Source organism: Labrus mixtus, chromosome 12, assembly GCF_963584025.1.
Source record: "Labrus mixtus chromosome 12, fLabMix1.1, whole genome shotgun sequence".
In the NCBI taxonomy this organism is placed as follows: Eukaryota; Metazoa; Chordata; class Actinopteri; order Labriformes; family Labridae; genus Labrus; species Labrus mixtus.
Genome location: NC_083623.1, coordinates 3926420 through 3998064, shown reverse-complemented (window position 1 = coordinate 3998064; position 71645 = coordinate 3926420). Strand labels below are relative to the sequence as shown.

Sequence of the window (71645 nt, the reverse complement as noted above, 5' to 3'; positions counted from 1 at the left end):
GAAACACTTTCAGCCTCTCAGCAGCGGTCGTTGAGCAGCCTGTCTCACCTGGAGGGTAGCTAGGAGGCTCCTTCTTTGTGGAGATGACGGGCGGTTTCTGATCCTCGCTGGGTTGGGCTGTGGAAGCTTCTCCAACACTGGTTACATCTGAACCTGAAATATTCACATTACATGACAGGGTTTCATTCTGACCCACGACAAACATGATTTCTGCAGACCACATGCATGTGCAAACATCATGCTGCTTTGTCTGTCTGAGGTTGATTTGTTGTTCTTTTGGAGCCTGTTTTGATGTTATTTTGATGACTGTATATTGTGTTTTATTTTGAAATTGACTGGAGTGTGTCTCACGCTCAGCCTGTTGATTTTTCAGATTTTGACGGTGAAACGTACATGAGTTTCTGCTGCCCTCTGGTGGCTGAGTGAGGTTACTGGCAGGTTGGTTACGCTCCATCTCCCCTCTGTTGACTTTCTTCATGTTCAAGTCTTTAAAGAAAACATGAGAAACATGTGCAGAAGAAAGTCAGTCTCATAAAAACAAGAGAGAGAGAGACAACAATTTTTACACCTCAAACATGGACACAAAAATATTTCGGTACAACAACAAATATATTTATACCTTCAAGACAAACGCAAAACAGCAACACATGAAAACTTCTGAATTTTAAATACTATCATATAAACTACACATATACTATGTTAATAAGAGGCACAAGATGTGGTGGCTGTGGCTCAGTGGTAGAGTCTGTCGTCTCTCAACCGGAAGGTCGGGGTTCAATTCCCAGCTCATGCAGACACATGTCCGATGTGTCCTCGGGCGAGGTTTTACAAGACCATAATCAACAACACTGACTGCTTCTATGCAGCGGTTTTTGACGCCTGAAACAGCCGCCGCAGGGTAGGCTTTCTCTGGTCCAAACAAATCCAGACCATTCAGGACCAGAATCTAAAGTTAGGAGGACATACTGGCTGCTGTTGAGTCACAAAAATGACCCGGGTGAAGACCCTCAACAGGAAGAGGGGACCTGAAGCTAAAGTGTTGTGACGGGGTACCCACCTGGTCTCCAGACGTGCCCTCTGTCTCTGCTCCAGTCTTGGTCTTGGTTTTGTTCTGTCCCCCACGCCTGCTCCGGCCCCGAGGAGGCCCGCTCCCTCCCTTGATCCCTGTCTGCATTCCAGGCCTGATCCTGACCCCGGTCTCTGCCGGCCGCCCAGCCCTGCTCGGGTCCCCGATCCCTGCCCGTCATCCAGGCCTGGTCGGCTCCAGAGTGGGCCCTGTCCCTGCCTGGGATCCAAGTCTGGTCCTGACTGGAGTGTCCCGCTCGCTCCCTGCCAGAGTTCCACACCTGGTCCTGACCTCGGTCTCTCCCGGGGGCCCAGGCGTCGGGGCCTCGGTCCCTGCTGGAGGTCCAGCTCTGGTCCTGAGACTGCGACGGATCCCTGCCCGCCTCGGGGCCTTCGGGCCACACATCCTTCCCCGCGGTTCTAGGAGAGAGCCTAGCAGTGGGCGGAGCCACAGACCCTGGATCCGCCCCATTTGACGGACCACCCGATGACATCATCGAGCAGCTGGTGGTGGGGTAATCTACCGTTCCCATGGAAACACTCTGGAGTTCCTCGTACCTTTAAAAAGAAGGTTCTACATTTACTACAGTTTAACAATGAGCTGAGACCAGTGAAATCATTTATTTATAAAGAAGCTTCAAACAAGATGGACAGGTGGATGAGTGTCTCACCTTTTCCTCCCGTAGGTTCTTTTCATCTTCCCGGCGTCTTGCTCTTCACACTCGTCATTCTGAAAGGTTGACGAACAGAAAAGTAGAGAACAGATCCCGCTGTGTTTATAGACGTCGCACTTTTAAGGGAAAGGTCCGGTGAGTGAAAGTACCAGGATGTTTAAACACATCAACTCTTATGTGTGTGTTTCTGTGCGAGTCCACGCTCACCTTGGGATATCCAGCTGAATTTAACTCACACGTCCTTTCTGGCAATCGCTGAACAACTGTCGATTAAAAATCAGGAAAATGACAGAAGAAGAAGTTGTCTGATTTTTTTTGTTTTTACAGCAAAAAGCATCAAAGAGTGAAACCGTTCACAACAACCTTTTATTACTCAGAACATGATTTCTGTGAGCTGCTGAGGTTGTTGTTGTGTGTTTGTTGTTGTTTGTTGTGTGTGTTTGTCTTAAGTCTGGATGTTTTGTGAATTGAAAAAGTTTTCTAGCTAAATGGAGAGAGGAGGAAAATGAAAATATTCCCCTGTGCAGTCAACGTCCTCTCCATTGAGAGAAATGAAAAAGTGACAGCTGCTCATGATGATGTGTACTCACAGTTTTTTACTCACCTGGACATGGCACTCCACCTTTAGCTTGTGACTGGACAGATCTTCTCTTTCGTGGCACATACAAAGGTGACATATCCCCTCCAATGTGGGCAGGGTCCATAATATGAGAGGAGACACTCTGTAGAAATCACCACTGAAACACACCAGAGAGAACATTAAAAGTCACATATTATACAAAATCCACTTCCCCATGTTCCTCTAACTCTAACATGTGTCTCTAGTCTGTCTTCAAACCCCCCAATGATGAGAAAAGTCCATCCTCTCCGTCTTTTGTCTGCTCCACTTTTCAGAAAATGTGTGCTCAAACAGGCCGTTTGGAGATTTTCCCTTCATGACATCACAAAGGGCAGTAGCCCCTCCCCCAGGTGGGTGACACTCCCACAGCTAGGTGTTGATGTTTAATATTCCATTATTTGCATTTCAAAACAGTTTTTGTTACACTTTCATTTTGGATATTTGCATTTTCATCTTAACTTAACCTGAGGCTGCTTTACTTCCTGTTTGGATAAAAACCTGCCTTTATTTTGAAAGGAAATGATGAACTTCTGGTAGATCGAAGGTGACGGCTTTTACTTAACCACAGAAAAAGGAACTTGTCACGGATCAAAAAGTAAATGAATACAGTTAAAGAGGACGCTGGTGGCGCAGTGGTTAGTGCGCGCGCCCCCATGTATGGAGGCTGTCGTCTCAAGCGGGCGGCCCAGGTTCACATCCGGCCTGCAGCTCCCTTCCTGCATGTCATTCCCCTCTCTCTCTCTCTCCCTGATTTCTGATTCTATCCACTGTCCTGTCTATCCATTAAAGGCACAAAAATAAATCTTAAAAAAAAGAGGACGCTAACAAAGGTCAATGTGTGATGTCATCAGGTCAATTTGTGATGTCATAAGGTCAATGTGTGATGTCATCAGGTCAATTTGTGATGTCATAAGGTCAATGTGGGATGTCATAAGGTCAATGTGTGATGTCATAAGGTGGATATTACTTTGGACTAGTGAGCTGAGCTGTCTGAGAGTTTGTTAAAGTGACATTAAAGACATTCAAAGATGCAGCAGTGAGACTACAGGGAGACACTGAAGACGACTATCTACGGTGAGCCTAAAGGGACAAAATAGCATGTGATTAAAAATAAATTAATGCATTATTAACTATTACACTATTAACAGGTTTATGCTGATAGCGCTGAAATGTGAAATTCACTTAATCACTGACGGTTTTACTTTTTTTCTCTACATTTTGACTAAACAAATAAAGATTCTTACATTACAGTAGTTTGTCTCACAAATTCAGATTTATCTATGTTCTTACACCTCAAAATTAATCAGAGATTCTTTACTATAGCAAACATTTCTCTAACCTTTAGTGACTTCTTCATGCATGGTTCTTGTTTACACTAGTGTTGTTTTTCTCTCTGCTCAGTGTAATGTGGATGTGAGCCTCTCGTGTCATGTTTAAGGACACTGGTTTAGTGCTCTACAAATCTAAACAGAGCTAAATGAATGTCCAGCAGTTCAGATACAGTCAGAGGGCTTTTTGCTTTTCTCAGAAGCCATTCCAGGACTGAAGCGATAGGACTTCAAACCACCATCATCATTATTGTCCGTGTGGATCACAAAAATAAGATTTTTCTCTTTGGACGACGACGGTGAAGAGGAAAGAAAAAGACTCAAACTGCAGCTAAAGCAAAACTAGTGCTAGCTGTGATAGCATTACCTGACCTGCCCACCTTTTTATTGTTTCTTAACGGAGGAAGAAATGCAAGAGAAGGAGAGAGAGAGAGAGAGAGAGGGAGAGAGAGAGAGAGAGAGCCTACCGTCCTACAGCTCACTCCCTCTGCAAGGACGGATAGCCTCCATGTCTTCAAGTCCGGCCTCCTCTGTCGCCTTTCCCCCGGCAGTGAAACCAGCAGGAAGGCTAACATCAAAGAAGGCCCGACGCTGGATGTTCACTCTGAGACAAACCTCGAAGCTTTGACAGCATCCAAACGTCAACCAACCGGCATAATGCAGCGCACTGTATTTGTGTCTTCTTCAGCGGAACGCCCTCCTGCTGGAGAGAACAAATAAGACCCGCATCTGCTGCTGCCTTCAGGGACTGTCGGACAGATACCCACTCTATACTCTACTCTATAAATACCCCCCCCCAAAAAAGAAAAGTCAAATGGAAACGTTTTGAGAGCCTGGGTTCCACCTTCTCCAGTCCACTTGTGCCGACAGGGAGGAGGTGAAACTTGTGTTCTGAGGTTGTTTGTTTCGTCAGCAGTTTGGGTTTTTAAACAGTAAAAAATGCTGGGTCAAAATTGACCCAATATGGGTTATATAGTAACCCAGCGCTGGGTCAATCTAGCACCTACACAGCACTGGGTCGTTTTGACCCAGCATGTTGGGTTAATTTTCTTACTCTTAAATTGGGTCAAAATGACCCAACGTTGGTTCCTTTTGACCTTTTCAATGGGTTATTATTATATATGCGTATTTTCACCCAGCATAGGGTTATTTATGTAATCATATTTTTCTGTTGTACATTGTTTAGCCGTACAAAAAAAAAAAAAAAGTAATTTCAGAATTGCAAAACCATAATTTACATAATAATTTACAACACAAACTGCTTCTAAACAAATGGAATCAACACAAATTATAAAATTAATCCATATATTTATTTACATTTGAAAGAGCCAACAACATTTAGAATGCATGTATGAAAAAAAACTAGACAAAATGCCAACACAAAAATGCATTTTACAGTAAAAGTAGTATCCCAAATGAAGCCCAACTGAACCCAGAGCTATGGAAGGATAGAAATCAACAAACAATATCTTGGTCTACTAAAACAAAATCAACCGATTCATCGATTAAAAGGGAGACCTACCCCACAAAAATATTTGCTGGAGTGGCATTACTTAGAGAGGCCCTTAGGAACTGAATGACGGCAACCTTTGGCCAGGCAGCTGATGAACAGCTGTTTGTAAAAAGTCGTAAAATGTTGCATGTACACTTTTACTGTGGACTTATCGCACTCACGTACTCCATGATTATATCCATGGTGGTTGTGTTTTTATGTAAGTATCCCTCCCTCTGGATCAGGGGTGGGCAACTGGCGGCCCGGGGGCCACATGCGGCCCCCATCAACCCTCAACGTGGCCCTCAGGTTAATTTTCTTACACATCAATTAATTGGAAAGATGAAGAAAACGTGATGAAATCTGCCATGAAATCATGAAAACCAGAAATATGTCTATAATAATATTAGATCACTGGTATATGTTGAGTTCATTTGAGACATAATTGACTGTAATCGTTTAATTTGGCCCTCTGGCAGTGAGAATTAAATGAATGTGGCCCTTGCTGTCACCAAAGTTGCCCATCCCTGCTCTGGATCTTACTCCCCACACAACACGGGTAAGTGTTTTGTGCTTTTATTTTGTCGACTGTGTGCAATTTAGTACATTAAATATATGTTGTAAGGATTCTTTTTTTTTATTCACACTTCAAGCTGTTAATAAATCCCCTGAGATATCAATTAAACATCTTATTTGCATTAATTTTTCCTTTTAAAACTTTATTTTTTTCTATTTGTTTTTGTTTATGTATCAACCAGGTGTCTTTCAGTCTTCATCACTCAGACGTAGAGGATTACGAGCAGACCCTGAAGGCAGCATCAGTCAGCAGCTCTGAAGACTTAAAGGGGGCGGGTCCTCCAGCCAGCAGCCTGTCTGTGTGAAGTGTTTTCTCTGCATTAGTTAGAGTAAAAGATGGTGTTTTGATATATTTCTTTTAGATAAATGTTGGGAACACATTCAGTCATGTATGGAGGTGAGATGTGATTTGAGTTCAGTGTAATACTGCAAACATTCAAGTTCATTTTAAGTTTTTTTTTTAGCAAATTGGGAGAAGAAGAGCTTCATGACAAACTGAGAAATAATTAAAAACAGCATGGCCTCTTTTATTTTGACCTTATTTACACTGCCAGCAAACATTAAGCCCCCTGACATGTACATTCAGCCTATACTCCTCGTTCAGGTCTTAGCCTCGACTTACTCCTGAGGGAATCGTGTAAGTCTTAACCTTCTAAACTCTTTACTTTGTTTACCAGCTAGACGCTAACTGTGTCTGTCTGCAGCATTCAGTAAACCATGTAGCTCACTCATCCTTTGACCTCTATTTTGTGTTTATTTTTCTGTGATGTGATGTCGTCTTCTTCTCTTCCTCTTATAATCTTTGAAACTTTTTATGATGATTATTCCAAGTGTCATTTTACTCTCTTTTATTCTTCTATTCACTCCTTTAATTGTATCACTTTGACCTTTTCAGACTAAACTGCAACCTCTGCTGTTGAAGAATGAAGCCGATACGGAAGTGCACAAAACTGCAGTTCTTTGAGTGTCCACTTGAGGCTGGCTCCAGGAGCTCCAGAAGTCACACACACACACACACACACACACACACACACACACACATTCCCTTTTATTAGTCTGATAAGGTATTGTCCTTATCCCATCAGTTTTGATTTTATGAAGGATAAGCGTTATTTACTATCAGGCAAGTAGCTGACCCGCCTCAGCTCCAGCTCTCAGCCTGTCGTTAGGTTGACTCAAAGTTAGACTGAGACTGGATTTCCAACATGGCGGCTGCTGCCGATGAGCCTCCAGAGCCTCCTGCAGGAACAGATGGGTGACGTCACTCTGCACAGAGCTGCATGGTAGCACATCACTTAGGGTAGCACTATTTGATAGCATGCCAACATAACTTTAAATATGTTTGTTATTCTTTTTTATATATTTCTCTCTTTAATTAAAAAATAATGAATGAATCAGAAGAGGACTATTCAACAGATATACACTGGTATCAAAGGAGTCTATAAAGTAATCTAGTGGGAATAACTCCAGCTGTATTTGATGTCAGCATTGTGCTGTTGCTCGGGCCTTGCATGCCTGACATAGAAAATCCATTTCAATATATAGCTGAAATGAAACGTAAGGGATTACAGCTGCTGCTTCTTGTCTGGTTTGCAGCGACGCAATGATTCTGTATTTTATAATTAACTCGTTATCTAGATTTTTAGACTTTTTTTTGTCATTATTAAAAATGACATTTTCAGCATATACTGTATTATAAAAGTCTGATTGAAGCTGTTCTTTGTTGTTGTTTAATCCATCACATGTAATGCATGTAATATACATTTTACAGCTATATACATATTTTATGGCTTGATAGAAGTATATCAGACATGCGCATTGAACCCTCATTTGCATAAACTAAAGCTGCATAATCTGTGGCTTTGTCCTAAAGTCGCGACATATTTATAAAAACACCAAAGTTCCAGTTAGTCAACACATGAAAACAAGTTAAATCCAGAGTTTTCTCTGTTTAGAGCACATGTTCCCCCTTCTCCTTACACTCCCTCCTTCCACCGCTAGAGGGCGGTGTAACACAAAATGATTTTTTTTTTTACGTCATTTTAGAAAACCAACACTTATTTGCCAAAGCTCGTGAAATAATGTAATGTTAGATAAATCGGCTGTGTTGATATCTTATCTCTTGTTTGACACTGATAGGTGTACACCTGTCACGTGGTTCCCTTATCAGTCAGAAAGCATCAAGTACACGTTGCATCCAAAACAAAAGTGAAAGTGTTGTTGTTTCTGCGCAGACGGGGAGCAGTTCATCCTGAGAGAGAGGAATGCCAGAGACATTAGAAACAAATTATCAATCTATTCCGTAAGTAGGCACTGTTAAAAAATATCATCTTTGAGGCTGTTTACAGCTGAATCTCTACAATGCAGCGGAGTTATTATAATCCACTAAGGTATTTGAACTGTGTCTGCTTGGCTTGCACACAGCAGCTATGACAAAGCAGCTTTTGATTCATATACTGTCGGCCTGTACTCACTATTCTTCTTTAACTTGATTATGTCTTTTTTTGAATATGACGCTGAATCTCGTTTCTTATCTCTCCTTCAGGAACATGGACCAGGAAGTGGCCACCCGTGAGTTAATACATTTACACTTTTCATACATTAATTAAATATAGGTTTGTCAAGATTCAGATTAGATCAACATTAAGACAGCTAATATTTCTTTTTCTTTTTTTTTTAAATAGGCTACTTTATTAGTCCATGAGAGGAAATTCTAGTTTTACACTTTATTATTGAAAGACTGAAATAAATAATAAAACAGGCTGAAGACTCACAGCTGTGTTAAAGGCTTTTTTAGTACAACATCAATGTCATGTTTATTTTACTCAACAGTCACTAAGCGGCCTGTAGAAGTGAAAGTAAAACTTCAATAATTGGACCGGGCTTTTTTTTTTTTCTTTTTTTTTACTTTTTTGAAACAGCAACCTTCTTGCTGTGAGGCAACAGCTGTAACAAAAGCATTTGTATAAACATGTTTTTTATGTTTTAAATTTGTCAATAAAGACGGATTAAAAAAAAAAAAGCTGTAACAAAAGCAGCAACTTCCGGTGTTGAGAAATGAAGCCAGCGCTCCAGGAAGTCACATACAAACCACAGCCAAAAAAAAGCAGTTTTTACAGCATAAAAAAACATGTTTATAGCCTGACACGAAAAACGAAATAGGTCTGATTAGTTATTGTCATCACTGGCACACACTGTGTGATTTAAAAAAAAAAAAAAAAAAAGGCTCCGTTTTTATTTTGAAAACGTTATGATTGACAGGTGGGCGGGATATAACGGTTTGTTAAACTCGTCTCAGCTCCAGCTCTCAGCCTGTCCCATAGACTGTAAATATTGATTATAATTATATCTCAGCCTGTCCCATAGACTGTAAATATTGATTATAATTATATCTCAGCCTGTCCCATAGACTGTAAATATTGATTATTATTATATCTCAGCCTGTCGGTAGGTTGACTTAAAGTTAGGGTGGGACAGGATTTCCGGCACGTAACAGATGGCTGACGTCACTCAGACTTCCTCCATTCATTTTTAGTCTTTAAATTGGGTTGGGCTTTTATTTGAAGTTTTACGGTAACCACTTGTTGACTACACAAAATAACGTCTTCCTGTTCAGCTCTGTTGTATCATGTTGAACTATTTTTTTTGCTTGATGGAATATGTAAAAACAATTATTTTTTAAAATAAAGTAAAAACAAAACAAAAAAAACCCAGTTCTAGAATCATCTTTGAACTGGACTGTTGCCGAGCAACATCTTCAAATTGTCCTGCACTCTTCCTACTTTGTGACTGTGAACATGTTATCAGCAGATCAGCTTCTTTCTGATGTTAATGTTTATCTGTGTGATTGATCCGACCAGTGGTGAAATGAGAGTCTGATGACGGTTGCTTTGGTGCTCTGTGTTATTCAGAGATACCGGTTTAATCAAGCTGTAATTTAGATTAACAGAGCACATGAGGCGGAGTGATACAAACAGTAAAAAGTCCCACAGTCAGTACGTTTACATGCACACATAAATGTTTAAAATATGAATAGGCCTCTAGCAATAATCAAATACACCTTTTGTAAATATATTGTGCAGTAAGGACTTCCTAAAAAAGAGAGTGAAGTCAAACTTTATTTATAAAGCACCTTAAACACAACACATTTAATCCAAAGTGCAAGATGGCGGTTCCAAGATGGCGGCCATGTGAAATCGCTAAGTGCCAATATGTCTTCCAAGCCACTTAGAAAGTCAATCTTGGTGTCAATATAAACATTTTCTGGGTCAAGGAATTCATTAAAATATCATTATATGATTATTTGTGCCAAGATCAAATACGTATGTTAATTTCGGCAATGTATTACATCATTTTCCTTGGTTCTGAGGCAGTTGGACATGATTCATGTTTTTTTTCTTCGAGTGATCCCTCCCTCCTCAACTGTTCACTCTGCCACCACATGGCAAAGCCGTTAGCTCTTCTTTATCTTGGTCTGGTTGCTATGACTTCTTCAAAGTCTGTTTGACAGTTGTATGATGACTCATCAACCTTTTTTTTCCCGTCTTTAGTGTCCGGGAAAAAGTTCTGTGTCTCGGTGTCGGGAACAACACATGAGGCTCATGTTCCTTGGGTCACAAAATTCAGAGGCATGGACCACACCGAGGTCCAATCTGAAGGTGAAAGTAACTATATTCTGCTGTTCTGTCCCATCGTGTCCCGAGTTGGAACAGACATCAGTGAGGCTCTGGAGAACATTCAACATAGTAAGTAATAACCTTGTCAGTGTGTGGAAGATTTTAAATCGATTAGCTAAAGATCAATAAGGAGCAATCAGTTCAAAATATCAATTTTCTATATTATTCTTTATTTTGTTTGTTTACAGGTCGTTATGGAACTTAAAATTCCTCTTTTTTTTTTTTTTACAAAATGACCCTGGACATACCCACAATAAGACCATGAAAATATCCACATAATGATCCTGAAAATACCTAAACATGACCCTGATAATACTCAAAAAATGACCCTGAAAATACCTAAATATGATCCTGAAAATACCTACAAAGTGACCCTGAGAAAACACAAAAATTCACCCTGAAAATACCTAAATATGACCCTGAAAATACCCACAAAATGACCTCTTTCACTTCAAGCTCGTTCTGCTGCCCCCAAGTGGCTAAAACAACGAGTACTCAAAACTACTATCTTATTAATAATTCTGGTTAAAGGAAGAATGTGCAACTTTTTGATCCGTAGTCCTTGACTAGAACAGCTTTTATACGCAGAGGGAGGAGTCGGCCGTCCCCGTCTTTGTAAACCTGATGTCAACTTCTTCTTCTCACTCAGAGAGACATTCACACATTCTTCCTTTAACCAATGTAAAAAATAAATAAATAATGGAAATGTATTATGTTGTACAAATTGTATTTCTTGTTATTATTTATGGTTGTATTGGCTACAAACTGAGAAGAAAACAATATGATCTCCCCTTATCATATATTGACTCCTTTAACTTGTGTTCACAGGTAACAAACCAGTTATTCTGGTGGTCATGCATCACACCTTCAACACTAACTACGTGTTGGCTGAAAGCAGAAGGCTGGTCAACAACCCAAACGTCTGCCTGGTTGTGGACTGTCTGTTCCACGAGGGACGGCTCCTCAACTGTAACCGTAATGACATTGCATGGTTTGAGATCGAGAGGTTTCTTGGAGTCTCTTCTCCACCTGCTCCGGTAAAACTAGATTTACTGCTACTGTAATATCAGTGGATAAGGATTTATTATAACCCGCTGTAATAATGTTGTTTCAATCATTCTTTCGTTTTCTAAATTATTTTCTTTATTTTCTCCTCTTTAGGGTTCTGGCTGTGTTCGAAAATGTAAGTATAACGTAATATTTTTGAGTATTTTCCAAGCCTTTTTTTTAAAGGTGACATATTCTCCTCCTTTTCAACCAGTTTAAATAAGTCTCAGAGCTCCCCAAAACATGTCTGTGAAGTTTCTTGTTCTAAATCCACTCTGATCCTGTATTTGATCATGTCTATAAACCCCTCTATTTCAGCCCTGCTCAGAACAGGCTGTTTCTGTGTCTGTACCTTTAAATATGTTAATGAGTTTGTGTTTGGCCATGCCCCCTCTCTGCACAGGGATATGGCTGTGGCTTTCTTGCATCATGTCCTATTGTTTACGGTGAGAAGGCAGACTTAGAGGGTAGAACAAACACCTAGCTGTGGGAGTGTCACCCACCTTGGGGAGGGGTTACTGCCCTTTGTGATGTCATGAAGGGAAAATCTCCAAACGGCCTGTTTGAGCACACATTTTCTGAAAAGTGGAGCAGGCAGAAGATGGAGAGGATGGACTTTTCTTATAACTGGGGGGTTTGTAGACGGACTAGAGACACATATTAGTGTTGGACAAACATGGTAAAGTGTGTTTTGTGTAATATGTGACCTTTAAATTTAATTCAGATAGTGCAGATGTGGATTGAGATTAAAGGGATACTACACCCGTTGAAACATGAATCTGTATTGACATTGGGTCATATATGTAGTAGAAATGTGAAATACATTTTGAAGTTGGTGCCTTCTTGGCTGAGAAAATGCAGAAAGTGTCTTTTTGGCTCATGTGGATGAAAGACACCAAATCCCAGAATGCACAGCATCGCAGGCCACTCCCACTAAGGTCCTCTATTTACAGACATATTTACTTCAACACATACGGCCGTTTCCTCAACTGATTCTGAAATTTCTTCCAGAATTGATCTTGGAAATTCCTGTCAGAAAACAGACTCTATGTCTGTGTCCATAGACAAACAGTGAGAGCACCGACACTACCAGTCCACCCCGGCTCGAGCCGGCCCGGGCTCCTCTTCCTTACCACCGCCGACAGGCAGGCCTTATGCCTCAGCTGCTGAGCTGGCAGTGGCGACAATATAGCAATGTAGCCGCGAGACGGTTGCTGCCGACAGGCCGGTTTTGTGTCTTGGCTGCCGTGGCCGCTAGCGCTGGCTCTGACGGCCAGCGCTAGCGGCCACGGCAGCCAAGACACAAGACCGGCCTGTCGGCAGCAGCCATCTCGCCGCTATATTTATATTTTTTCGCCATTATCAGCTTTCTCCATTGAGCCTGTCAGCATAGCTTCCAAGCAATATGGCGGACGTTAAGTTTCGATTCTGGGAGTGAGTTCCCACCCACTGATCTGTGATTGGTCTGTAGTTTCAGTGGTCGAAAATATGAGGAACTAGCGTTGTAGTTTCACCCCGCTAACCACAACAGCTTCCCGATGAATGGCGATTTTTGCGTCACTGGAAGCTCCTTTTCAGACCAAGAAATACAAAGATTTCCCATCTCAGGGGAAAAAGAGGGCGGGATGCACGACCATTCAAAAATACTACCAGGTTTCTAATGATACAAAGCTTAATGCAAATGGGTGAAGTATCCCTTTTCAAGAAGGCCTCCACGGTTATCTATATTATTTTAGTCCTACAGTCCTGGTTCTGTACATAAATCTCATTCACTATGCAAATCTCAGTAATCACAAGAAACAAGTGTTTTTTCTCTCATCACATTAACACTTATTCTTCATGTAATTTGTAAGCAAAAAATATTTAATGTTCAATTATTGTTTTTTTTTTTCAGTCATCTCTGGGCGGAGCGAAAAGAAGATCTATCTTGTCGCCGGGATTATTTTCGTGGCGACAGTGACAGTGATCATTCTGATAGTCGTGCGTTACACCCAGGAATAAGTAAAGTCGAGTAAAGGCCGTCACTAACCGAGAGTTAACCATCTGTTTACTCTCACAATCCAATAACCTTGAAGTATTAGGGTGACTCATTAATGAGTAATGTAATGCATGTGAATCATCTTATGAATATATAATTACAGCTGGATATTAATGTATTGCTGTAGTGAAGTTTATTGGGTAATACAGATGTTAAAGTTTGTAATCTTTCGATCACTAATCTTTTATGGGAAGAGAAATAAAGAATGATGTAACGGCAGATACACGCCTTAGTAAGACGGAAAGAAGGCAAGCAAGATGAAAAGTCAGGTTCTTTGTTGAGTCTGTCAATAAAACAATCATGAAATGCTTACATGTACATTAAAAGGGTTTTTGTTGGCCCCAAAGAATTAGAAGAGAATGTTAAGTGTACAACCATTGTTGTGTTATAATACTAAGTATTGACTTCATGAAGAATAAATAATTATACACCAAGAAGAGGTTGATTCTGTTGATTTGTTAAGTTGCCCCTCAATGCCTGGCTTTAGTAGTTATGAAACACGATTTGACTGAAGTGTCTCGAGCCTGTACCGCTTCTAATGTGAGGATCAGTGGTAAATGGGTTTTGAGGACATCGGGAGTCAAGTCAAAAAACGGGATGACAAATGGAGTCAAATGTAGAAAATATGAAGTCAAAACAAACTGCACCTGCTTCACTTGGATGAAGATTTCGTTTTGGAGACTTCAGCCAACGAAACCGGGCCAACTTCCTGAGATGATTCAGCTAGTCTCTGTGGATGGAGCAGGAAACGTACTCGGTCAACACTAGGATGGTTGATTGAGACAGTCCAATAAGCAGATAGTGAAACTGTCCATTTAACGTGTGGAAAGTTTTCAATCAAGTCTACCAAGTTCTCTTTTATCGTTGTTTCAACCGTAAGCAAAGTTCACAGTGAGAATACATTTTGTCCATCCAAGACTGCGATGCTGCTTTAGACAACTGAGAATACACAATTAAGAATAAAGAGGTAGGAGTTAGTGCTGTAGTCAAGACCACACTTACTGAGACCAAGACGTACCTGAGACCAGAGTGCTCCGAGACCGAGGCATTTAGGGTTCAAGACCGAGTGAAGACCAAGACCAAGGCAGGACGAGACCGAGACAAGACCAGGACATTTAGGGTTCGAGATCGAGTCAAGACCAAGACATTTAGGGTTCGAGACCGAGTCAAGGCCAAGACATTTAGGGTTCGAGACCGAGTCAACACCAAGGCCAAGGCAGGGCGAGACCGAGACAAGACCAAGACATTAAGGGTTTGAGACCGAGTCAAGGCCAAGGCAGGGCGAGACCGAGACCGTAAATATCACTGAAAAATTATCCTCTTGTGTGCAGCGGGCGTGTCACTCACTCAGACCGAACAACTGGGAAGGTTGCGGCCATAACCAGGGAAAGAAAATCAAATTACAAATGACCTGAAGTTAAGAGGCGTTTTCCTTCTACTCACAGTAATGACTTGGAAAAAAAAGCCTCTCAGTGGTGGTCTTGAGACCGAGACAAGACCGAGTCAAAATGCTTTCGATTTCGAGGCCAGACCAAGACCTTCAAAAAGTGGTCTCGAGACAAAGACCGATTTGGAGTACGACAACCCTAGAAGGAATTTGAGATTAATTGAATATTCCGTATTTTATAATTAACTCGTTATCTAGATTTTTAGACTTTTTTTGTCATTATTAAAAATGACATTTTCAGCATATACTGTATTATAAAAGTCTGATTGACGCTGTTCTTTGGTGTTGTTTAATCCATCACATGTAATGCATGTAATATACATTTTACAGCTATATACATATTTTATGGCTTGATAGAAGTATATCAGACATGCGCATTGAACCCTCATTTGCATAAACTAAAGCTGCATAATCTGTGGCTTTGTCCTAAAGTCGCGACATATTTATAAAAACACCAAAGTTCCAGTTAGTCAACACATGAAAACAAGTTAAATCCAGAGTTTTCTCTGTTTAGAGCACATGTTCCCCCTTCTCCTTACACTCCCTCCTTCCACCGCTAGAGGGCGGTGTAACACAAAATGATTTTTTTTTTTACGTCATTTTAGAAAACCAACACTTATTTGCCAAAGCTCGTGAAATAATGTAATGTTAGATAAATCGGCTGTGTTGATATCTTATCTCTTGTTTGACACTGATAGGTGTACACCTGTCACGTGGTTCCCTTATCAGTCAGAAAGCATCAAGTACACGTTGCATCCAAAACAAAAGTGAAAGTGTTGTTGTTTCTGCGCAGACGGGGAGCAGTTCATCCTGAGAGAGAGGAATGCCAGAGACATTAGAAACAAATTATCAATCTATTCCGTAAGTAGGCACTGTTCAAAAATATCATCTTTGAGGCTGTTTACAGCTGAATCTCTACAATGCAGCGGAGTTATTATAATCCACTAAGGTATTTGAACTGTGTCTGCTTGGCTTGCACACAGCAGCTATGACAAAGCAGCTTTTGATTCATATACTGTCGGCCTGTACTCACTATTCTTCTTTAACTTGATTATGTCTTTTTTTGAATATGACGCTGAATCTCGTTTCTTATCTCTCCTTCAGGAACATGGACCAGGAATGGGCCACCCGTGAGTTAATACATTTACACTTTTCATACATTAATTAAATATAGGTTTGTCAAGATTCAGATTAGATCAACATTAAGACAGCTAATATTTTTATTTTTATTTTTTTTAAATAGGCTACTTTATTAGTCCATGAGAGGAAATTCTAGTTTTACACTTTATTATTGAAAGACTGAAATAAATAATAAAACAGGCTGAAGACTCACAGCTGTGTTAAAGGCTTTTTTAGTACAACATCAATGTCATATTTATTTTACTCAACAGTCACTAAGCGGCCTGTAGAAGTGAAAGTAAAACTTCAATAATTGGACCGGGCTTTTTTTTTTTAAACTTTTTTTTTAAACTTTTTTGAAACAGCAACCTTCTTGCTGTGAGGCAACAGCTGTAACAAAAGCATTTGTATAAACATGTTTTTTATGTTTTAAATTTGTCAATAAAGACGGATTAAAAAAAAAAAAGCTGTAACAAAAGCAGCAACTTCCGGTGTTGAGAAATGAAGCCAGCGCTCCAGGAAGTCACATACAAACCACAGCCAAAAAAAAGCAGTTTTTACAGCATAAAAAACATGTTTATAGCCTGACACGAAAAACGAAATAGGTCTGATTAGTTATTGTCATCACTGGCACACACTGTGTGATTTAAAAAAAAAAAAAAAAAAAAAAAAAGGCTCCGTTTTTATTTTGAAAACGTTATGATTGACAGGTGGGCGGGATATAACGGTTTGTTAAACTCGTCTCAGCTCCAGCTCTCAGCCTGTCCCATAGACTGTAAATATTGATTATAATTATATCTCAGCCTGTCCCATAGACTGTAAATATTGATTATAATTATATCTCAGCCTGTCCCATAGACTGTAAATATTGATTATTATTATATCTCAGCCTGTCGGTAGGTTGACTTAAAGTTAGGGTGGGACAGGATTTCCGGCACGTAACAGATGGCTGACGTCACTCAGACTTCCTCCATTCATTTTTAGTCTTTAAATTGGGTTGGGCTTTTATTTGAAGTTTTACGGTAACCACTTGTTGACTACACAAAATAACGTCTTCCTGTTCAGCTCTGTTGTATCATGTTGAACTATTTTTTTTGCTTGATGGAATATGTAAAAACAATTATTTTTTAAAATAAAGTAAAAACAAAACAAAAAAAACCCAGTTCTAGAATCATCTTTGAACTGGACTGTTGCCGAGCAACATCTTCAAATTGTCCTGCACTCTTCCTACTTTGTGACTGTGAACATGTTATCAGCAGATCAGCTTCTTTCTGATGTTAATGTTTATCTGTGTGATTGATCCGACCAGCGGTGAAATGAGAGTCTGATGACGGTTGCTTTGGTGCTCTGTGTTATTCAGAGATACCGGTTTAATCAAGCTGTAATTTAGATTAACAGAGCACATGAGGCGGAGTGATACAAACAGTAAAAAGTCCCACAGTCAGTACGTTTACATGCACACATAAATGTTTAAAATATGAATAGGCCTCTAGCAATAATCAAATACACCTTTTGTAAATATATTGTGCAGTAAGGACTTCCTAAAAAAGAGAGTGAAGTCAAACTTTATTTATAAAGCACCTTAAACACAACACATTTAATCCAAAGTGCAAGATGGCGGTTCCAAGATGGCGGCCATGTGAAATCGCTAAGTGCCAATATGTCTTCCAAGCCACTTAGAAAGTCAATCTTGGTGTCAATATAAACATTTTCTGGGTCAAGGAATTCATTAAAATATCATTATATGATTATTTGTGCCAAGATCAAATACGTATGTTAATTTCGGCAATGTATTACATCATTTTCCTTGGTTCTGAGGCAGTTGGACATGATTCATGTTTTTTTTCTTCGAGTGATCCCTCCCTCCTCAACTGTTCACTCTGCCACCACATGGCAAAGCCGTTAGCTCTTCTTTATCTTGGTCTGGTTGCTATGACTTCTTCAAAGTCTGTTTGACAGTTGTATGATGACTCATCAACCTTTTTTTTCCCGTCTTTAGTGTCTGGGAAAAAGTTCTGTGTCTCGGTGTCGGGAACAACACATGAGGCTCATGTTCCTTGGGTCACAAAATTCAGAGGCATGGACCACACCGAGGTCCAATCTGAAGGTGAAAGTAACTATATTCTGCTGTTCTGTCCCATCGTGTCCCGAGTTGGAACAGACATCAGTGAGGCTCTGGAGAACATTCAACATAGTAAGTAATAACCTTGTCAGTGTGTGGAAGATTTTAAATCGATTAGCTAAAGATCAATAAGGAGCAATCAGTTCAAAATATCAATTTTCTATATTATTCTTTATTTTGTTTGTTTACAGGTCGTTATGGAACTTAACATTCCTCTTTTTTTTTACAAAATGACCCTGGACATACCCACAATAAGACCATGAAAATATCCACATAATGATCCTGAAAATACCTAAATATGACCCTGAAAATACTCAAAAAATGACCCTGAAAATACCTAAATATGATCCTGAAAATACCTACAAAGTGACGCTGAGAAAACACAAAAATTCACCCTGAAAATACCTAAATATGACCCTGAAAATACCCACAAAATGACCTCTTTCACTTCAAGCTCGTTCTGCTGCCCCCAAGTGGCTAAAACAACGAGTACTCAAAACTACTATCTTATTAATAATTCTGGTTAAAGGAAGAATGTGCAACTTTTTGATCCGTAGTCCTTGACTAGAACAGCTTTTATACGCAGAGGGAGGAGTCAGCCGTCCCCGTCTTTGTAAACCTGATGTCAACTTCTTCTTCTCACTCAGAGAGACATTCACACATTCTTCCTTTAACCAATGTAAAAAATAAATAAATAATGGAAATGTATTATGTTGTACAAATTGTATTTCTTGTTATTATTTATGGTTGTATTGGCTACAAATTGAGAAGAAAACAATATGATCTCCCCTTATCATATATTGACTCCTTTAACTTGTGTTCACAGGTAACAAACCAGTTATTCTGGTGGTCATGCATCACACCTTCAACACTAACTACGTGTTGGCTGAAAGCAGAAGGCTGGTCAACAACCCAAACGTCTGCCTGGTTGTGGACTGTCTGTTCCACGAGGGACGGCTCCTCAACTGTAACCGTAATGACATTGCATGGTTTGAGATCGAGAAGTTTCTTGGAGTTGCTCCTCCACCTGCTCCGGTAAAACTAGATTTACTGCTACTGTAATATCAGTGGATAAGGATTTATTATAACCCGCTGTAATAATGTTGTTTCAATCATTCTTTCGTTTTCTAAATTATTTTCTTTATTTTCTCCTCTTTAGGTTTCTTGCTGGGACAACATTGTAAAATGTAAGTATAACGTAATATTTTTGAGTATTTTCCAAGCCTTTTTTTTAAAGGTGACATATTCTTCTCCTTTTCAACCAGTTTAAATGAGTCTCAGAGCTCCCCAAAACATGTCTGTGAAGTTTCTTGTTCTAAATCCACTCTGATCCTGTATTTGATCATGTCTATAAACCCCTCTATTTCAGCCCTGCTCAGAACAGACTGTTTCTGTGTCTGTACCTTTAAATATGTAAATGAGTTTGTGTTTGGCCCTCTCTGCACAGGGATATGGCTGTGGCTTTCTTGCATCATGTCCTATTGTTTACGGTGAGAAGGCAGACTTAGAGGGTAGAACAAACACCTAGCTGTGGGAGTGTCACCCACCTGGGGGAGGGGCTACTGCCCTTTGTGATGTCATGAAGGGAAAATCTCCAAACGGCCTGTTTGAGCACACATTTTCTGAAAAGTGGAGCAGGCAGAAGATGGAGAGGATGGACTTTTCTTATAACTGGGGGGTTTGTAGACGGACTAGAGACACATATTAGTGTTGGACAAACATGGTAAAGTGTGTTTTGTATAATATGTGACCGTTAAATTTAATTCAGATAGTGCAGATGTGGATTGAGATTAAAGGGATACTACACCCGTTGAAACATGAATCTGTATTGACATTGGGTCATATATGTAGTAGAAATGTGAAATACATTTTGAAGTTGGTGCCTTCTTGGCCGAGAAAATGCAGAAAGTGTCTTTTTGGCTCATGTGGATGAAAGACACCAAATCCCAGAATGCACAGCATCGCAGGCCACTCCCACTAAGGTCCTCTATTTACAGACATATTTACTTCAACACATACGGCCGTTTCCTCAACTGATTCTGAAATTTCTTCCAGAATTGATCTTGGAAATTCCTGTCAGAAAACAGACTCTATGTCTGTGTCCATAGACAAACAGTGAACCCGGGCTCCTCTTCCTTACCACCGCCGACAGGCAGGCCTTATGCCTCGGCTGCTGAGCTGGCAGTGGCGACAATATAGCAATGTAGCCGCGAGACGGTTGCCGTGGCCGCTAGAGCCAGAGCCAGCGCAAGCCGCAGCAGCCAAGACACAAGACCGGCCTGTCGGCAGCAGCCATCTCGCCGCTATATTTATATTTTTTCGCCATTATCAGCTTTCTCCATTGAGCCTGTCAGCATAGCTTCCAAGCAATATGGCAGACGTTAAGTTTCGATTCTGGGAGTGAGTTCCAACCCACTGATCTGTGATTGGTCTGTAGCTTCAGTGGTCGAAAATATGAGGAACTAGCGTTGTAGTTTCACCCCGCTAACCACAACAGCTTCCCGATGAATGACGATTTTTGCGTCACTGGAAGCTCCTTTACAGACCAAGAAATACAAAGATTTCCCATCTCAGGGGAAATAGAGGGCGGGATGCACGACCATTCAAAAATACTACCAGGTTTCTAATGATACAAAGCTTAATGCAAATGGGTGAAGTATCCCTTTTCAAGAAGGCCTCCACGGTTATCTATATTATTTTAGTCCTACAGTCCTGGTTCTGTACATAAATCTCATTCACTATGCAAATCTCAGTAATCACAAGAAACAAGTGTTTTTTCTCTCATCACATTAACACTTATTCTTCATGTAATTTGTAAGCAAAAAATATTTAATGTTCAATTATTGTTTTTTTTTTTCAGTCATCTCTGGGCGGAGCGAAAAGAAGATCTATCTTGTCGCCGTCACGGTGACAGTGACAGTGATCACTCTGTTAACTGTGCTTTCTAACTGGAATAAGTCGAGTAAAGGCCGTCACTAACCGAGAGTTAACCATCTGTTTACTTTCACAATCGAATAACCTTGAAGTATTAGGGTGACTCATTAATGAGTAATGTAATGCATGTGAATCATCTTATGAATATATAATTACAGCTGGATATTAATGTATTGCTGTAGTGAAGTTTATTGGGTAATACAGATGTTAAAGTTTGTAATCTTTCGATCACTAATCTTTTATGGGAAGAGAAATAAAGAATGATGTAACGGCAGATACACGCCTTAGTAAGACGGAAAGAAGGCAAGCAAGATGAAAAGTCAGGTTCTTTTTTGAGTCTGTCAATAAAACAATAATGAAATGCTTACATGTACATTAAAAGGGTTTTTGTTGGCCCCAAAGAATTAGAAGAGAATGTTAAGTGTACAACCATTGTTGTGTTATAATACTAAGTATTGACTTCATGAAGAATAAATAATTATACACCAAGAAGAGGTTGATTCTGTTGATTTGTTAAGTTGCCCCTCAATGCCTGGCTTTAGTAGTTATGAAACACGATTTGACTGAAGTGTCTCGAGCCTGTACCGCTTCTAATGTGAGGATCAGTGGTAAATGGGTTTTGAGGACATCAGGAGTCAAGTCAAAAAACGGGATGGCAAATGGAGTCAAATGTAGAAAATATAAAGTCAAAACAAACTGCACCTGCTTCACTTGGATGAAGATTTCGTTTTGGAGACTTCAGCCAACGAAACCGGGCCAACTTCCTGAGATGATTCAGCTAGTCTCTGTGGATGGAGCAGGAAACGTACTCGGTCAACACTAGGATGGTTGATTGAGACAGTCCAATAAGCAGATAGTGAAACTGTCCATTTAACGTGTGGAAAGTTTTCAATCAAGTCTACCAAGTTCTCTTTTATCGTTGTTTCAACCGTAAGCAAAGTTCACAGTGAGAATACTTTTCGTCCATCCAAGACTGCGATGCTGCTTTAGACAACTGAGAATACACAATTAAGAATAAAGAGGTAGGAGTTAGTGCTGTAGTCAAGACCACACTTACTGAGACCAAGACGTACCTGAGACCAGAGTGCTCCGAGACCGAGACATTTAGGGTTCAAGACCGAGTGAAGACCAAGACCAAGGCAGGACGAGACCGAGACAAGACCAGGACATTTAGGGTTCGAGATCGAGTCAAGACCAAGACATTTAGGGTTCAAGACCGCGTCAAGACCAAGACCAAGGCAGGACGAGACCGAGTCAACACCAAGGCAGGGCGAGACCGAGACAAGACCAGGACATTTAGGGTTTGAGACCGAGTCAACACCAAGACATTAAGGGTTTAAGACAGAGTCAACACCAGGACATTTAGGGTTTGAGACCGAGTCAAGACCAAGACATTAAGGGTTTGAGACCGAGTCAACACCAGGACATTTAGGGTTTGAGACCGAGTCAAGACCAGGACATTTAGGGTTCGAGACCGAGTCAAGACCAAGACATTAAGGGTTTGAGACCGAGTCAACACCAAGACATTTAGGGTTCGAGACCGAGTCAAGACCAGGACATTTGGGTTTGAGACCGAGTCAAGACCAAGGCCAAGGCAGGGCGAGACCGAGACAAGACCAGGACATTTAGGCTTCGAGACGAAGTCAACACCAAGACATTTAGGGTTCAAGACCGAGTCAACACCAAGGACAAGGCCGGGGCGAGACCGAGACAAGACCAAGACATTAAGGGTTTGAGACCGAGTCAAGACCAAGACCAAGGCAGAACGAGACCGAGTCAACACCAAGGCCAAGGCAGGGCGAGACCGAGACAAGACCAGGACATTTAGGGTTCGAGACCGAGTCAAGACCAAGACATTAAGGGTTTAAGACCGAGTCAACACCAGGACATTTAGGGTTTAAGACCGAGTCAAGACCAAGACATTAAGGGTTTGAGACCGAGTCAACACCAGGACATTTAGGGTTTGAGACCGAGTCAAGACCAGGACATTTAGGGTTCGAGACCGAGTCAAGGCCAAGACATTAAGGGTTTGAGACCGAGTCAACACCAAGACATTTAGGGTTCGAGACCGAGTCAAGACCAGGACATTTAGGGTTTGAGACCGAGTCAAGACCAAGGCCAAGGCAGGGCGAGACCGAGACAAGACCAGGACATTTAGGCTTCGAGACCAAGTCAACACCAAGACATTTAGGGTTCAAGACCGAGTCAACACCAAGGCCAAGGCAGGGCGAGACCGAGACAAGACCAAGACATTTAGGGTTCGAGACCGAGTCAAGACCAAGACATTAAGGGTTTGAGACCGAGTCAAGACCAAGACCAAGGCAGGACGAGACCGAGTCAACACCAAGGCCAAGGCAGGGCGAGACCGAGACAAGACCAGGACATTTAGGGTTCGAGACCGAGTCAAGACCAAGACATTAAGGGTTTAAGACCGAGTTAACACCAGGACATTTAGGGTTTAAGACCGAGTCAAGACCAAGACATTAAGGGTTTGAGACCGAGTCAACACCAGGACATTTAGGGTTTGAGACCGAGTCAAGACCAAGACATTTAGGGTTCGAGACCGAGTCAAGACCAAGACATTAAGGGTTTGAGACCGAGTCAACACCAAGACATTTAGGGTTTGAGACCGAGTCAAGACCAAGACATTAAGGGTTTGAGACCGAGTCAACACCAGGACATTTAGGGTTTGAGACCGAGTCAAGACCAGGACATTTAGGGTTCGAGACCGAGTCAAGACCAAGACATTAAGGGTTTGAGACCGAGTCAACACCAAGACATTTAGGGTTCGAGACCGAGTCAAGACCAGGACATTTGGGTTTGAGACCGAGTCAAGACCAAGGCCAAGGCAGGGCGAGACCGAGACAAGACCAGGACATTTAGGCTTCGAGACGAAGTCAACACCAAGACATTTAGGGTTCAAGACCGAGTCAACACCAAGGACAAGGCCGGGGCGAGACCGAGACAAGACCAAGACATTAAGGGTTTGAGACCGAGTCAAGACCAAGACCAAGGCAGAACGAGACCGAGTCAACACCAAGGCCAAGGCAGGGCGAGACCGAGACAAGACCAGGACATTTAGGGTTCGAGACCGAGTCAAGACCAAGACATTAAGGGTTTAAGACCGAGTCAACACCAGGACATTTAGGGTTTAAGACCGAGTCAAGACCAAGACATTAAGGGTTTGAGACCGAGTCAACACCAGGACATTTAGGGTTTGAGACCGAGTCAAGACCAGGACATTTAGGGTTCGAGACCGAGTCAAGGCCAAGACATTAAGGGTTTGAGACCGAGTCAACACCAAGACATTTAGGGTTCGAGACCGAGTCAAGACCAGGACATTTAGGGTTTGAGACCGAGTCAAGACCAAGGCCAAGGCAGGGCGAGACCGAGACAAGACCAGGACATTTAGGCTTCGAGACCAAGTCAACACCAAGACATTTAGGGTTCAAGACCGAGTCAACACCAAGGCCAAGGCAGGGCGAGACCGAGACAAGACCAAGACATTTAGGGTTCGAGACCGAGTCAAGACCAAGACATTAAGGGTTTGAGACCGAGTCAAGACCAAGACCAAGGCAGGACGAGACCGAGTCAACACCAAGGCCAAGGCAGGGCGAGACCGAGACAAGACCAGGACATTTAGGGTTCGAGACCGAGTCAAGACCAAGACATTAAGGGTTTAAGACCGAGTTAACACCAGGACATTTAGGGTTTAAGACCGAGTCAAGACCAAGACATTAAGGGTTTGAGACCGAGTCAACACCAGGACATTTAGGGTTTGAGACCGAGTCAAGACCAAAACATTTAGGGTTCGAGACCGAGTCAAGACCAAGACATTAAGGGTTTGAGACCGAGTCAACACCAAGACATTTAGGGTTTGAGACCGAGTCAAGACCAAGGCCAAGGCAGGGCGAGACCGAGACAAGACCAGGACATTTAGGCTTCGAGACTAAGTCAACACCAAGACATTTAGGGTTCAAGACCGAGTCAACACCAAGGCCAAGGCAGGGCGAGACCGAGACAAGACCAAGACATTAAGGGTTTGAGACCGAGACAAGACCAAGACATTAAGAGTTTGAGACCGAGTCAACACCAAGGCCAAGGCAGGGCGAGACAGAGTCAAGACCAGGACATTAAGGGTTTGCGACCGAGTCAAGACCAAGACATTAAGGATTTGAGACCCAGTCAAGACCAAGGCAGGGCGAGACCGAGACAAGACCAGGACATTTAGGGTTCGAGACCGAGTCAAGACCAAGACCAAGGCAGGACGAGACCGAATCAACACCAAGGCCAAGGCAGGGCGAGACCGAGACAAGACCAGGACATTTAGGGTTCGAGACCGAGTCAAGACCAAGACATTAAGGGTTCGAGACCGAGTCAAGACCAAGACATTTAGGATTCAAGACCGCGTCAAGACCAAGACCAAGGCAGGACGAGACCGAGTCAACACCAAGGCAGGGCGAGACCGAGACAAGACCAGGACATTTAGGGTTTGAGACCGAGTCAAGACCAAGACATTAAGGGTTTAAGACCGAGTCAACACCAGGACATTTAGGGTTTGAGACCGAGTCAAGACCAAGACATTAAGGGTTTGAGACCGAGTCAACACCAGGACATTTAGGGTTTGAGACCGAGTCAAGACCAGGACATTTAGGGTTCGAGACCGAGTCAAGACCAAGACATTAAGGGTTTGAGACCGAGTCAACACCAAGACATTTAGGGTTCGAGACCGAGTCAAGACCAGGACATTTAGGGTTTGAGACCGAGTCAAGACCAAGGCCAAGGCAGGGCGAGACCGAGACAAGACCAGGACATTTAGGCTTCGAGACTAAGTCAACACCAAGACATTTAGGGTTCAAGACCGAGTCAACACCAAGGACAAGGCCGGGGCGAGACCGAGACAAGACCAAGACATTAAGGGTTTGAGACCGAGTCAAGACCAAGACATTAAGGGTTTGAGACCGAGTCAACACCAGGACATTTAGGGTTTGAGACCGAGTCAAGACCAAGACATTAAGGGTTTGAGACCGAGTCAACACCAAGACATTTAGGGTTTGAGACCGAGTCAACACCAAGACATTTAGGGTTTGAGACTGAGTCAAGACCAAGGCCAAGGCAGGGCGAGACCGAGACAAGACCAGGACATTTAGGCTTCGAGACTAAGTCAACACCAAGACATTTAGGGTTCAAGACCGAGTCAACACCAAGGCCAAGGCAGGGCGAGACCGAGACAAGACCAAGACATTAAGGGTTTGAGACCGAGACAAGACCAAGACATTAAGAGTTTGAGACCGAGTCAACACCAAGGCCAAGGCAGGGCGAGACAGAGTCAAGACCAGGACATTAAGGGTTTGAGACCGAGTCAAGACCAAGACATTAAGGATTTGAGACCCAGTCAAGACCAAGGCAGGGCGAGACCGAGACAAGACCAGGACATTTAGGGTTCGAGACCGAGTCAACACCAAGGCCAAGGCAGGGCGAGCCCGAGACAAGACCAAGACATTAAGGGTTTGAGACCCAGTCAAGACCAAGGCAGGGCGAGACCGAGACCGTAAATATCACTGAAAAATTATCCTCTTGTGTGCAGCGGGCGTGTGACTCACTCAGACCGAACAACTGGGAAGGTTGCGGCCGTAACCAGGGAAAGAAAATCAAATTACATGACCTGAAGTTAAGAGGCGTTTTCCTTCTACTCACAGTAATGACTTGGAAAAAAAAAGCCTCTCAGTGGTGGTCTTGAGACCGAGACAAGACCGAGTCAAAATGCTTTCGATTTCGAGACCTTCAAAAAGTGGTCTCGAGACAAAGACCGATTTGGAGTACGACAACCCTAGAAGGAATTTGAGATTAATTGAAGTGACAAGAAGGTGGATATTAGTAGTTAAATGAGTAGCAAAGCAAAGTACATTGAAAAACAGTTCAACCAATAACAGCATTTTGAAGCGACTAAAACAGAGAAAGTGGAAATGTATTAAGGGACATCTTTGTAGCATGACTGAATATTTGAACAACAGACTGTATATTAAGATGAACGGAGAAACAGTTGCCAAAATATTCAGAGCGCCCCCTGCTGACTGGTTGGCTGGCTGCAGTCATAATCCCTGCATCCTTCATGTTAACAAACGGGACATGGAATCAAAATACACACAAAACACATGATATCTGTCATTTTTAATTTAGTCCACATCAAGCTTGTTTATGCCAAAGTGTTCATTTTTCTGAGTTGTTTTGTTTAAATGTGTTTTTTGAAAGCGGCTTCACAGCCCAATCCGTAGCCACATGACGTGTGTTTTCATTTAATAGTTTGAGCCATGTCCCATCTGTTAACATGGAGGAGGCTGGGTTTATGATCTTTAATTGCAGCCTGTCATTAGGGGGAGCTCAGTAGTTTGGCCTCACTGCCAGCTGTTGCTCCGTCCATCTTAATACACAGTACTGGAGTCCTTACCCAGGATTTCCCCAGTTTGATTCTACTTGGCGGACTTGATTTTGATCTTCCCACTCTCTCTCTCTCTCTCTCTCTCTCTCTCCTCTTGATGACAGCTCTGCACTGAGCAGGGGAGTTCTGGAGGAGGGGGGGATTAGTTGACATGAGGGTGGGGGGGGGCTGCGGGGATGTGGTGTTAAGGTCACGCCTCTGGCCTAAAAAGGCGAAGCAGAATACCAGCAGCAGCGGGCCGCTCTAAGAATAACTCAGGGCCTGGGGCTCAGAAACATGGCATGAATGTAACATTTCCTGGTTAGTTCTACAGTTTATTCAGACTTATCCCAAAGGAACAAAACAAAGTAGACTTACTGATACAATTTGACTTCTGTTTGTTGAGTCCAGCAGCAACATTGGCTGTTGGGATAAAGTTACCTTAAAGCTCTCTTTCCCCTCCGTCAGTCAGTCCCCGTGGTCGATCTAATTCTGTCAGACAAGCAGAGGAGGGGGGGTCCTGCTGCTCTATCTACAACCCTAGCTTCAACCCGGCAAAGGGCAAAGCCACTTTAAATTGGTCTCTGTCCGTCTTCCCCCGGCCTCATCCACTACAGCGGAAGTCAGCTCCCTGGGCCACGTCGCAGACATTTGGACCCATTCAAAGTTTGAGTTCTGAAACTGCAGATTTAAGAAATGCGAGTGGAAAAAGAAGCGTAAGTGTGACCAGTGGTGGACACATATCCTCAGCACATGCCATCATATGACGTGGCTGGATTGGAATTAAACGCTGGGATTAAGTTGCTCGGAGGAGTTGAGGATCTACCGTCAATTTTTTCTTTTTATGGGAACTTAATCTGCATAAAGGATTTTACTTTTTTTCTTTTTTTTTTTAAACTATGACCGAAGCAGTTGAAGGTAAAGTATCCATCCCATGAAGTGTTACTAATCAACTAAAACCCCATGGTTTCACTGTGTTTATGAAGCTCTTGTCTTGTTTTGTTTTGCACACAGCCCCTCTGATGCTTTCTGGTGTGTTGGGGGGAATTTCATGATTGGAAGTTTCTAAAAATATGCTGCTATCATGTAGCGGCTATTTGTAATGCAGCTTTAAGTCCCCTCTGTGACATCCACCGAGCTGCAAAGGATCAATCAGCTCCAACACTGTGCTTCCTGTTGCATTTGAAACCACATCCCCTCATACAGGGATTTTTAATTGTTTTCCTGAGCATGGTAAATGAAACAAGGCAACATAAGGATCCTAAAGCACAGTGTTGTCGTTTGCATGAACGCTATGCCCATCTTTGGACTTCACAAGAGAGCTTATCAACCAGTACGGGTGGATGATTGGGCCTTTAATTGAGAAAAACAAGATGGCCATTACCATTTCCAGGACATTTCTGAATGGTCACAACAAACGTTTTATGGAAAGAAGTCTAGCTGACTAACTTCTCCAAAGATTTGAAACATGTCCCAAGTAGTTTATCAATTGATTTTAGCTGCCAATGGCACCTAACAACAACATAACAACTTAACCAACTCCAGGACTGTTGAAGCTCTGGATAAAGCCAATGGTTGGATGATGGTTATTTTGGGAAATGTGAACGTCAAAAAGAAACATCCAACAACAAACAGTGTGCTCTTGTGATGCTCCTAGGACATTTTCCACATCAATTATCTCCACATATCAGTATCTTCCACTGCTAGCTCATTACCTTTTTGTTATTTCCTTTGTGCAAAGCAACAAATGTCATGATGGAGCAAGCAATCCTTCTTTATCTGCTTGAGTCTGTTTATGTTTTCTCAAAGAAAGCTCTTATTTGGTGAGAATCTATGGAAGTGTAATATGTAAGAAATAACGCTATGAAATATCTTGCCTAAACGCCTGTAAATAATAGTCAAATCAGGATCACATCAATTGCAAGATGATCAAGTAATCTTATGGAATTCGGCATTTTTGCTTGCAAATTAAACTTGGCTGATACGCAAGATTGATTCTAACACTGAAAAGTTTTCAAACTTGCTATAGCATCTAGCTGGATTTTTCTCTGGAAAGTTTTAATTTGCTGCTCATGGCTTTGAATCTTTGGTTCTCTATGAAGCTTTTGGCAGCAAATGTTCTTCAGAGAAATTATGGAAATTGTGGCAGTTTTGTGAATTTTACAAGCTTGGCCAGAATTTGTAGTTTGGAGGATTTTCCTTGGTATGGAAATGGTCCATACTTGGTGAGGTGGTCGTCCATAAGCCAAAAGGGTAGATCAAATTTAAATGTTTGACTATAACTTTAAGAATCTAGTGGAACATTTAAATAAGTCCTATTCCGTTTCTGTTTTCATACTGGCAATTTTTTCTTCAGGTACAGACAATTAAGGCGTTTTCACACCTACAGTTTGTTTGCTCTGGTCTGAATCATGGACCAATTTATTACATTTATGCATAATTACCTCAAGTTTGGTCTGTGATCACACGGGGACATTTACATGCCGACCAAAATGTGTGCAGGAAAATGCTCTCTGATTGGTTGGAAAAACCTAACAGTAAATAAAGACCAGTCGACTCCTGCCTGGCTGTGGCTGCTCCAAAAACACTTTCCAACTTCAAAATAGACAGACAACTACAGGGATTTATGTTCGCTGTGGTCATCGATTTTTATATTGTTTGCATTTATCAATGGCGCAATTTCGACTTGCAAATAATATGTTGATGTACCGTCAATTATACCTGTGGCCTGTAACACATGTTCAGCAATGATGAACAGAGATGGCCCTAATGGTTGTTTCCTGCAGTGAGGTAGGTTCATGTTCTTACTACAAATGAACCACACAGAGTCTGAAGATAAGCTAACCAAACCCACCTTTTTAAGCAGTCTCTTTACGGTGGTTTGGTCCACACCATGCTTCGATTGACAGCTTTCACACCAGCGCAAACAAACCGCACTTACTTGGCAAACAGACCAAAGGTTAGGTGTGAAAACGCCCTTAAGAAATCAGAAACCAGTGATACTATACTTTTTCTGAATTCCACCAAATTCATACTGTAATGACTATACCTGTAATCTATTTTCTCACATGGATATTTGCATCCAAACAGTCAGAAAGATACCACACATAATGATAACATTTCAGCAGGTGTACAACACTCATTCCAGTAAAAAAAAACAACAACTAGGAAACAGCAGCTTGAACTCAGCTCCAAACATGCCCAACCAGCTGAATCCCAAGGGTCTCTGCTGCACGTAGTTCAGCTCTGTGAACATATTAAGTAACTGTTATGACTACACTTCTCTGTTTTCTGACCGAATAGGCAACAACTGGCCCCAAATGACTCCTCTGAGCTGAGCTGCCATGGATACCCAGTGAGGGTAACAACAGAAAAGTCATCCTCAGTGTGCAGACAGGTCAGCCATAAAAGGAGGAATCATGCAGGGATGGATGGTCAAAACCGTTTAGAGATGGGGTTTAAAACCCGTTGGTCAACAGAGGTTTAATAGTGATGTGGACAAAAAGATTTAGGAGTTAATATGTCCCACTTGTGCTCACAAAAATGTTGGCCACAAACAAATGGAAATCATACATTTTGGACATTTCAGTTTTGGGATTTCTCGAGCAAAAGAGCACATTTTTTCCCCCAGGGGATGGCTCAAAGGGTTAGTGCAAAAACTATAACAGGTTGGCTTTTGATTAAAAAAGGAAAATAAAAGCACAACCCAATATTTACCAAGATGGCCATTAAGCAATCAACTGAACAAGCATCAGAAGGAGATAAAAATGCTAAAATCTTTAGGATGGGCCATTCAATCCATGCCATATTTGACGGAAATCACACCAGTATTTATCAAGACATGTTGCTGTGGACCAAAGTTTTGGGTTAGCTTAAGCAACTGATGGGTTGGCAAGTTGTTTTTTTAGTGGTCGTCGTCTGATGGTCGAGTACTCAAGAACTCAAGTGTTATTTCATGATTTAAAAAAAACAGCACGGATCAACCCGCAATTTAGAGAAGGGAATGCTACACATGATGTGTGTGTGTGAATGACAGCGAGGGGAAATGCTTTCTTTCTCAACAACGACTGGTTAAACGTCCTGTCTGAACCCGGTGCTTATCAGTTAGTCTACAGTGGACTGTCATTGGGCAGCTCCCAATGCTGCAAGGAGTCTGATTAGAAAGCCTTTATAAAGCCAAGCTATCAATGAGTAAATGTTTGATGTAGCTGGTGAATTATGAACTTTACAAGATCTTAATTTGCAGACTTAATGGAACATCAATCACATGGTTCGATTGAATGATGGTTTTTACCCCACCTGAAGATAAATTCAAGTAATTGATTAACTTTAATACCGACCAATGCTAATTCTTGTTCACCTTTTCACACTGTTTTGAGGACCACAGATGTCTTTATATAGAGCCAGACTTCTTTCATAGGGATAACCAAGCTGGTGAAATAGAGCTCGACAGTCTGGTTCAGGAAGTAAAAGCCCCATTCATTTTCTCCGTAGCAGATTTGATTATTAGCCGTAATGCCATAACCATCCAAGATAGACTTACCACGAGCTACCCGACTGTGAAACGGTGGTATATGTTCCTGTAGTGGAAGATACAACGTCATTTTAAGAAAAACATGGTTAAGTCACGATCTCATTGTAAAGAACTACACCACCTTCAATCCTAGAGTGTCACAGCAACGTCTCTGATTGGGGGAGCCAGCTGTTGCCATGGAAACTTTGGCTGCCGGCTGCTACCACTGAAGTTGCTGGAAGTTCAACACACTAAGACAACGGTGTATTACAACATTACAAGTAACAATATAAACATTAAAATAAGCATAAATGTAGAAAGAAGGTAGGTGTATGCATGCAAAATATTGTTTGCAAGGTCACATTGGAATGGCAAAGGATTGTGGGATATGTAGTTCCTTCACTCATGAAAGCCTCCTGTGTCTGCCCTTTTTTCTCTGTTTTCCAATTATTTTTTGGTGTAGAATCAAATGTTTTAGAGTCACGAGTATTCGGGTAGCTGGTTGACTTGATTACAGGATTTAATATATTGATATAAGGGTTTTCCGAAATGTAACTGGAGGATTTGAATGGAGAAGTTAACTTCCCGAACCAGAGCCAGCGAATAAGTGGGCTGTCACTGACGAGCTCTATTGCCAGTTTTTCAGTGGCACAGAAAATAATCACTTTATTTATATAGCACCTTTTAAAAACACAGATTTTGACAAACAGCAAAGGCCAAAACGAGAACAAAGCAAACTAAACCAAACACAGAAGAACATAAACAGCAAGAATATAGCAAAATAATCCGAATAATAAAACACAATACAACAGAAAAGAACCCATTTAGCAACATACTCAACCGACATGTATAACCCAAAATGTATGCCTTGTCAAGTTTTTTGAGTAGCACTGCACTTTAACACTCTCAGAAGTTATGTATACATCTTAAAGAAGCATCTTGTGTCTGCACATACTCCTGATAATTCCCTTATATAAACATGCTTAAGATAGTTTTTTGAAAACTAAGAAGTACTTGCTGAAACAAACAGCGACTGTCAGTGCCATGACAATAGTACCACACCAGGCTCTGGGAGGTTTCGTCTGGGTCACTCTTATTTTGAACTGACCTGGAATCAGAGTAATGACGTTAGACAGAGATGTGTAAGTGTTGTGTGTGTGTGTGTGTGTGTGTGTGTGTGTGTGTGTGTGTGTGTGTGTGTGTGTGTGTTAGGAGTGTTTGAGTCAGCAATAACAGAGTAACCCAAAGTAGCTGCCAACAGTGAGCTGAAGAGAGTCAACAGGTGGCCCGAGCTTTCCCAACACACCCTCCCAGGACATTAGCAAGTACACTGCAGCTGATTTTAAAAGACAAAACTAAACCATTACCTAGTATCTTTAAGAAAACAAATGAAAAATAAAACTGTGAGAGAATGATTATTGGTTAAAGAAACTGTTTGTAGAGGAAGCCTACAAGATTGCTTAAACAAACAGACAGGCAGGCAAGACTGAGTACCTACCTGTAGTCTAAAAAAATATAGTTTGACACCTTTTTTTGACCATGTTCAACTTCACAATAAATTTTCTCCCATGAAAAGTTATCCTTAGTAGTCTTAATGTGTATTGAAATATGCATTGAAGTGCTTTGAGTGTAGGCCTGCAGTAGAAAACAGTAGGCTGGATGTGTTGTGTTGCCATGTATGTACACTAATTTGAGCAAAATTAAAACAAAACGATAGTGACATTTGATAGAAGAAAAACCACTATCTGCTTGATCATGCTTAATCATGAGGGTTATAAAACCGGGGCATCTCCCAATGGGAAAGTGTAATCTCTGAGCTTCCCCCCCTTCCCTCCCTCCCTGTCTCCTACAATTTTTAAATCCTTATCGTTTTAGAGGCATTGGTGGTATTTCTCTTCAAACTTTCCTTCCTTTCTTTATGGGAATTATTGTGTGTACTGTGAAAAAAAAGATTGAGATAGCCGATGTAAAATGTGAATCCCGCAATGCAATTAAAAAGTGTGTAGCAGAAGTGGACTTTGGGTGTACACGGCATCTTCTAATCTAGGTTTATGGATACTTAACAGTTTGTTGAGCGTTTAGAGCAGTGGTTCTCAACTGGTGGATCTTGAAGACGTGCCTGTTTTGTACCGTCTGAGGTCCAAACGCTGTAATTTGTCATTTAAAGAAATTGTATAAAATATAAAAAATTAGGGTCGCAATTTTAATGCAGGAGTTGGTTGTGGGTCATTATGCTGGATCAGTTGAGAACCACTGATCTAAAGTAACTGATCACTCTGGATGATTGCATCAGCATCTAATCGCTGTGTTTTTGCCTCTCAGCTCGGTTGTCGACCACCACCACCACGATGGTCATTGACGGTAAAAGTGGAGACGTCGGTTCGCAGCCCGCGCGACTAAACAAGAAAACGTTCACGGAGGACCTCCACTCCACCTTCAGCTCTCCTCTGGCCTGGATCTTGGTGCTGGCTCTCTTCATCACGTGGTCTTGCGTTTTTGTAATCATGTTTGATCTGACCGACTACAAGACCATTTCAGGTAAGAAGAGGTTTGTCTGCTGTTCATTTGAGATTCTTCCCATTGTCAGCTCTAGTTTTGCAGTCTCTGTTTTCATCAGGAATCAACACTTAACATGCTTTAAAAAAAACCTTTTATTTATGAATGTGTATGTTAATCTATAAATTCTCATAGGTGGAGTTCTGCTGTGTATATTTTCATACAGGGGCAACTAGCTTTAGCATTTTGTGGCGGGGCGTTAGCAGCTCTGTTCTGCCACCAGAGGACCAGTGATAGCTAGTTCTGGTTTATTCACGGCTGTCAGATTCGCTCAGTTTTAGGAGCTTTGACCTTGGGTGAAATTGATGTTAAATTCGACATTATTAACTGCACTTAAATTGCCAGTGTTTCTCTCTGCAGTCAGTTTTCAGGCAAACACAGATCATTGCTTGTGTCACATTCAGCGTTCAGGTAATCTGGACACCAGGTTCAGGTTCAGGTTACTTTATTTGTACCCGTAGGTCAATTTGGTTGGAGGGAAAGTCACTTAATACAACACAGACAATACATAAAACATTCAAAGTGCAAATGCACGATACAAAAGTGCGGTGGTGCAAAGAGTGCGCAGGTTCCAATCGTATTATTGATAAAACAAGTTGATCTGTAAAAGTTACAGAGCCGAGAACACCAGAATAAATAATCAATGAATAAATGCATATCGCACAAGATTACAGCAATATGGTGTACATTTCTGGGTGCAGGTCAGCATTGTAAGGCATTGTTCTGGACGTGCAGATTAAAAGGTCTGGTTCTAAAGTGCATCATGTCCAAGGGTGTAGGTTATGGTTCAGATTACATATCCTTTCAACAATGGTAGTATTGCTTCCTCTGCTTACAAGAAACAAGCAGCTATAATCAATATTGAAATACAATATTTGTTAATTAAACTTTTATTTAGGTCTATGATCCCCTTTGGAAGATAGAAACTGTAAAAAATACCTCAAAAAGTTTTCAGGGCATTTTTCATGCTCTTTGTTTGCAGGTATTCCTTTGCCCACTGCATCCAGTCCTGACAACCTCCACCAATAAATCAGGACAGCTTGTATGTAACCTGAGACGTTAAACCCATTGCAAGGAAAGTCTGCAGACGTTCACCAGCGCAGTCTGCTGTACTGCTCCTTCAGTTTTAATGTTGGCATGCTTTTCAAAGCTGGGGTAGCCAACTTTTGAGGAACCAACAAATGTAATCTTGATTTTGAAATTGCCAAAGCTACTTTCCCAAACACTCTTCAGTATTATGTTTTAGTTCTATACAAGAAGAGCTCATTAAAGAGTGTAGGGTTGAAGGGTAAGATTGAAAGCTTGTAGAAGACTGGCATGGGACTGTCAGAGCCAGCTAAAAGGAGAAGAGGAATGTAAAAGATCTTCTCCACTGTGACTAGGCTTTAATCTCTCTTTTGTCCCCATTATCCTTTTATGTTAACGTTGTTTTAGTTGCACTTGTCATTTTTCCAACCTTCTTTCTCCTCGATTAAGTATGATATGATGTCTTCATGTTTGTTTCTGCAGCACAGTGATTTGCAGTGATATGAATATGTATTGTACCTGCTCACATGTTTCTCTTCAACAGCGACTTAACTAAAAGTTGCAAGCATTGGTTCCATTTTTTTCTCACAACACTAAAACAAACAATGCTTCCAACACATCATTCATACCCGTTCATTTCTAGTCTACTTATTTTTCTAACCCTAACATGAACATCTTCCTTTTAATTTCTCTTTCATTACTTAGTGGGTGCAGACGGAGCAGTGAGGGAATGCTACTTTCAAAATCATGCTAGTTTTAGAAGGTTACCAAACCTGCCTTTAAAGGCTTAATATGCGATTTTCCACACTTAAATACAATAGAAATCAAGTATATCCTCTGAAAATAACTCTGTGAGTCATGACTGTCTACAATGGGTGTAACACCCGAGTCCCACTGTCTGTGATGTTTTCAGAGTTTTCAGAGTCCTATCTTCAGTTTGTTTACATCGCCAGGACAGCCGGCTGACTCCTCCCCTCACGTATAAAAGTTGTTTAATTGAGGGACTAGAGAAAAGAAGAATAACATACTGTACTCACTGCTTAACTGTGTTTCTAGATCACGCTCATTTCGGGTAAATTTACATGCAGTGTGAAGATACGAGCATAATAAAGATTGCTAGCATTAGCATGCTAACACAACAATGCAGCTCGAGTTGTTTTGGTTTCATGCTGGTGCTCAAGGGCGACATCTGCTGGATCAAAAAATTGCATATAAAGCCTTTAAGTCATGCAAGAAACTGGAGTAGTCCAGCAGAACCAGAAATGCACATTTGGACAACATAATTTTAATCTTTCATATTCACAATTTTATCTTTGAAAAAAAGGTGAAAACTTGATATTAATAGAAACAGCAACTTCTCCTTTTCACTTCCTGTGTATTCTTAAAAATCACATTTAGCTATTAACTCACATGGAGTAAAAAGCTTGCCACATCTTCTTCATGCCATCACAGTGTGAAACACAAACACATCTACTTTCCTTTTCTTCTTTCTGCTCCACCTCAATGCTGAATCTCTCTGCTCACTGTGTTTCTCATCCAACCAGGTCGTCCTCCTCCTGCTGTCAGGAAGGTTTTAAAGGACTCAGGCCGTAGAGGCAAGACACTTTATCTGCTACTAACCCGTCAGACCACAAGCTATTGCTAATGCCGCTAACACAAAAACACTAATCAGCTAACATTGAGTGCTAACGTCAGCCATCAATGTTAGAGAGGCTTTCAGCAAAGTCTGTAGAAGCTGCTTTATGTTTGATGCTTGATGACAAGTTTTCAATTCAGATAAATATGATTTTAGAAATTAGTTTGTAGTTTAGACTGTGTAGAAGAGGTAATTCTTAAGTGACATTAGCATGTTTTTTTGTGACACCTAAGAATATGGTAGTGCCTTCAGGTATTTTCTCTTTGACCTTTTTATAGACATATTTCTCGATGGACACAAGTTGAGCTTGAATGCCAAAGCGGTTCAAGAAGATGTGAAAAATGAAAAAAGAAATCAATCTAATCAGAAATCTCAGCATTTAAAGGTCACATATTATGCTAAATTAGCTAACCCATGTTTCTCTAACACTTATGTGTCTCTAGTCCGTCTACAAACCCCCATTATGAGAAAAGTCCATCCTCTCCGTCTTTTGCCTGCTCCACTTTTCAGAAAATGTGTGCTCAAACAGGCCATTTGGAGATTTTCCCTTCATGACATCACAAAGGGCAGTAGCCCCTCCCCCAGGTGGGTGACACTCCCACAGCTAGGTGTTTGTTCTGCCCTCTGAGTCTGCCTTCTCACCGTAAACAATAGGGCATGGAGCGAGAAAGCCCGAGCCGCTCAAGCCCTGTGCAGAGAGGGGGCGTGGTCAGACTCAGCTCATTTACATATTTAAAGCTACAGACACAGAAACAGCCTGTTCTGAACAGGGCTGAAATAGAGGGGTTTATAGACATGATCAAATACAGGATCAGAGTGGATTTAGAAGAAGAAACTTCACACACATGTTTTGGGACGCTCAAAGACTTATTTAAACTAGTTGAAAAGGAGGAGAATATGTGACCTTTAAAATGCATTTTTTCTGACATATTTTTCCTTTTATTGTTTTGTCTGTCATTTTTTTGTGTTAATTTTGCCTGTTTTTTATGCTTTGTGTAGATCTGGTTTCATTTAGGGATGGAAGTATGCAAAACTGTTCTCTGTGGAGAACCTCACCCAACATTTTTGTCTACATGTATGGTTTTTATACCTGTCTTCTGTTTCAAAAAGGAACCATTTTACAACATTTTGTTTCTGGCCGAACACAGCTCCTCTTTCATCAAACTGTAGTGGAAAAACTGGAAGACGCAATTGTTTATTTTCCGGCTCAAAATTCCTATTGTCTAAATAAACTGTGATGAAAAACCAATGAGCGTCGCAGACATGGCTTAATCACCAATAAATATAGCTTGATGAAGGAGGACCACTACGATTGAAAAAAGCTTTTTGCAGAATATTATGTCATGTAGGCGTTTTGCTGTGGTTAAACTGGAAGGTGGGTGATTCATGTTGGTAATAGAAAGATTTTACACTTTGTGAAATCCAGATTTCAGCTCTTTTAGGCCCACCTCAGTTTAACCCTCTGCTCAGTGATGACAGCTGGTCTGCACTGAGATACTGGATATGTTTGGCTTGATCAGGAACAAACAGGGAACAACAACCTGAGTCAAACTGAAAGAGTGACTAAATTGTAAGCTGTGTGTGTGTTTGTCCCTGCCCCACCAGGAGGCCTCAGTAAGATCGGCTCAGACCCCATGAAGGCTGTGAACGACGCAGTGGATGAATCGACAAACGTGATAAGTGCGGTGTTCAAATTTGCTGCAAACCTGATCGCTCCTGAAGAAGATGAAGGTACAGTCATTGTACACATGGTAGGAAAACAAAACGAAACATCCTGTGAAGCCACAAAGAGCTATTTCATTTTTTATTGATGGGGGGAGGACAACATTTTGTTTAACTGTCCGAAAATATGGACTATTTAAAGGGGACATATTATGAAAAATCCACTTTGACAGTGTTGTTGAACATATATTTGGGTAACCTGAGTGTCTACTGACCCACAACATGTGAAATAAACCCATCCAGTCCTTTGTTTGTGGTCTGCATAAGTCTTACTACACAGAGAAAAATGCTCCGTTTCAGATTTGCTCTCCTTGTGATGTCACAGAGGGATTCTGGTAAAAGAAAAAACCCTCCCCTCCCCTGGTATCTCCACCCATGGACTCCACCCCCAGCCTAGAACAAAACTTTAGCACAGGTCGGCCATTTTTATTCTCACTACAGAGGAGTGATGTCTACGGGGAAAACTCAGGGGCGGGGCTTATTGCATTTAAAGAGACACACACCAAAACGGAGCGTTCTGAGAGAGCTGGTTTATACAGGGTCACAAACCTCCTCTGGTGCTTGATTCATGTTATATTTTGAACAAAGCACAGCACAGATGTTTCATTTAGACCACAGGGGGACTGTTTGAAAAGGTGGAGGAGGGGGATAATATGTCCTCTTTAAGAAGTTATTGCGTGCTGACCAGGAAAGAAGAGACTCCTCCTGGCTAATGCACACCTACACCTACCATGATGCAGTGCACACAATAAGTCAAAGCCTCAGTTCAAAGCATTCCTTTTGTGTTATCGACAGCTTTTATGATGAACTCTGAATATCAAGCGAAGAAAAGAAACAGGAGTGGAATATCCTCTTTTTTTATACCTTCAAACCCAATATTTTGGGATACAATTGTGTCCGTTAATGGCCTTTTTTTTAAATTTCTTTGCTATACAATCAGAGAGCAGGGACTTAAAACCGAAGCTGTAATAGCTTTTTGTTCTTCCTATCCCTGAACCACGTCCACTTTGGGTGTTTTTGATACTACACACCTTATCTCTAAGAGATAGATGAGGTTGAAAAATACCGATATCTCTCTTCAAGTAAATGAAACAGACCTCTTTTGTTATAACTCTTTATCTTATCAATTCCTGACGTTCCTCTTGCATTCACTGATTCCCTTTTCTTCTTCTCCAGGAAATCTATACGCAGTGAGAAAAAAAGGTTTGTATTGAAGCATTTTGTCAAAGTCTTCTATTGCAAGTACTACGCTGCTGCAGAATTATGATGACAAAGTATTGCTCGCTGCTATGATTGTCTTGTTCAAGCTGCTTTTTTAAAGGGGATTTTAAGAGTTAAACCAAAGGTGTTCTCATATTTAAATTATTTTTGATGGAATGAAGGAAACATTGAAAGGCAGAAATGTATTTGCCGCATGTTTTTAGGGCTTCAAATGTGTCTTTATGTTCTTAAAAACATGTAAGAAACATCTCATACAGTATAAAAACATCCTCTTGCTTTCATGCAATTTATTCTACTTAACTGCACATGTACTGCAATATGCATACAGCATTTTCTTTGCAAGCTCAGCAACAATCATCCAATTAAATGAAAATCCCAAAGATGCCACTGCAGCAATCATCTTTCTGAATCTATCCATTCGGATAAGTTAAAAGAACACAGAAATAACTTTAATTTGTGGCTGAGTGACTGTAGGAAAACGTATGAAACCGTATTTGTAATAATAGTGACAGTTTCAAGCTGACCTGATTTATGAACCGTCTCAAAGATTCGAGATGGGTGGAGGAGGAGGAGGAGGTGAAAGAGGAAGTGGAGGTGAAGAATAAGAAAGCAAAAGGTATATTTTATGGTTATTCTGCTAACATTTAGATTAACTCTTGATGGATATAACCAATCCTGTCCCTCACCGTTTTAACAGAAGGTAACCCCCTACACTAGCAACACTCAAAGTAACTTATGTCTTACTTTTCTACCTCACAACTTTTTCTTCAGACGCTTGTCTCTTTTCCCCCCCAAAAACTTTCTGCGCTAACTGCTTACATTAAGCTACTAATACTAAACCTGTCTGGGAATTAGCATCTAATTGTTTTGTGTGTTGTAAGGCTCATTTATGTTTCTCTTTCTGTGTTCCAGGAGAATTTCTACCATCCCGAAGTAAAGGTACGACAGATGCTAAAATCTGTTTCCTACAGGAGCTGAGTGTTAGCATCCTCTTACCTCCGAGATCCTTTATTAATTAGGCTACTTAAAGTTACTCTAGTTTTTTAGTTTTAAAAAGTATCATTTAATACATGTTTAAGTTGTTATTCGATTTTTAAAACCGTGCTATTTAAGTGCTAACTCTCTATTTAGCATTAGTTCCAGGTGTAGCTTTATTTTGCTCTGATAAACCCACTGCACATTATAACATCAACCCTGTAGTATCACATTAAAGACGGACAAAATTAGCGACTACCTAGCATAAAATGAGGCAGTTAAGAAACACAAATGACCATATTTGGAAGAGAGGTTGAAGCTGAAGAAGAGCTACGTTAGCGCTAATGCTACGGTTAGCTAGGTCTTGAATGTTTCATAGGATGGATACAGTTTTGGAGGCGGAGCCTCGTTCCAATGAAAGCTGCTCAGTGGCTCATAAAGCTACAAAAGTCTGACTTTGTGCGTAAAAGTACCCGGATCTTTAGCGTTATCGGGCCCATAGCGCATATGCTATCCAGCGCCCCTTGTTTCATCAATAGGTTAGGATTAGATGTACGTGTATGTATGAACGTTGTTTACAGTGTCTAGTTGAACACTACATTAACAAAAGCATAAATCACTTGTTTTATAATATTTTCTATGCTGGTTTTAATAATTATCTGCACAAACAGTTTCCATAAGGGGTCAAAAGGTGAATTATTAAGAAGATTTGGGAAACGGCAACATGTTTTTAAATTGTTTTTATTCATAAGAACTTTGATAAGTGAAATTAAACAACATTTTTATGTTTCTTACAGTCATAGGGATGCAAGCAGAGACACAACTACCAGCTGTTGAGGTCGTGGAGGAGGAGGATGAGGATGAGGAGGAGGTGGGAGTGGAGGAGGGAGAAGAAGGAGATGAAGTAGAGGATGCTGGTGAGGAAGAGGAGGAGGAGGAGGATTATTACGAAGAGTATGAGGAGTACGAGGAGGAGTATGAAGAGGAGGAATATGAGGAGGAGGAAGAGGAGGAGGAGGAGGAGGAGGAGGAGGGGGAAGAAGTAATGGAGGAGGAGGAGGAGGAGGAAGAGGAGGAGGGAAAGGATGGAGAGGAAGAAGAGGGAGCTGAAGCTGTGGATGAGGAAGAGGAGGAAGAGGAGGAAGCTGAAGCTGTAGATGAGGAAGAGGAGGAAGAGGAGGAAGCTGAAGCTGTAGATGAGGAAGCTGAAGCTATAGATGAGGAAGAGGAGGAAGCTGAAGCAGTAGAGGAGAAGGAGGCTGAGGCAGAGGAGGAGGAGGAGGAGGAGGAGGAGGAGGAAGAAGTGAAGCAAGAGGGAGCAGCAGAAGCTGTGGAGGAGGAAGAGGAGGAGGAGGAGGAGGAAGAGGAGGAGGAGGCTGAAGAGGAGGAGGAGGAGGAAGAGGAGGAGGAGGCTGAAGAGGAGGAGGAGGAGGAAGAGGAGGAGGAGGCTGAAGAGGGCCCTGCAGAGGGAGTTGAAGCAGCTGCTGAGGAAGATGAAGATGATACCAAGGCTGAAGAGGAGGAAGATGAGGAGGAGGAGGAAGATGAGGAGGAGGAGGAAGATGAGGAGGAGGAGGAAGAGGAAGAAGGGCCAGGAGAGGGAGAGGTAGTTGGAGCAGCTGCTGATGAAGAGGAGGATGAGGAGGACGAGAAGGTAGATGCTCAGGTGGAACACGATGACGATGAAGACGAGGAAGACGAGAAGGAACCTGCAGCAGCTGATGTTGATGAGGATGATGATGATGATGAAGAAGACATGAAAGAGGAAGCAGCAGCAGAAGAAGAAGCTGATGATGATGATGAAGATGAGGAAGAAGAAGAGAAGGCAGACGCTGCCGATGATGATGAAGATGATGAAGTTTCTCCTGAACCCATCTCCACCTCCGAGGATGACGAGTCAGCTGTGTCACCTGACTCCGACTCTGACGTACCTGTCGACGTCAAGGACAGCGAGGACGACGTAACACTCCCCGATGAAGACGACGAAAAGGACGACGAAGACGATGACACCAGTGACGATGCATTCACTGACTCCTCAGAAGTCAGTGAATCTGCACTTCTTTCCAGTGACGAGGAGGAGGATGACGACGATGACGAGGACGACGAAGATGACAAATTAGCCGAGGGCGTCGCGACGTCTGATAGCGATGACATCATCGCCGCGGACAGCGATGAAGACCTGGAGCTGGACCTTCTTCCTCTTCCCGCTGCTATCGAGGACGATGATGAGGAAGATGTCAAACTTGATGAAGAGGACGATGAAGAACGCCTGGAAGAGGACGCCAAAGTTGCTGAAGAAACTCACGAGGGTGATGATGATGATGATGAAGATGATGATGAGCTGGACCTATCAGACGAGGATGTCTCTGTCGCCTCCTCTGACCACTTTGCAGACGATGAAGATGATGATGAGGATGAGGAGGACAGTGACCTCAAAGACGAAGACCTCGACGTAGACGTCCATATCGATCTCGATGACGATGATGCTCTCGAGAAAGTCGATGATGTCACCGTCCATGAGGAAGATGACGACGACAAAGAGGAGGAGGAAGATGACCTCCCTACCCTTGAGAGTACAGACAGCGGCGTCTTAGGCGATGAAGATGAAGATGAAGATGACGACGTTGATCTTAAAACAGATGATGAGGAATCTGTCGGAGAAACTGTCCTCAGTGATGATCTTTCATATGACACATTAGACGATGAAGATGACGATGAAGATGACGATGATGAAGATATCGACACCAGCTCGTTTGAGTTCACCTTTGACCTCGAGGAGGAAAAAGAAATCACAGGAACAATCGTTGACGAGGAAAAAGATGAAGATGAGCTCCCAGCGGAGTCGTTGGCTGGTGAGCATGAAGACGAAGATGATGAAGATGAAGATAAAGATAAAGAAGATGATGATGAAGATGAAGATGTTGATGATGATGTTGACGACTTCTTGTTAGCAGGTACACTCCAGCATTATTATTATTATTTTTAAACTTGACAGTACACAGTTACTGGTTGTACTTTGTTTCTGATTGGCTGATTCTGATTTCTGATTCAAATTATCTTTATTGACAAAAAAAAAAAAAACAGTCATCATAACCTGACAGTGTGTGTTTGTCAGCCTCTGCTGCAGCGATGCTCACTGTCCAGGAGGAGGCAGTAAAGACCGAGGCAGACGCAGACGAGGACGATGATGATGATGATGATGACATCACACAGGCTGCTGATGAAGATCAGTCTGAGGAGGAGGACGACACAGAAACTATTGGTGGGTTAAACAGTGGTGTAGTGGTGCATGAAGACGATGGCATACTCTGGATTTTTAACCCAAAATGTGTGCAATGTGTTTGTTTTTCTTTCTTATAATGCTATTCTATTTTATATATCATTTTAAGTTTTTTTGTAGAAGCTGACTCAGGGAGGAACGCACACAAATTCCAATGTACCTGTACTGTCCTGTACCTGAGCAAATGGCAATAAACATCTATTCTATTCTATTCAGTAGTTTTGAAGATTAAAAGAGATACACTTGTGGATAACGATCTGTGAATGACACAGCTCAGAGATTTTACTTTTGTCTTCCATTCAGAGTGAAGCTGCTCCCCAGAAAAGGAGAATAAATAGTTGTGAACATAAAACCCCAGAATGAACCAATTAGCACCAAAAAGACGACTCTCTTTTCATTTCTTTCTCCCCCCTAGATAAAGTAGAAAAACCTTGATTCCTGCCCATTAGTAACTCTATGACTCATGCTTGATCCACTTTGTTTATCCACCTTCAGTCGGCCGGTCTGCTGCTCCCGAAGACGAGGAGGACGAGGAGGAGGATGAAGAGCCGACCGCTGACGTAAAGAAAACCGTGGACGAAGCAGAGGATAGAAAAGAGGAGTACGATGAAGACGAGGAGGAGGAGAAGGCCTCTGTGGATGTGAGCAAACCTGTGGCTGAACCAGAGGAAGAGGCGGCAAAGAGCGATCCCACAGGTCAGACAGCGGGCGTTAACGACACCTACATGAAGACGTTTTTTATGACTTTAACCTTCAGACTGACTTCACCTGTACGCTCTGTGCTTTCAGTGTGTCCCTGCATGCACTCTGCCAAGACTGACGAGTCTGCAACCAAGACTGAAGAGAAGAAAGGTGATGTGATAAAGTGTATTTAAAGACACGCTCCAGGAGAAGAAGTTTGTTTTGTATTGTGTGGTATTTAGTTTCCTCTTGTTTAGATCATGGAATGGAATCGACCCAGAATGGGAAAAGCGGTTTTGAGATAATGGATGGATAGTTGAGGGTCGCTGAAAAGGCCTTAAATCTACGCATCAGATTTAAAGTTACACTGTTTTCCTTTATGTTCATTTCTTCAGACATTGTAAATGCTTTGAGATTGGACGGATACATAAAGCTTCAAAAACACAATATAAAAACAAACAAAAAACAAGATCTGTGCCGGGGTGTAGCATGCTCATTTATCTCGGCTTGTGCTACTTTTGCAGCTGCTGCTCCTCTTTTTTTTTTATGTGTCTGGAAACTTCAGACCCCAAACTACTTTTTGTCTGAGTTCTTGCCTCAAAACTGAGATTACACTAAAGTCTCCATCCTGTTCTTAAAGCTAGAAAGCATTTCTTTAACTTCAACAGATTAATTACTCGACTTCTCTGGAGCTCGAAGCAGAAGAACATCACAACAAAAAACTCTGAAGTGTTTGTTTTTAAAGTGTGACTGTGTTTGTGTTTTCAGAGGCTCCGAGGATAGTGTCAGCTGTCAGAAGGAGAAAAGGTACTGATGTGAAGTGTTTCATTTGAACAGGATGCAGAAACGTCTCTGTGAGTCTCCCAAACAGAGACGACGATAACAACGTTGATGAATTAGTGTTTCAAATGCAATCTGCGTCTTTTGGCTTAGCGTGCACTTTGATTGATGGAGCCGGCCACAGGCTGCATTTGGAGAAAGTGCACATTTGCAGGTAGAATTATCTGGAGAGTCTTTAAAACGTCTTACTAATCCGTCTTTCTATGTGACTGCAACATATAGCTAGTGAGAAATACAAAGAAGGGGTTCATATTTAGTTGTACTTTCATGCATAATCTTTACATTTTGAATTTTCAGACCGTGAAGCTGTGGAGCCAAAAAGGAAAGGTAAAGATGAACACATCACTTAAAAAATCACATAAAAAAACAAGACTTGCAACACTATGGCGCCCAGATATATACTTGTTTATTTTTCTACATGCATTTAAGGCTTAATATGCGATTTTTCACACTTAAATGTAATAGAAATCAAGTATATCCTCTGAAAATAACTCTGTGAGTCATGACTGTCTACAATGGGTGTAACACCCGAGTCCCACTGTCTGTGATGCTTTCAGTTTTCCTAGCCGTAGCTTCACTTTGTTTACATCGCCAGGACGGCCGGCTGACTCCTCCCCTCGTGTATAAAAGTTGTTTAATTGAGGGACTAGAGAAAAGAAGAATAACATACTGTACTCACTGCTTAACTGTGTTTCTAGATCACGCTCATTTCAGGTAAATTTACATGCAGTGTGAAGATACGAGCAGAATAAAGATCGCTAGCATTAGCATGCTAACACAACAATGCGGCGCGAGTTGTTTTGGTTTCATGCTGGTGCTCAAGGGCGACATCTGCTGGATCAAAAAATCACATATAAAACCTTTAAAGAACACAACGTTTGGAGCTCATCAGGAGCTCAGCAGATAAAGACGTTAATCTTTGGGAGCTGTAGTGTCTTTGTGCATCATATCCACGGTGTTCTAACAATAATGTAACGCTTATGTCTTAAAGTTAACAAATTAACTTCTTCTTCTATGTGTGTTATAGTAAATTAAGTGTTTTGTTTGTGTTGCAGCTTTACCCAGAATTCCTGGCCTGGGGGCGAAAATCCGGAGGATCAAGAGAACCCCTCTTCTCTTAAGAGGTTCGTTCGGTTCTTCTTCTGTGAATAACGAGGCTTACACTGAGTTAAAAAGAGGAGGTCAACGTTTTGGGATGCATGCTGATTCACTTGTTTGTGTATTGAATGTGAGTCCGCAGCCTGCAGCCGGTTAGCTTAGGAGAACATCGAGATTGAAGAGATGATGAGACATGTTTTTACATTCTGAACTGAGCAAGGTTAGCTTATCCCACCTGTCTCCAGGCTTTATGCTAAGCTATGCTAAACGACCTCTGGCTGAATCTTTATATGTAACTCAGTGTTCAGACAGAGTCGTCAAAATCTTCAAATCCAACTAAGTGCTTTTCCCAAAATGTTGAATCATCCCTTTAAATGAAGCTCAAACTGTGAATAACTTACTAGAACACTTTAAAAAGAACATTTTCTTTTTTTTTAGCTGTGCTTGCTCTTCGCTGCTGTAACACGTTATGGGATGAATAAAGGTTCATCTTATCTTATTTTAAGTCGGTAATTGTTTTTTGTACCAATCGCTGTTATTCCGATACTGTAGGTTTGTGATGATAAAAACTTTTTCACATCCTCTGTAACAACATGTATTAACTGGATGTTTTTTTTTTATTTTGAAATCAAAGCAAAGAAAGCAGAAAAGGCCAAGACTGAAAAACCAGGTAAGAGAATAAACGAGTCACTCAGAGCTCACATGTTTCTGTCATAAGAGAACGCAAATGAGAACGCAATAAGCTTCTGTAAAAAAAACATAAACCACACAGATCAACTTGTGTTCTTATGGGCAAACAAACAGAGGGTGACGGGGATGTTTTTTTTCAATGTGTTGATTTTTCTTTACAGAGACGGAGACCAAAAAACAAGAAGAGGCCCCAGAATCTGGAGAAGACGGTAAAAGACCGTTTTTTCTTATCACACCTATACAAATGTAAATATTCAATATACTAAACATTGTTCCAAATGTACAAAACAAGACCGGAAAGTCGTACTTTTCATGCTGTCAGTCGTTGAAACCTTTCGAGTCGCTTTGCATTGTAACACTGAATGTGAGTTTTAAAATAGTGTCAACACATTTCACAAACCGACATGTCTTCTTTGGTCTGTGTCAGTCGGCCCCTGCAGACCTGCACCCGTCTACTGCCCGTCTCCACCTGGCTGGTACGGTAAGTTGCAAAGTTATCAAAGAAGAGAAACAATCTCGACTGATGTCTCCTCCTTTTACCTCAACACATAAATGTCTGACAAACTCTTTGTCCTCCAGTTCATCACGTCGTCACAGACAACCCGTACCCTCCTCCAACAATGCAAGGTATCCACACACAGCCGTCACACATCAGACAGAAGTGGGTTCAATACCTAGAAGAGACGTTACTGAAATCCTTCACTTCTCATTCAGCTCCCTCTGCTCCTGTCCTCACCGCTCACCCCGTCCACCCGGGAGCTCTACCTCTTTATCAGCAACAACCTCCTCCAAACATGCAGCCGCTCTACGCTCACTATCAACCATATCCACTGCCTGTGATGCAGCCTCCGCCTCCGCCTCAGTCAGAACCGGTACAGCCTGCACCTGAAGCAGAACCAGTCCAGACAAATGCCACTGAAGCAGAGGCTCCAGCTCAGCCTGAGATCCAGACTCCACCAGCTGTAGCTTCGGTCCTGGGTGAGAGGACTGAGTCCATAGTTTGACCAACTTCTGAATGTTTTTAATGAAGTTTAAACAAACTCTTAATCCGTGATGATCCTCTATAACTCTACTTTTATCAGTTTTTTACTGAGCGCCCTTAATTCAACAGAAACACACATACAGTATATATGTATATGGCCTGACCGAAATGGGATTTTTGGGAGGATAATAAGTGACCTTTAAAATAGTGAATCACTTGTTGAATTTGAATGTAAGAAACGTCACCTCACACTGTTAAAAAAAGTGCTTTTACATGACACTTTTCTCTGTTTTAGAACCAGACGCTGTAGAGGAAGAAGTGAAGGCTGCTCCTGCCAAAAAAGGTACGACGTGTGTTTTAAGGTTTTCTCACTTTTACACTTGTATTACTGCTGTGAATTCTGAATAATCTGTGATTGTTCAACAGCTGAAAAGAAGAAACTGAAGGCTGCTGATTCAAAGAAAGGTACTTTACTCTTTACTGCTTTATTAAACAGTGAACTGGATCACTGCCAGTAAAGAACAACAGCTGCATCATTTAACAGTGTTTTTAGTGCATTGACACAAGGTGCTGTATGAAAGCGTTCATTATGGAAAATTAACTCTCTGCTTCGCTCTAATTATCTCCTCAGAGCCGACAGCAGCAAAGGAGAAAACAAAGAAAGGTACTTCAGCTCGGTTGTTTGGTGTTTTCTTTGGCGCACACTTGAGTGTTGTTAAAAATAATTGAAAACCTTGCTCTGCTGTAAATACACAAACTGAATTACATGACAAAGTAAGAATTCAAAAGCATGACTCAGCACATTTTTATCCTTTGAAGACGCTGCCGATACAAAAGAAAAAGCCAAAGCTGGAGCTGCAAAGAAAGGTGAATACACACTGGAACTAACCCGGGTTAGCTTAAGCATTACTGGAGTTTAATTTAATGTATAAATAATAACCTTTTACATATTTTCTGTTACAGAAACTGCAGCAAAGAAAGAGAAACCAAAGAGTGCTGCAGTGGCTAAGAGAGGTAATGATCCTTTAGGGAGATGTTTAAGTTCTTAATTCAGGAAACTCAATTAAACGAGAAAACAATATCTAGGTAATATTGTGCTGTTAAAAGTAAGCATGCAATGTTTGAACGCCTGAAAATGGCTTCAGGATTTTATTCATTTCACATCTCTGAGTTCATTAAAATGTATTCTTCTACAGAGCCAGCTGTGAAAGAGAAAACCAAAACTGCTGCAGCTGTGAAGAAAGGTACATCATCATAATGCCAGAGGGTGTCACAGAAACTTGATATAAAATGATATAAAAACATACACAAAGACCCTCCCTCCTCCACCCGACGGAGGTTCTAATATTTCACCAAGAAAACAATCGATTCAGGCCAGTACTCACGTCTCTTTGTTATTTCAGAGCCTGCAGCTGCTCGACAGAAGAGGAAATCAGCCTCTGAAAAGACAGGTACCTGCACATGCCATATTTGCATAAAGTCAATCACTGTGTACATCGGTGACTTGAAAGATGATTGGACGCTAATTGGTTTTGCGTCTCTTAGAAGCAGCACCTGTTAAAAGTAAAGCCAAAGCTTCTGCAGCCAAGAAAGGTAAAACCCAACATGCATGAAGTCACCGACATTTTCAACTTAAGTCTTCTGATTTTTGCAAAAGCTCAGGATTCAGTGAAATAAAGTTCATGTGCTTTCGATTTAAACAGATGGAGGTGCAGAACAACGTCCACAACCGATCCGCCTGCGATCGAGACTAGAAGCTGTGAGGAGGGCGAATGTGACGGCTCAGGCGAAGGAGGAGAAACCTGTGAAATCTGCGTCTGAAGCAGGTAACATGACATGACAGTGTCTTTAATACAGGACCCAAATGATTTAACTTGAGCTTTCAGGATTTGATTAATTTGTGTCTTTTATAAAAATACATTTTAATGTCCTTTTTATTTTCAGCCAAAACAAGATCAAAGTTATTGGCAGAGAAGAAAAGTAAGTGTTTATTTAAACTTAAGCATGTATTAACACTCAAATGTAGACTCTGACCTGTAAACTGTATAAAACATGGACGTCGTCTCAGTGACATCACCCACTGGTTTCTGAATCAGCGTTATGAAGCCCAGTGACGGCAGGAGCCATTTTGGAAATGCTGACTCAAACTGACTTTTGGTCAACACAGTGACAGACAGAGAGGCGGACCTTGAGCAGTGGAAAGAAGTTGAAACAGCGACAATGAGCCAACCTGTCATTAAGCTCGACCACGCCCATAATTATGCAAATGTCTGGATTACGCCTAGCCCTGATATAATCCTTACCGATAAATAAAAAATAAGCTGCATTCACACGTCTTAATGCTCAATTCTGATTCTTTTGCTCGGTTCTGATTTGTTTTTGTTTGGCTGTTCACATTACTTTTTTAATATGGCCTGTATCAGACTCCTGTGTGAATCCAGTCAGATTCAGGTCACCTGTACCTGCTGTGCGAATTCAGCCTTAGTGTCTAATTTTGTTTTTTTGACCTTATTAACCATATATATATTTTTTAAAATTTATTTAACCAGGTTGTTCTTATTGAGATTAAGAACATCTGGGGGCGCCGGTGGTATAGTGGTTAGGCCGCGCCCCATGTACAGACGCTGCAGTCCTCAAAGCAGATGGACTGGGTTGAAATAGGACCTGTGGCCGCTTTCCCGCTTTTCAATCCCCGCTTTCTCTCACCCCGATTTCTGATTCTATCCACTGTCCTATCTCTAAATTAAAAAGGCATAAAAAGCCCCAAAAAATAATAAAGAAGAACCTCTTTTCCAAGGGAGACCTGGCCGAGACAGTCAGCGGCACAAACACAAAGTTACAGAAATAACGAGGACACAAAGTACAATTTACAAAACACTACATTTACATTCAAAGAGAAAAAACATCAATGAGAATCTGAGAGTTAGCGGATGAAACAGTCAAGCTAAAAGCATCGACTATAGAATCTGATTTAAAAACATTTAGGACACCAGCTCTTTGAGCTCCTTGAGTCAGTCTGCAACAGATTCCAGGCTGAGGTTTGCAATTTGGGAAAGATATGTTAGTTAGTAAGAATAATTCAAAGGCATATAAGACATGAACAATATTTAGATTCATCAATATTCATATTAATATGTGGGGAGCCTTCACTTTAGAATCCATGTTCTGCTCATGTTGACGGCTCCACAGCACGGGAAGAAAACAGAAGAACAAAGGAATGAATGTCTAATAAACACAAGTCTAGCAGTGGAAGTGTTACATCTCTGCTGACATATTTCAGGACAAACCACATGTGTTGGAAACATAGTCAGAGATTACGAGATTTAATGGGCTGTTTAATGCCCGATAAATGCCGTAATTAGCGACATGTCAAACTTTATTACTCCGAGAGGGGAATAATTATGCAGGAATATTAAATACACTGCACAGCTATGGAGAGTTATTTGGCAGGCTGTAATATGGCTGTCTCTCCTCTCACAGGCAAAGCTGAGAAGGCTGAAAAGAAATCTGTCAAAGAGGCTCAAGGTTTGTACGCAGTCGGAATAAAAAACATGATTTTCACATGTGCACGAGGAGATGTGACACTGACCGGTTTCTCTCCTTTTTCATATTTCAGATAAAGAGAAACAACCGACACAAGCTAGTAAGTATGAGAGCTTCAAAGTTATTTCTCTTCTGTGCAAAAAGTACTTTATTAACATGGTATTTTCCAGAGGTCAAATGTCTCTGTGGTTGTTTTGTTTCCATGTGGACGATGTTTCATTAAAAGCAGCTTCTGTGGAGGAAGCCCACAGAGCTAATTACATCGCTAATTCAACAACACATGCACTGCATGCACAAGAAAATGTTGCAAAGCAAAAAGGACAACCTGAGAGTCATAAATGTCCCTTCAAGATTAAAGATTGAAAGATTATATTTTCATTGTGCAAAACAACAAATCAAGGAATTTACAATAAACCTGAACTCTGACTGCCACCTCAGCAATTTCTTTAGTATCAACATAAACATGCTAGTTGCTGTATTTTAATAAATTTGGTTGGAGATGAAGTGAGAAACACAACCTAAAAGTAGAATTTTGTTTAAATGCACAGTTCGTAAATTCCACCACCAGGGGGCCTCTCAATCAAAACAATAACAAAAGATGACATCGGCTGGCGGGGAATCATGGGAGTGATCCTCTCTGCTAGCAAGCTTAAACACACGAGGGTGACACTGCCTGATCGGAAACACAGGTTTACATACAGGTCAGAGTAATTATAAATCAGACACAGATTGGAGGGAAAGAGGCGGCAAACTGAACAATGAAAGAAAGAAACACGAGACATCATGCACAAGCAGCAGGATTACAAAAACATAATCCAACATAAACACGCTGGTTTGAAGATGTTTAGCTGTCCAGGTCATAAAAATACTCAAGAACTAAATGTTCAACTTTTCTACCAGATTCAGAGTCTTTATTGTCCCACAAGGGGACATTTGTTTTGCAGCAGGAGCGCACAGAAGACAAAAAAACCACAAGGACAACATCACGGAAAAACATAAAAATCAGACAACACAAAAAAATTGAAAAACCAAATAAAATGTCGCAATAAAATCAGTCAAGAGCTCAAACCAAGATGGGAACTCCTACCAAGTTATTAAAGTGCAAAAGTGGAGGTGTGCAATGTGAAATTCAAGTGCAAAAAGAGTAATTGAAGTCTTTTAGTCTTCCTCACAGGGGCTCCAAAACGACGACCTGAGGGTCAAAGGTCAAACTCACTGTTGAAGTGGATGATTTGAGTTGACGAGTATAGCCTTAGCTTTCCTCAGGACCGGCTGGTTATTAAATGGTCAGAAGCCCAGTCTGACACCTCCCGTCGTGATGACTGACGTCTCTGCACATTTTAAATAAAGAAGTGTTCGTTTAAATTAACGTTTTACACCGTATGCTTGTTGTTATAGAGAGAGGAAATAGAGCCTCCGTTAAAGCCTAAGGTATTCATTTACTTTTATTTCCACTGGTTAACTCACTATGAACAGACGTCTGCGTTAATGACATCATGAGAGAACTTAATGAGATGAGTGAGGCGAGACTTCTGTCCTTTTGAACCGCCCCGAGTCATCTGAAGAGATTACGGCCTTTTGATGAATACAGCAACAATAATACTTTACTGGATTGATTAAATCCGTGAACCAAAACCTATGAAATTAGGGTATTAGTGTTGTGTTCTTAATGAGTCATCCAGTGGAGAATCAACACTTCCCCCCCTCCCCTCACACAGTACAGCACAGAGTGACTCCTCACTTTCCTCCTGTTACTGAGACACAGTAGATCCTGTTTCTGAAGGTGTGGTCAAAAACTTTTCATTTCTCTTAAACATAAAGACATTTTGATTATTTTATGCAAAGAGGAAAGACAAAACTTTATTCTGTAGAAATGTATTTTTTTTTAAGATGTCGCTACTTTGTGGACACGTTTAACCAAAGAGTGCTGATAAGAAATGGACTTGGCCATAATGTTGTCCACCATTGGTCCATGGATCATCTCAGATTTGGTGTTTTTGTTTGACATGAAGGGACCATTTTTGGACAACAGAATCCAGTTAGAGGTGCAGGGGATTAGCGAAAACAAAGCTAAATTGGCAGCTAGCCTTAGCTTGATTGGCAGCATGCATCTCCAGATCATTAGATGCTAATTTATGGCTAGTAAAAAATACGATGAGATCATATCAGATACTTTGTTATCATTGTTTGTATTCAATGGAAGTCATTGGTGTCAATCAGCCGGACTTGATATTTAAATGTCAGCATCATGTAGAGGTGTGAAAAAAAAAAAAAAAATTAGATTAGAATCTTCTGAGATTTTAAATTGATTCATAACTTCCAAAAATTGTTTTTTTTGGGGGGGGGGAGGCTAATCACACACTCCCTGCTAAGTACTAAGGCTAGCTCTAGATGACTGGAGTAGATCCTGAAGTATACAAATTCAAAATTAGACTTCGAATCATGACTCTAGAATCGTTTAGAATCGTAAGTAGATTCCAGCGCTACTTTAACAAGAGAATAAAAAAACACAAAAATGAAAAAGAACATCACATCTTCTGTTTATGAAACCTTTGATTTTACTGTCTGAGCTGTCCTTCCTCCTCCCCTCACTCACATGCATGAATACACCTCTCTCTCTCACAGACACACTCACACATTACCCAATTATAACTGTTTGATTGTGTATGTCTTGCAGAGGAGCCCCATACTGAAGACAATGCCACAGAGAAGAAGAAACCAAGTAAGAGCATGTAGCACGTGGTCAGTCTACCTTGGATGGTTATGCCATTATGGCTAATGAAATCTGCTGTTGAGAAAATTTAGAGCTTCGTCTAAAATAGACACACGTTGTCAAAAAAATGTTTTATTGAGATCTGCTGAAACTTTTACATTTTCACAAGATGTTTACACCTTTAATCATAAGTAAGTAGCTTCTTCCACATTTGTCTGTTACAGAAAAATATAAATATTCTCTTAAATATTTTCAGCTCATTTCATATTTTTATTCATTCTTTGAGTTTTTATTTATTTTTCATATATTTCGAGCTCAGTTCCCCCACCAGTATAATACACGTTTCCCCTCATCGTTAGTAATCTTTCCTTCTTGATCTTTCTGTCTTCACAGGCCAGAGATACTTCCAGTGTATTTACATCCCGGGTAAAAACGCTCAGTACCCTTTACGACCTTTCAGCCCGGCCATGTCCCCCGCCATGATGTCCCCCACCATGATGACGCCCGCGATCCGAGCCATGATGGAGCAGCAGAGAGCAGCGAGGGCGGCGGGACAATAAGACGACTTGAACTCTTTTCACCTCATTTCTAAAGTACTGTATCCTCCAGAACCAGCAGGGGGCGACGTTTTAATCAGTGGATTCCTTAAAACTTTTGAGGAAAAACACAGACACACAAATAAGAGTGGACACAACTATTTTGTCTTTAATTTATTTGATGTATTTTTCTCTGGATGTGGTCGAGCTCCTGGGGTTTTTTTTTGTTTATATTTTTCCTCTCAGCTGAAGCTTTGCTATGATTGCGTCACCGTGTCGTCCATACCACGCATTGTTGTGACTTGGGTATAATATAAAATCACCGACATCCGAACAAGGAAGTATTATGTGACTCAGTATGATGTATATAATGTTTTTAACTTAGGCTGAAATAAACAAACACACGTTTGCAGGTTGTCTTCAGCTCACATTTGTAGACTACTTCATCATAATGATCCCATGATTTAAAACAAGACACGTGTGCACTGTAAAAAAATCCAAACTTTAAGGTGTTTTCTTAGAAGTTACTCATCACACACACACACTATAAATCAACACAAAAATGTACCAATTGAGCTAAAAATACCAAAAATCCTGGACAGTATTTTCCATCATATGTTAATGGGAATTACATTTGGTACAAGATTTAGAAATGAACTTACATTGGAATTGAAATGTATGAAATATTTCCTGATAAGTGTGTTGCATTCTTCAGATTTTCTATCAGAGCTTTTTCAGCACAGCAGATAATTTCTTTAATACCCTGATGAGCAGCTTAAACATGTTAAGCTGTCTCTTTAATTCATAATCATATGTGTAATTTTTCTCTATCCCGCGTATGAGAAAATTACCTTTTGCTGCTTAGCTGCGTCTGCAACAGATTAGCATTCTAATATTGGAGGGTCAAATCCCAGGAGCTCCCACAGTTGATCCAAACAGCCTCCCTGTCTCTGATCATGAGAGTGAACGTCCATCAAGTCTCATCAACATGATAAAGACTGTTGAGGGATGAATAATGACGAGACGTTTTCTTTGCAGATTAACTAGAAAACTAGGCCAGTGTGACGACGCAGGTCGGTTCATTTCAGACATCTGTTAATCATCTGTCCTTTAAGTCAAAGGTAGAATCATTTTCTTATGTTGAAAGGAGATGCTTTGACATTTCAAATGTAATCGTGGATGTTTTTTATTCCCACACATGAATACTGAAGAAGTTGACAGTGACGCTTCACATTAAAGATAAACAAATGTGTCATCTGCATAACAAATGATCACGATACTTGTTTTAAGTTTAAAGCTATGCTGTGACTACTGGTGGCTGTGGGAATGATTACAAGAGGGGAAGGGATGAAGCCTCAAGAAATAAAACAAACAACTCAGAGAGGTATATTATGTATGAAACATCACTTACATAAACTTAATCCTGATGTAGTTACGTTAAAGCTCCTGTGAGGAGTTTTTTACCTGGTCATGAACAAACTGAAATTAATATAGTTGCCTCTTTATGACCTAAAAAAGCAAACAAGACAATCAGTGACCAGATTGATTTTATCTCTATGTTCATTTTTAATACTTGGAAAGACTGCCTTGTTTACTTTTTCCACAGCGAAGATTTACAGTTGAGTGATACATTTAACTTGTGAAAGGAAGCAAGATGGGATTTTTTTAAGATAACACGTACTACATATGCATAAGACAAGATCAGCAGAGTGCAAAGCGTAATCGCTTTGTCCACAGGGGGCGCCAAAAACATTGCAAACCCTGAGACCTCACAGGAGCTTTAACACAAGCAGTGTTTTTATTTTATTTTTTTTAATCAAAAACAAGAAACACAATCTTTCACCTTACCTTTACAGTAATTTTTGTAAATCTACATTTGCAGTTTGGCTGTATGTGTTGTTCTACCTTCTACCAGTAGGGGCGCTAAATTTGATGGGTTTTATTAGAAGGTTGGATGAATTGCTGAGTTGACAGTGTATGCTTCCCCTCTTAAAAAAACCCGACAATAACTAAAAAAACTGGGTTACAAAAATTCAAATTTCGATTAAAATGTTTTCTTAATGTTTCTCATCCACACTTTAGAAGTAATTGATGGTAGGTCAGCTTTTTTCTTATGATTGGGTTGCAGTTAATTGATTAAAGCCGTTTGAGATCAACACTCCTCGTCAGACGTGACATTTTTCAGAGACAGGGAGTCTGTAAAGGACATCTTTGACGTGACCAACTAATGAGACGCTGTGATGTCTGCGACAGACTCAGTGGATAAATGTCATTTTATTTCATGTTGACCATCAGCTTCTATATTTAGCCTGATGTGTCGTCATATTTCCAGATACCTCACTTGTTCACAGCTCCAGTTTTGTACTCAACCAACGAGGCCTGAAGCTACAAAACTGGTGCTGAGTGTTGTCGACAATTGCCTGTTGTCTTACTGAACAAAAAACGACTGAGAAGAACCAAAGGAAGGTTTTCACACCAGGCTTAATCCTGGGATAAGACCCACACAGGTCATTCACACTTACAGTTCCTGAGAAGTTCATAAAGTACAAGTGGTACAGATACAAGTATTTCATGTTTTTTAAGCTCAGACTTGAGTTTTAGTATTTTGGTACCACAGTGTAAAGCACTTGGAACAGTTGCAATAATCATGTATATTGAAATACCTGCATGCACACTGACTTTTGACTGTTGACACAATGAGTGCAGCAGAAGACAGTAACCTTTTGTTGCGTTTTGGCTGTTGGTCGACACGGGTTCCCGAGTGCAAACTTTTGAAAACAGCACCGTCTCTGTAGTCGAGTAACCTGGCAGTATGCAGGTCCTCTGAAAAGGGAAAGTTTTCATACAAAGCACATCTAGGTTCGGGGTCAAAAGCCATGTGCGAGTTTAGGCGGACAACAACAACAATGGCAGACTCCAGAGATCTCTTTTAACAAGGCTTCTCCAGCAAAGTTTATATTTAGTGCACCTTCACTTTGATCAGCGGAGACTTGCTTACAAATAGTGAACCCACCTCTACGTCGGCCAAGGGAAGCCAAACGGGTGATTAGCCATCAGCCATTTTTGTATGTTTACACCTCACGGCTGTGTAGAAGGGAGAGTATGAGTGCATGCCGAGTTGTTTTATTACAAAGTCACACCACCAACTACTGGCTTAGCATGTATAATACAGTGTTTTTAGTCGTTTCTGTAGATCTGTGGGCATGGCCGTTGATATGAAAATGTTGTACTTACTGCGCAAAGTTGGAACTTTTTGAGAACACAAAAAGAAAAACGATTCCGCTTTCAGTGGATCTGTATCATGTAAACGTGGAGTTAGAGCGGATATTTTGCCTGTGGAATTATCTTGGAGGTTACACAGTAGTGTGGGGCTTTCCAAACCCTTTCTTAATCCCTGATGTATTGCAGAGTCATCCTGCAAAAGTCTTAAGGCGTGTTCGGATTAAAACAAAAGCTGCATTCAGTTAAAGTTTATGTAAATGAGCGATTGCAGATCAAATGTAGGGTGTAAAAACTGGGGTTAAAAATGCCCTCAATCAAACAAACAAAAAATGGATCCTGCAGCTGTATGACACCACTACATGGAGAAGAAGAAAACAAAACAAACTGAAAAAAATGAGCATACAGCTAGCGTTGCTCTTGACCTGCAAAGACAGGTGAACTTCTTGCACATGCATCATTAGTAGCAGTAATGTTGCTACAAGCTAACAGCAAAAGCTAGCCCCTGGTGAGTTTGTAATTAGCAGTTTGTTTCCACCGACTGCACAACAAAGTGCTCGCTCTGATTGCACCTTTAAAGCCTGTGGTGTGAATCTGAGGTGGAGCCGGTCTGTTCCGATCTCAGCTAGCTGTTAGCAGTTAGTGTAATGAAGCACTTAAACCACAGGCTCTGGTTTTAATTGTGCGGCCATTTCACCTGAGCTTTGATGGTTAATACGTCTGAGTGGATGCATTCTGTGGGCCTGCAGGGTTTAGGGCAGCACGCCTGGAAAAAAAAAAGTGTGAACAGTCCTTTAATGAGATCTGACATCCATGAGCGGTAGAATCCTGCAGACCGTGTGTGGTAGTCGTTGACCTGAAATTGGTTTTTACTTTGAGTTTCAACTTTTTACTTTAACGATGAAATATCTTTAAGAATGAATTTTATTCCAGAGAGGAGATGCAGCAGTAAGTTGCATGAAGAACTTAAAACTTCAGATGTCAGCTATGAAAGGAGAAGAATTAGACCGTGCAGCTGCAGTTTTTCAACTCGTCTAATCTAGTCTCTGTATCAAGATTATTTACGAGAAAACTTTTGTCATAATGTGACTCATAAGAAATTGGAGACTGGGTTTGCTCTCGATAAAAACTGTGTTTGGATTGTTCTACATAAGCAGAAAAGTTTGTCAGATACTTTATGAGCGAGCAACTTTTTCCCTGCATGTTGTCACCAAACTGGCAGTTTTTAAAGGGTACGGTGTGTTCACTAGAAGATAAAAAAAGTATGACTTTGTTTCACTTTCTGAATGCAGCATTTGTTGATTCCCTGCAGAAACATTCTGATCCTGCAGGTTTTTCCATATTTATAATTCAGCGACTTTGGTGACATTTTCATGCGTTTTATTCACAAATATAAAAAGTTGAATGTTAAAAAGTCTAAATTATGACGGTTCTTTTATCTTATCAGTTAACATTAAAGTTTTGATGATGATTTTTGACCACTTGTGGCGCTGTAGAGCAACCCAAGAAGGACTCACAACACAAACAGTTCTTAAAACTTTTGCTAGATCTGAAACCGAAGTATCAGAGGTGATAATTGCGCGCCTGCCTATAAATGTTTGGTTACTAAAGTAACTTTGGTTCTCTGAGAGCTGTGCGAGATTTTGTAAGCAAGCTCTTCAGAATGGGGCCGTTTGCCTGGCACGATGTTTGGGTCGTTCTTTGCTAATTAAAGTATCTTAAAAGACTTGTGATGCTTTTAAAGGCCAGATGTGAGAAACTATTTTTTTTGTTGTTGCAAAATTGCAATCGTTTTTTGCAGACAAGTGGATCAAATGTAGGAATGCAGAAATAAAAGTGAAGAGAACTGAAAGCTAAATGAACAATGACGTTTTTAAGTCCTCCATGTTGAAATAGTACATGAAGTTTCCCTTTAACACACAAACAAACATTTTGCCAGTTAGCTTCAAACACGACTGTATTTGCTGTATTTTTGAGCATGAGATGTTTAAGTTAGAGTTACCAGATTTAAGTCAAGTGTTAACCTGGAGAGAACTGTGGAAGCTGCAGAGTAAATGTTGAAAAACTTGAGAGAACTTTGACTTTCAGAGGTTTTAACTGAAGCTCATGAAAACTCTTCTGCTCTCTTTATATTTGTGAAGTTTCTTCACCAAACAGTGCCAGTTATCCTTGGCTTGTTTTTCTTTTTTTTTGTCTTTTTGTAGAAATCAGAATAAGCCTGAAAATGTTTCACGGTTTAAATGTAGTGGGGATTTAGATGATAGTGTTGAGATTTCAGCCCCGCCAACCAATTCTTTCATCTTTCATCAGGGTCATCAAGAAACACATTGCAACCATCCTTTAAATAGGGTAGGCACGAAATTGAAAGAAAGTTAAAAAAAAAATCCAAAAGGTAAAAAAATACATAACGACAACCAATCACATACGTCCCCATATAAATATCAGCCAATGAGGTACCTACTTGCCACTGTAACTTTAGCTAAATGTTGCTAAAGTGCTACGCTCATGATGGATTAAGCTGGGTCTTTGTAACATAACAATGAGTAAGTCTTTCACCTGCTTTTTGTAAAGTGTCTCAAGATAACACTTGTTATGAATTGACGCTATACAAATAAAGATTGATTGACCCTGATGATGGCCGAAACGGTTCGGTCCAATTGGTTGGTTTGGTTCGGTCTTCGTACTACAAGTGCTGCTGGGGCCGTTCGCTCTTTCTGCACCTTGGTAGTTGGTGAATTTTGTGCCAGAAAATCCCGCTCTGCTTCCTCAGTGTGTTGAGATTTCAGCAATAAAACATCGTACTCTGAGGAGTATTTGCTGAGCTGTGCAAGCTGCACAAATGTAGTTTTTATCCACCAAACAAAAGTGCTTTAAGGTCTTTTTTTTCATGAATTAGTTTGTACTTTGACGCTGCGAGGATGCCATTTCAATGTGCACAACGACAATTGTATTTGTCATTAACACAGTAATGATTCAGTTTCCCTACATGCATCATTCTTCAGTTTAAAACAAACAGCCAATCAGATGCGTTGAAAGACAGTCGATAATAGATGATATGTAATCATTGCGCTCTGGAGTCTTTGAAGGTCTCGCAGTGGAAGAGATCAAAATGAATTCACCAGTGTGTCTCAGAAGACTTTTTCATTTTGTTCTGGATCACTAATCTGTTCCATGGGCAGTAATAATAATAAAGTGATAATGATAACCATAGTTCATGTAAAGCCAGTATTACCACGTGTTGCATGTATAATAAAGCAGATGATGAAATAACATGATGAGGCTCGCAGCCAAAATCAATCACAGTGTTAAACATTTCAGGGGGTCATAAGAGGCGTCTCAGGCCGCTTAAATGGCGCTGAAGAGACTCTGAGTATGTCTGCTGTGATCAAATGTCGAAAACACCAAAAATGCTTTTTTTTGAGTTATAATTTAAATAAATGTTTTCAGAACTTTTTGAGGTGATTTCTGTCTTTATTGACGTCTTTTACAAACTGGAATAACCAGCAGAGGGTGAAGCCTCTTGGCTCCCAAAAACGAAGGCCAATGCAGAAATGCCTTTAGCCTGCGTTCTACCTAATGACCAGTAGGGGGCGAACAATTTCGTTGCAAAACACAAGCTGGATCTCGATTCAGGAACTGCATCCTTTGAAGGGCGCATTCGAAGACGGATTACCACATGTGCACGGATGTTGCCAAAACGCAACAGGTGCAGATTAAGGTTACCTGAATGTACATGTTGTAAAGTTGAAATGTTTCTCCATTTATTAAACATCAAATAACAAAAATGCATGTTGTGTGTTTATGTGAATTCAGCTGCAGGGATTAGAGGAATGTTGTTTTCAGTGGTTGTTGTTTTTTTAATTCTGAAGGGTTTTTGGCTCCAAACATGAGAGATTATTACTGTTTCAATATTATTGAACCAAATCCCTTGATGTCAAATGAAACTCCAAAAGTACATTTGTCTCTCGAGGTAATTTTCTGCGGGAACAATTTTAATCCGGCACCGAGCAAAACCCACCCAAACTTCTCTTTGCTGGGAAACTTTGTGACAGAGTTTAGAAGGCCTTAAAGGTCCAACATGTAAGATATCTACTTAATGAAATGATAAAGTGACATCATTATATGATCAGACATTAAAGAAACATGCTCTGTTGAAGCTTCTCTGACAACAATGCAGCAGCCAGTATGTCCTCCTTCTAACTTTAGATTCTGCTCCTGAATGCTCTGGATTTCTTTGGACCAGAGAAGGTAGGCGGTTTTCTGTTCAGCATGGCGGCTTGGGTAGTGAGGGATTTTGGCCTTTGTTCATGTTGTGTCATGGCTTCTTCTTGACGCCGGGTGAACAGGTGAGCGTGGTCCATATAATAACCACCATTAAGGCTCCTACAGTCAGGAATTCAAAAGGTGTCAAGACACAAAAGGAAGAGAGCTGTGAGCAGTGAGAAACCTACATGTGTCCATATTTATTTGTTTTCATGTTACATGATGCATTTCAGCAGACTGTCTCTGAGGAACGTTTATACATTAAAACACCTGCTAACTGAACATGTCTTGCTCCCATAATAAAAACCGGCTCCTCACTCCACAACTCGGTCTGCAGACAGCTTCCTACTTCACCGTCACTATACAATCAAAGAACAGTGATGTGGAAATCAAATCCATTTATATCACACACACAGAGAGTTCTGCATTCAGTTTCAGGAATAATCAGTCAATAAAAAAAATAATAAAAAAAATGTCATTCAGTGTCCAAATCCTCAAAACACATGTTCACAAAGAAATACATTTTTAACGCTTCAATGGAAGAGAGGAGGCTTCGGCTGAGATGATAAAAGTCAAAGTGAGAGAGAAATGAACATTACAAGCTCAACGTCTACTAGAAAATAAACCTTTTAAAGACTGCAGTGCATTGACTAAACTGCATTATCGTGAAGATAGCATGGAAATTAATCAATAAATCAGGTGAAGATGACGGATTGCTTTAATTTTCCACGTCTGATATTTGCAAATGAATCACAACGCTCCTTGTTAACATTTAAAATTCCCTGCACGGTGTATCTGCTGTCACTCGTCAGGTTGAAAAAAACACACCGATCAGCGTAAAGAACATTTACAGAACAGAAGTGAGACTTTTAAAGGTCCTTTTTTGAAGTCATCAAGTGTTTAAAGGAGATCTATTATCCTCACGTTCACCATTAATCATGTCAGTGTGGGACGCTTATTGAGTAGCGTTGTGAGATGTGCAACTCAAAAACCTTCTTATTTATCTGAAACCGGCGTCAGTAAAATCCCTCACATCAGCGTCTGCCTGAAACGGTTCATTTCAGCTGCTGTCTCTTTAAGAACCCCCTCCCTCCCCCTCCCTACATGCCCACTTTCCTCCAATTGCAGAAGTCGCTTTGCCGTCTGCTTTTAGATAACATGATAAGCCAGAGGGATAGCATGCATCTCATTTGCGTTTGCCAAATCTACAAAAAGTAAAGCAAAGAACAGGAATGAAACATACAGAGCCTTTAAGTTGTTTTCACTGTTTGACATATACAAGCATCACTTTACCGTTAGCTTTCAAGGTCAGTCGGAAGAAGGTGAAACAGCTAAAAGGGAGGATATCGTCACCTAGTGTGGGACAGGGATAGTATCCAAATGAAATGGCCTAATCAGGCTATAGGTAGTTTTCAAAACCGAACAGTTCTAGGGACTTTTCCAGTCCAGTTTCCCAGGAACTATCCACTAGAGAGTTCCCTGAGAACTACTCACCATGGGGACTGAGTTCTAAGACAGCAGTTCTTAGAACTATGAAAAAGTTCCTGCGGTCTGAAAACACCTCCTGTAGCTGGACTTTACTGAGCATGTAAAGGTACTGCGTGTCAGCAGACTTTATAAATGCTGCCTTAAAACCAGTAAAAAGCAGCACAGAAAAGACTCCTTTAGGTGGTTTTAAAATAAGAAGATCCATTCTGGTTTCAAAACAAGTCTGTGAAATGTTTGCATTAATACTTTGAGCCACACTGAGCAGGAGAAGACGTAACAAGAGCACAGATAGAACATTTAAAATACTGACTTTTTAGAAAATAAAACTCAAACTTCATAACACGTCTGTCTCATGTGTGAAAGACAAGTTAGATAAGCTATGTTCATAAAAAATACTGACAAAAAGAACATTTTGAAAGTCTTAAATGTGTGGCATCACTCTATAAAGTATCCATAAAGTCTATCTGTAATAAATTAAAATCTGTGTTTCTACATACAAGAAGTTTTACAGCAGAGCAGAGCCGCCTCTCTCTGATAAATAAAAACTTTAAGATAAAGAAGAGAATCTGCAGGACGCTCTGTGTGAGATCAAAGACTCAGATATGAAATATATTCAAGCTGTATACAGATGTTTATTCCATGTAAACGTTGAATCATAACAACTGTAAGCATCTACTGTGGCTGTGTGTGTGTGTGTGTGTGTGTGTTTAGCTGTTTTCACACCTGCACTCATGAAACTATCTAGATGATTACAGGAGGACTGCTCCGGAGATTCTCCCCACCCCCTCCTATTGGCTCGAGCTGAATTCTCCGGAGAGTATCCTGCTGCGTGCTCACATCAGCTCACTCGGACTTGCTGCAGACAAAATACTAGAGGGTCTGGCAGGAGAAACTCCGGTGAAGTCGGAATAATCAGGAGATTTTCAGGAGTTTTCTGCAAGTGTGACATCCCTATGTGTGTGTGTGTGTGTGTGTGTGTGTGTGTGTCATTTATACCCTAAAATCTCCACAGAAGCCTGATTTTGCAGCCTGTTACTGAATCTCAGACGTCACTAGTGCACAGAAATCCTCCTAAAGCACTCAAACGTTTTGACCCACAGTTTTATATACAGTCTCTCTGATCAACACTCTTTGAGATCAAATCAAACTGGAACCATAAACCAAACGATGCAATAGTAGAAGATCTTTTAAATGGTTTCGACATATGTGTGGTAATGGTTTGATGATGGACAAAGATTGGACGAAAGTTATCTCGATGACGTACTCGGGAATCAACAGGTTTTAAATAACTTTTCATTTTTAAGACTGACATCAGTCGTTTTTAAATTAAAGATAGCTGAAATGTGTTCTGTATCTTGCACAAAAAATATGACCGTGTGGGCCATAAGTGCAGCAGCTTGTTACAAATATGAATACTTGTATAATTGAATACTCTGTTTTCATGGAAGAAGAGGAAAAAAAGAGTGATAAAGGTCGAGTTTGCACGTTCCGTTTTGGCTGTTCGATTACACCACAGCAGAGTTTTGGGTGCATGAAAACGCAAAGTTATGAAATCAGTTTGCAAATTTTTGAAAATGGCACGGTCTCTGTTGTCATGTGAACCGGCAATATTCCGTTAACAGAGACTTTTTGCACATGCACATCACGGTTAAATAGCCAAGCGGGAGTAGATGGATAACAACAACAATGGCGGGATCCCGAGTTCTGCCTGTGCTGCCCACTCTAATGAGTTCCACAATGCTTCTCCAGCAAAGTGTAGGTTTACTGCATCGTCATTTACAGCGCTCCGCCCTCATTTGCAAAGAATCTACCCTGTAATAAGCATCAAAAACTAGAAATGAAAATGTTTTTGAGGCTTTTGAGTCCTTAGAGGACGGAGGGCTCACATCTAAATAAAACGTAAACTATAACATTCAAATGCAGCAGATTGTAACATTTAGGCAGCAACAACTGGCTCAAATGACAGCGATGGAAGGAGCCGCCGAGGCCTCGCTCTGCACAGTGTGCCGCCTCGGAGCTGTTGTGAGTGGGGTTGACATGTCATGTACGCTGGTGTGATAGTTTAACATTCCAGCTGTCTGCTCTGGTTGCAGCCGGCCACCTCACACTTCCCGCCCGCCGGCCTTTCTGTGATCTGCTCAGCTGCACGCTTGCCAGTCTGGCGGGTTTCATCCACCTCCCCCCTCCGCTGCCTCTGCCCGTCATTATCGCAGTTTTTCCTGTCGTCTGCTGGCCTGTCGAGCCGCTTAACGCACGCCTGTCGTACCTTCTGCACGCCACCGTAAAAAACCTGGAGTCAATGCTGATTTGAAAAGCTTAAACTGGTTTGTCAAAAACCTTCAGCTGCTGCCAGGAGGAGAATTTATGTCATTCTAGCACAAAAAAAAAAAAACAGGGAGAGGAGGAAACAGAAATAGTGTCATTTAAAAATAATGCTGTTTCTAGACTGCAGGATTTGATTGAAAATACAATATATCATAAAATACTGACATTATAATAATTGAAATAACACTTTTTTTTAACAAGACAGAAACAGCTGCACAGAGGGAAACAAAAATGCCGGTGCAAACTGTTCCTGCAAATAACTTTTAGCACACATACTGCCGGTCATGTATTCAATACTGCCAACTTGAAATGTGTCTGAGAAAATGGTATATCACTGTGTGTCGTTGGGATATGTTCAATCATCTCAGTCGATGAGATTTGAAAAGTCTGCAGGTCTGGTGTGTTCAGGTGCTGTCAGGAAACAGGAGAATTAAAGGTGCCCCTCTGAGTTTTTTGTGTAGTGCACATAGATTAAATAATCTTTAAGGCTAACTGACATGTTCAATTCCTTTTCAATAAATGTTTCTTAAAAATTCATAAACCGCAGAATTTAGCAGTATTGTTAGTTTCACTTCCTGCACATTCTTTACCACGTTTGCTCGTGAGTTGTCTTCCTTCCTTCCTCTCACACCCTTCAGTTTGTTAAAATGAGACACTCGTGGCAGAAAAACTGCTCCAATGCGCCTCTAGTGGTCACAAACTCTACTGGGCACCTTTAAAGTCTCAAAATGTTTTCTTTTTTATCAAACCAAACCATCAGTTTATCTTTATCAAACTCAAATGACTCTGGAGACTAATTTGACTCATAGACTGTATAAAAAGATGGACAGCATGACACCACTCCAAAAGTGAAGACAAAACATTTGGAGCGCCCCCTCTGTAAAGGTTTTAAGCTCCGCCTCCTCCATGTTAACAGATGAACCATGGGAAAAACTTTGAAAGACGTGTCAAAATATTTTCACTCCAACATGGATTCTGTCTTTAAAGTTAACTCTCCTTACGCTTTGTGACGACCCCTCCACACCTGTAGGTGTTCCCGTGCTGCTTGTTCTTTTTGTTGTAGTTTCCGGTAAAGGCCGGGTCGCCATCAAGGGATTAGCTTCACCTGGGCCAAGTGTAGTCCTCATCCATTGGTAGATTAAAATTTAATTACTGGAAGGGGCGGGATGTCTATACTAGCAGCTGATCCATACTGCACAGACTCTGGCCAAATATCTCTGTGCTTGCTTTGAGGTTTTTTTGGCTTCACTTTTGTACAACCATAGGAAAAGTAGACGTGTTGTCCATCTTTATATACAGTTAATCTCACAGCAGTCTGACAGAAGTAATTCTCTTGCATGTTAGCACATGAATGCTTAAATTATTTAATCAAGTCTGCTAAGAAACAGTTGAAAGTGTGACGTGGTTAAAAGCTAACAAGTGAGTAAAGATTATAAACTAATACCAATACTGATCGATACCTATGTACATTATAAAACACCAATTATGCTCTGAAAAGATGCAAATGAGGGAATGTTTCTTCAGCAAATCGCCAAAAACATGCAAAAAATATGTGCAGGTTTTTCAAAGTTATAATACTAGTTGTGTCTTAAAACAGAAGTAAGATCTGTGGTAATGTTTCAGAAGTAATATATTATTGCCTAAAGTATAACAAATATGTCACAAAAATCAAATGTACCCGTTTGTATGGGACTGGGGGACACTCTGTAGCGATTAGATTCTCAACATGTATCTTCAGCCAAACCAAAAACTTGAAGGTGCGAGTCAAAGCTTCACAGATATTTCGACTGGAGGGAGAAACACAGATTTTTCTGATGAATGGGCCTGAAAAATATAGAAATTCTGAAAGAAAAAACACATCTAATACCAGATTCAACTCTGTAAAGGGGTTATGCTTTTCCGAGCGATAAGTCGAGTGATGTTTCAAACAAAAGACCCCTTCAACAAGTTCTCTCCCAGTAAAACCAGTGCCTGCCTGTTTGTCTGTTTAGTCCCCAGAAGCCTGAAAAAAGCTCTTCGCTGTCGTCGTCGTCGTCTTTTCTGCTGATCCTGAGCCGTGCTTCTCCTCCGTATGCGGTGTTTTCTTTAAATAACTGTACAAAGAGCGAGGAAAATAAAGGAAGTGCAGCTCGGGAACGAAGCCCCCGAACTCTCTTTGAAGTTAGACTTCCAGTTATTTTAATTTACTGTACAGCTTCAGGAAACACTGTTTGCACTTGCTGCACCTTCACAACTCCTTCCTCGTTCTCCTTTCTCGAGGGGGCTGGATTGTTTTAAATACGATCATTTTCAGTTTCTGGAATTGGCACTTGACAAATAACTAGATAAATAAATATATAGAACACCATCAGTAGCTCTTTTGTTTGCCGCTGTTTGTGTGTGGCGAAGCATCTTCTCATCTCCTCCTGTTTTTCTGCATCAGCGAAATGTCCATTCCCTGGAGTTCAAGAGACACAAGCAGCAGCATTTTCTGCAGGAATGTGTCCGAATGCTCGTTCCTTTTTCTAACAGCATGTGCACAGGTAAAGTCAGGTGTTTGTGTGTTAAATATTGACTCCGGTAAGCTGTTGCCGAGTGTGTGGTTTTAGTCCAGCGAGAGCAGCGGTTGCATGTTGTCTTCTTCACTCTTCACTTTGTCCGGTCGTTTCAGGACGCCTGGTTCCACCACAGACTGAGACCTGCAGCCACACAACAGAGAACATGATGAGTTTATCTTACCTGAGTTTAAAGGTCACATATTATGCAAAATCCACTTCACCATGTTCCTCTAACTCTAACATGTGTCTCTAGTCCGTCTACAAACCCCCCAATGATGAGAAAAGTCCATCCTCTCCGTCTTCTGCCTGCTCCACTTTTCAGAAAATGTGTGCTCAAACAGGCCGTTTGGAGATTTTCCCTTCATGACATCACAAAGGGCAGTAGCCCCTCCCCCAGGTGGGTGACACTCCCACAGCTAGGTGTTTGTTCTGAACCTCTGAGTCTGCCTTCTCACCGTAAACAATAGGACATGGAGCGAGAAAGCCCGAGGCCTTCCAGAGAGGGGGCGTGGTCAGACACAGCTCATTTACATATTTAAAGGTACAGACACAGAAACAGCCTGTTCTGAGCAGGGCTGAAATAGAGGGGTTTATAGACATGATCAAATACAGGATCAGAGTGGATTTAGAACAAGAAACTTCACAGACATGTTTTGAGGAGCTCTGAGACTTAATTAAACTGCTTGAAGAGGAGGATAAAATATGACCTTTGTTTTATATTGAACACGGACTTCATGATTATTGATCACTGTGCAGATCCGCAGTGACAGTCTGGCGTCTCAGCGCTTTATTGTTGTCCGTCCTCCTCAGTCTAAATGTCTCTGAGAGAGTCAGCTGGTTGTTACAGTGCAGTCAGAGGTTTTCTGTCACATTGAATCAGACTGTTTGGATGCCTATAGGGAGAATGATACTCTGCGAAATGTCAAACATGCCTCACAGTAACAAAGACACACTCTGCATAGACGAAGAAGAGGAACTAGACCTACTATTCCCCCAACAGTTCAAAGCCCTCGAATTTCAGGAACACTAACACTACAATTAAACAGAGCAATTAAACTTGAATTGTTGCAGAACCTTTTTCAACAGGTAGTACTCTTTAGCGGTGTTTGCATAGTCAAATCTGATTGGTTTGGCTTTGCCTTTGATCAGCTGATCGTCAGATGTCTTTTTTTGCACTCATTGTTCCATACTCTCATTTGTGCATACTTAAAAGAAATGTCTTCTAGATTTGGAGTAAAGATGTGTTCTATGTTAGGACTTGATCCATCCTTTTTGTCACTCGTAAAGATCAACCGTCTGTTTCAAATTTGCCGCCGCTGTTCCAGACGACCTTGCTGTATTTTCACCTAGCTGAAGGAATTTATTCAATGAAAATGGCGGCTGCTCTCTGACCTTTCCATTAACACTTCATTTGGCCAATTACAACCTTCCATTCACTATTACCAGCCTATTATAGCCAACGAGAGCCTGTGTTGAAAAGAGGTGCCGGCTCCTGTACTACTGTATTTGAACCCGGCAAATTGCACAAAACTGTGCCTATGGCTGACATTTCTTGTAGCCAATGAAACTCTGAACATGTCGATTTGCTGCTAAAATCAATGACTCTCATCCAGAAAGCAAGAAGAGCGTTTCTAACGCTAAAGAGATTGTGATCTCAACAAACACCTGCCTTATGCCAACAATAAGTATGTCTTCACGATTTTTTTGTTTAGCATTTAGACAAATTTCTTGGGTCATTTTTTGAGGAGGTGGACGCCAGGCTACGTCCGCAGGCTTCTGTGTAGGTACAGGGCCATAGAAGCATAAATCAGTAAAATATCCTGAAGTCCACAAGAGGTAAAGCTTGTGTTTTTTATGGTAGATTTCAAATTTTGCAACATTTTGTCTGTAAAGTCTTATTTATTTAAACTTGAATTGATCTTTATACTTATATAGTATTTTTGCATGTATATTGATTTTGCTTGTACAGAAATTGTAAATAAGTTATATTCAGACAAATGCACAAGGCTTTTTAAAGGTGGTTAAGCGGACCTCTTCATGGTCTTCGGGGACAGGTTCTTCTCCAGGTCTCTCTCCAGGTCTTGAACCGACAGGGTGTAGGACTCGGGACAGTAGTCCGTCTCCTCATCGTAGGCGTGGTCCAGCAGCGTCCGCGCCCACGTGCCCATATCGTACGGCGGCATCATCCCGCCCAGCTCCGAGGGTAAGATCTCAGGATGGATGAGCTGGTGGAGGCTGTTCAGGTT

The 71645-nt window shown here is 41.0% G+C and overlaps 3 protein-coding genes and 1 long non-coding RNA gene across 11 annotated transcripts in view; 2 read left to right on the top strand and 2 right to left on the bottom strand.

Moving 5' to 3' along the window:
- znf512 (zinc finger protein 512) overlaps positions 1 to 4449 on the bottom strand; it is a 12734-nt gene extending 8285 nt beyond the window's left edge. The window contains exons 1-7 of one of the 2 annotated variants that reach the window (XM_061051559.1): positions 4154 to 4449; positions 2344 to 2476; positions 1947 to 2002; positions 1737 to 1795; positions 1058 to 1623; positions 394 to 486; positions 49 to 153 (exon numbers count right to left, since the gene is read on the bottom strand). In XM_061051559.1, coding sequence (XP_060907542.1) covers positions 49 to 153; positions 394 to 486; positions 1058 to 1623; positions 1737 to 1795; positions 1947 to 2002; positions 2344 to 2443 — 979 coding nt within the window. In that variant the 5' untranslated portion in view covers positions 2444 to 2476; positions 4154 to 4449. The remainder of the gene's footprint in view (positions 1 to 48; positions 154 to 393; positions 487 to 1057; positions 1624 to 1736; positions 1796 to 1946; positions 2003 to 2343; positions 2477 to 4153) is intronic. The other variant, XM_061051560.1, reaches the window with a different exon arrangement.
- A 22895-nt stretch (positions 4450 to 27344) lies between these two features.
- LOC132984676 (FK506-binding protein 5-like) lies at positions 27345 to 55979 on the top strand. Of its 7 annotated transcripts, XM_061051552.1 has the most exons (36): positions 27349 to 28473; positions 30859 to 30952; positions 34391 to 34606; positions 38892 to 39017; positions 40185 to 40211; positions 40777 to 40845; positions 41142 to 41168; positions 42002 to 42396; positions 42469 to 42534; positions 42628 to 42749; positions 42786 to 44158; positions 44320 to 44466; positions 44980 to 45180; positions 45274 to 45336; positions 45934 to 45972; positions 46303 to 46332; positions 47061 to 47129; positions 47738 to 47773; positions 47955 to 48002; positions 48221 to 48274; positions 48373 to 48420; positions 48508 to 48771; positions 49071 to 49118; positions 49202 to 49240; positions 49407 to 49439; positions 49595 to 49642; positions 49739 to 49789; positions 49972 to 50019; positions 50179 to 50226; positions 50321 to 50368; positions 50479 to 50601; positions 50720 to 50755; positions 52256 to 52300; positions 52392 to 52418; positions 54996 to 55040; positions 55425 to 55979. In XM_061051552.1, the coding sequence occupies exons 3-36, from the start codon at positions 34417 to 34419 to the stop codon at positions 55589 to 55591; spliced, it is 4200 nt and encodes a 1399-aa protein (XP_060907535.1). In that variant the 5' UTR covers positions 27349 to 28473; positions 30859 to 30952; positions 34391 to 34416; the 3' UTR covers positions 55592 to 55979. The 7 variants fall into 7 exon arrangements, 6 of the variants coding, with proteins under 6 accessions (XP_060907533.1, XP_060907535.1, XP_060907532.1 ...); XM_061051550.1 differs by lacking the exon at positions 30859 to 30952 and having other exon boundaries at positions 27348 to 28473; positions 50324 to 50368; XM_061051549.1 differs by lacking the exon at positions 30859 to 30952.
- Positions 55980 to 57157: 1178 nt separating this feature from the next.
- On the top strand, positions 57158 to 61157 carry LOC132984675 (uncharacterized). Its single transcript, XR_009674995.1, has 2 exons — positions 57158 to 59795; positions 59843 to 61157. It is a non-coding gene; the product is annotated as an uncharacterized LOC132984675 (long non-coding RNA).
- Positions 61158 to 68035: 6878 nt separating this feature from the next.
- The window catches only part of clvs2 (clavesin 2), a 37894-nt gene continuing 34284 nt past the window's right edge, over positions 68036 to 71645 (bottom strand). The window contains exons 4-5 of the mRNA XM_061051544.1: positions 71431 to 71645; positions 68036 to 69540 (exon numbers count right to left, since the gene is read on the bottom strand). The exon at positions 71431 to 71645 is cut by the window's right edge and continues 18 nt beyond it. Of these exons, the coding sequence (XP_060907527.1) occupies positions 69447 to 69540; positions 71431 to 71645 (309 nt within the window). The 3' untranslated portion in view covers positions 68036 to 69446. The remainder of the gene's footprint in view (positions 69541 to 71430) is intronic.

Excerpts from the sequence above, each read along its gene's own strand:
- LOC132984676 (XM_061051549.1), top strand. Across the intron at positions 39,018-40,184 it reads CGCTCCTGAAGAAGATGAAG|GAAATCTATACGCAGTGAGA; the intron begins GTACAGTCATTG and ends CTTCTTCTCCAG. Across the intron at positions 45,973-46,302 it reads AGCTGTCAGAAGGAGAAAAG|ACCGTGAAGCTGTGGAGCCA; the intron begins GTACTGATGTGA and ends TTGAATTTTCAG.